Source organism: Haliotis rufescens, unplaced genomic scaffold, assembly GCF_023055435.1.
Source record: "Haliotis rufescens isolate VD_foot unplaced genomic scaffold, xgHalRufe1.0.p SCAF_55, whole genome shotgun sequence".
Taxonomy (NCBI): Eukaryota; Metazoa; Mollusca; class Gastropoda; order Lepetellida; family Haliotidae; genus Haliotis; species Haliotis rufescens.
The window spans coordinates 2,473,074-2,544,754 of NW_025964279.1; the positions used below are offsets into that span (position 1 = coordinate 2,473,074).

The 71,681-nt window shown below is 42.6% G+C and overlaps 2 protein-coding genes and 1 long non-coding RNA gene across 8 annotated transcripts; 1 reads left to right on the plus strand and 2 right to left on the minus strand.

Annotated features, from left to right (window-relative positions):
• Positions 1 to 277: 277 nt before the first annotated feature.
• Positions 278 to 30,250, minus strand: LOC124144921. 2 transcript variants are annotated; one of them, XM_046514542.2, is made up of 13 exons: positions 30,165 to 30,250; positions 26,054 to 26,200; positions 24,634 to 24,682; positions 22,898 to 23,041; positions 20,551 to 20,697; positions 19,192 to 19,300; positions 18,234 to 18,322; positions 17,192 to 17,231; positions 9,230 to 9,369; positions 5,257 to 5,343; positions 3,476 to 3,742; positions 1,851 to 1,991; positions 278 to 1,270 (listed from the first exon to the last, which is right to left on the minus strand). In XM_046514542.2, the coding sequence occupies exons 2-13, from the start codon at positions 26,180 to 26,182 to the stop codon at positions 879 to 881; spliced, it is 1,734 nt and encodes a 577-aa protein (XP_046370498.2). In that variant the 5' UTR covers positions 26,183 to 26,200; positions 30,165 to 30,250; the 3' UTR covers positions 278 to 878. The 2 variants fall into 2 exon arrangements, with proteins under 2 accessions (XP_046370498.2, XP_046370499.2); XM_046514543.2 differs by lacking the exon at positions 1,851 to 1,991 and having other exon boundaries at positions 279 to 1,270.
• Positions 30,251 to 40,635: 10,385 nt separating this feature from the next.
• On the minus strand, positions 40,636 to 71,462 carry LOC124144922. Of its 5 annotated transcripts, none has more exons than XM_048385167.1 (13): positions 71,266 to 71,461; positions 65,212 to 65,269; positions 64,352 to 64,454; positions 63,827 to 63,964; positions 61,563 to 61,685; positions 59,353 to 59,452; positions 58,309 to 58,409; positions 51,949 to 51,991; positions 51,355 to 51,476; positions 49,206 to 49,322; positions 48,707 to 48,751; positions 47,878 to 47,922; positions 40,636 to 44,251 (listed from the first exon to the last, which is right to left on the minus strand). In XM_048385167.1, exons 2-13 carry the CDS (start codon positions 65,263 to 65,265, stop codon positions 43,899 to 43,901), a joined length of 1,344 nt encoding a protein of 447 aa, XP_048241124.1. In that variant the 5' UTR covers positions 65,266 to 65,269; positions 71,266 to 71,461; the 3' UTR covers positions 40,636 to 43,898. The 5 variants fall into 5 exon arrangements, with proteins under 5 accessions (XP_048241124.1, XP_048241123.1, XP_048241122.1 ...); XM_048385166.1 differs by having other exon boundaries at positions 64,352 to 64,457; positions 65,212 to 65,266; positions 71,266 to 71,460; XM_048385165.1 differs by having other exon boundaries at positions 64,352 to 64,457; positions 71,266 to 71,460.
• Positions 68,268 to 68,909, plus strand: LOC124144924. The gene is made up of 2 exons (XR_006862486.2): positions 68,268 to 68,421; positions 68,835 to 68,909. It is a non-coding gene; the product is annotated as an uncharacterized LOC124144924 (long non-coding RNA).
• Positions 71,463 to 71,681: the final 219 nt, after the last annotated feature.

Sequence of the window (71,681 nt, forward strand, 5' to 3'; positions counted from 1 at the left end):
ATATGATGTGAGCTACATAACCTAGTACATTCTCTTTATGCCTTTGTGTCATGAGGCTACTACAGAGCTATTCATATGTGAATCTGCGAAATAATTATTACAATTTCATGAGATCATCAGAAAGTGAGCTACATGAAGCAATATTTAATAACCTTCATTATATTTCTGATTTTGGCATCATGGAAAAAGATTTCCTTACCAATCTAAATACATTTGAAGGTACACACAGTTTACCGACATGCCACGTCGGGGGGATATGTCATCTTCAGATGACTCTTGTTTCCATAAAACAACAGTATCTGTCTTCAAGTGACTTTGGTGTGAAAATGGATGATTTTATTTCAAAATAGATTATGTTTCTTAACTTAAATTGTAGTTGATCACAACTGGGCAATGCTGAATATTCAGAAAATAACAAACCCGCAATGAGGATTGAAGTTTGTAACTTCTATGGATCAACACTTTCTGAGAGAACAGAATCTAAATTCCTTAAGTTCTATGTTTTCAAATAATCTTTTTTTCTCCATTTGAGCATTACTTTCAACTGGTTAATTATTATAGGGAGGGTGTGTCGACAAAAAATCTAAGGCGATCATAAAATACTAAATCCTTGATGGATGTCATTGATGTCCAATTTTTGAATGCTTTGCTTTGATATTCAATTTTGAGGTTTAAGCATATTATACCAAACAAATGCAATCAGAGCATTTATTTTGGCCTTTTTGCACTTCATCGCCTTATTTTAGAAATAACCACGCTGTCGTGTAGTAATAGCATCAAACAAACGTGGTGGAGAGGTATTCTGTAGGTGTACCCATGTTTCAAACTGATCATTTACCCCTTGATCCTACAACACAGAGAGGGGTGTTTGGCATCCCCTATAATGTAGGAGTTGGGCCTGACTTGAAGCTGCTAAGATGGAGTGACTCTCCACCTAAAGATGGTGGCTCTGACCCCAGGCTCTGATTCCTACTCTCCACTACACCGGGCTGAGGCTGAGGCTGAGGCTTGGGCTCGGGCTCGGGTTCGGCCTGGTGCTGGGGCAAGACTGGCTTTTCTGTTCTCATCCTTTCAACAACAGGATGTTTATCCGAGACAGGTCTTTTTTTCTCAGTCTTCGAGACTTCTGCTATATGTCCTTCTTTCACAACAGACTTCACGCTTGTGTTCTGTTGACCTTGGAGCGATGAATGCTGGGGTGTCGTGGCACATATAGTCCTGGCAGTCATAGCACATGGTCCATCATGACTTGTGGGGTCCAGAAGTTCACCTGTAAACGCAGAATGATATGATGATAAAGTTCTTGTGAGAAAAAAACATCATAAATTGTTTAAAAAATAAGTAGTTTCTGCTTGTCACAGAATCATTTTCTTGAAATTGTTGTTTGGAAAAAGGTTCTCATATCATTTCCAAAGCCCAAAGAATGGACACCTTTTTGCAGCATTCAGTGATGATGTAAATATTTCATAAATAAATCGAGTTGAAAGAAGCTGTGCAAAGTGTTTTCAGCATATTGAAGGCCAAAATAGATTAAAAAGATTTTCATCCAAATTCTTAGTGAGACTCGTATCATTCTATTCTTTAGATATCATTCTTTTGAACAGATTAGTTAAAAAAGACGGCATGAATAATGTGTTTCACATGAATCATGACTGTTTGGGAGTTCAAGGCATATGAAATTTTCATCAAGAAAGAATCAAGGAAACCTATGTGGTGATTTTCTCTGTCTGGGAACTTGGGGACAGCATGACGGGAGGCCTGTCTTCTGAAAGTGAGGCGGTCGGAATGAAAATCTTATAATTTAATATGGCCCAGTGATCTTTTTCAAATTTCTTCAAAGAATGTATTACCTTCATTGAGAACAATTTCCTTTTTTCCGAGAGTTGTGTCGGGGCCTACTGCCCCTGTCCTTGCTGTCATGTGATCGGAATTACTCAAGGTCATGGGGTCAAAGTTTATTGTAGGTCCCACGACGCCATGCCTGTACTGTCCTGAAGAACATAATGAATCAAGGCTTGTAAGGAAAGCTAATGATTTTGATTTTGATTTTACGTAACATTATTTTAACTCTATTTTTCTCTTCAGTTAAGGTAATAATATCAGCCAATCTAGACTGGCCATGTGACAGTTGACCTACTTAACCTGATGCTTTTAGAACTGACCTTATAGGTAGAGAATCTCACCGGAGTGTCTTTTGATATCAAATATATCAACATGAGTTGATAAAATTGGAAAAACTACAAGGCTTGCCGAGGAGTTTTTCCACTTTTATCACGTAATACATGACCTAAATATATCACAATGGACTTCCCTTCCTGCACACAGTGTCAGTGTTATAACAACCAGGACTTCCCTTCCTGCACACAGTGTCAGTGTTATAACAACCAGGACTTCCCTTCCGACACAGCATAAGTGTTATAACAACCAGGACTTCCCTTCCGACACACAGTGTCAGTGTTATAACAACCAGGACTTCCCTTCCGACACAGCATAAGTGTTATAACAACCAGGACTTCCCTTCCGACACACAGTGTCAGTGTTATAACAACCAGGACTTCCCTTCCTGCACACAGTGTCAGTGTTATAACAACCAGGACTTCCCTTCGGACACACAGTGTCAGTGTTATAACAAGGACTTCCCTTCCTGAACACAGTGTCAGAGTTATAACAACCAGGACTTCCCTTCCTGCACACAGTGTCAGTGATATAACAACCAGGACTTCCCTTCCTGCACACAGTGTCAGTGTTATAACAACCAGAACTTCCCTTCCGACACAGCATCAGTGTTATAACAACCAGGACTTCCCTTCCAACACACAGTGTCAGTGTTATAACAACCAGGACTTCCCTTCCGACACACAGCGTCAGTGTTATAACTTATAACAAAAGGACTTCCCTTCCTGCACACAGCGTCAGTGTTATAACAACCAGGACTTCCCTTCGGACACACAGAGTCAGTGTTATAACAAGGACTTCCCTTCCTGCACACAGTGTCAGTGTTATAACAACCAGGACTTCCCTTCCTGCACACAGTGTCAGTGTTATAACAGCCAGAACTTCCCTTCCTGCACACATTGCAGTGATATAACAACCAGGACTTCCCTTCCTGCACACAGTGTCAGTGTTATAACAACCAGGACTTCCCTTCCGACACACAGCGTCAGTGTTATAACTTATAACAAAAGGACTTCCCTTCCTGCACACAGCGTCAGTGTTATAACAACCAGGACTTCCCTTCCGACACAGTGTCAGTGTTATAACAACCAGGACTTCCCTTCCGACACACAGTGTCAATGATATAACACCCAGGACTTCCCTTCCTGCACACAGCGTCAGTGATATAACACCCAGGACTTCCCTTCCGACACAGTGTCAGTGTTATAACAACCAGGACTTCCCTTCCGACACAGTGTCAGTGCTATAACAATATTCCCCTGTATGCATTTATTATATTTTTTCCTCACTGACAGCGTACCTGTTGAGTATGGTGGTGGGTCATAACTTGGTAAACTTCCACAATGCTTTGGCTGCCCTGGCTGGGCAATAGGCGGCTCTGGTTGCTCTGGCTGGGCAATAGGCTGCTCTGGTTGCTCTGGCTGGGCAATAGGCTGCTCTGGTTGGTCAGTAGACTGCCTGGGTAGACTTTCTATTGGCTCGTCTGTCTCAGCATCTGATTCTTGAAGATGTTGTTGTTCTGTAGTACCATATCTAACCAAAAGCTGATGATTCTCTGCAGGCAAACCTGGAAAATATGACACTTGATCAGTGAGCTTGGTTACAGGCGTCTGTAAATGAGTGTGAACAGTGAGTGACTGAATCTGCCGCTTTGAGCAATATTTCCCTTTTATTGACGTGTGTCAGTTAAATGTGGGAGGAAAGCCCCAAGTGATGTCGGTCTTCAGAACTTGGTGAGACCCATGAGTACTGTGCTGACAAACACAGAACCATAATCAGGCCGAACCGGAATTCAACCCTGACCACTGGGGCCACCTGTGCCTACTAGGCCTCTAGAACTGAACAATGTTCAGTTCAAGTTACAGTGAAACCTCGTTAGTCCAGACCTTGCTAATTCAGAAACACAAGGTCCAGATTCTTTCCACATCAACTGCATGTATTCAAGGGACATAACTCTGCAACCTTGTTTAAAATTGTTTCCTTAATTTCAGAATTCACTTCAATAAAGTAAAAAAAAATAATTGAGCCTCTTCCAATTTATTGGTCCTGTCACCTTGACCAAGCCACCACATTAATTATATTAACAGTATTAATATAAATTGAGAATCTATTTGTTCCCATTGGGATATTTCTACTGATGTCTGCAGCAGACTTGGTATGAATATCGGCCTCTGAGCAGATCTAGATAAATCCATGAAAAAGATTCATTAATAAGGAAATCAGATGAATTTTGATATTAATAATAGCATACTTATCCTGACACAACACATTGAAATTTCCTGCTGACACAGAACCTAAAACGTGCCCCTTTTTCATCTCTGAGGTTTCACAACTAAAACGTGGGATACTGACCGATACACCAAGAAAAGTGTGGGTATAGCTATTATAAATCTGGACCAGACAATCCAGTGATTGATATTGTGATCCACACTGTCAGGGTATGCCATAATCCAAGTCAGCTAGTCAGACCACTCGACCTGCATTGGTTGCTGGGGATCAATTCTAAACGGAAATGCCCTCCCTTTTTGATGTCAAAACATTATTGTTCAGTGTTGATTTTATTTGTCATCGAAATAAATAGAAGAAAAATGGCACCATTCTGTCAGCTTGGTCTCATGCTCTTGGTTTCACTTCAAAGAGAGAGTGAGTGCTTATTTGTTAGTTGTTTAAAGCAACACACACCAATATCCCTGCTCTATGACAGTGGACTGTAAACAATTAAGTCTGGATCACTCAATCCAGTGATTGACATGAGCATCGATCTACACAATTGGGACACAATGACATACATCAACTAAGTCAGCGAGTCTGACCACGAAATCCAGTTTATCACCTCATATGACAAGCATGGGTTGATGAAGACAATTCAAACCCAGATCTGGACAGGGGAGAGAGTGAGAATGCAGTCAGAAGTACTCCACCTCGTCAGGAACAACAACCCACATCATCAGGGCACAGCCAAATCAGAGAGCCGGACCACCTCAACACCACTGCAGTCGTGCCGTAGGACCAGCAGGAGGTACTGGGGATCCACCCCGACTCTCAATCCCCCCAGTGTTGGTGAAACCCATGACATCTCACCTTCGTTAATCACTGCAGTACCAGGACAACTGGACACAGATCCAAACACACAGCAGATGCACATACGATTTTGAGCATTCGTTCTGTCTGAAAATAAGAAATAATTCACTTGTTACTAAAATGAACAATATCAAACCTGAATGTTCCAAATTAAGGTCAACTAAGAGTCATCAGAAGATTACAAGAGTTTGCCACTAACGTGGCTATATCCCCTGCCCCTGTTGCAGAATTTATGAAAAATTAAATCTAAACAAACTCTAACCTTTTTTAACCGAGGTGGAACTTGTCATGGAAATTGTAAAAAAAGAAGAGTTTGGAACCTAAGTCCATCTTGTTGCCTTGGAAATGTAAAAAATAAAAATTTCTAGCAAAAGCCACCAGTTCAGCATGTACTTGACAGACCTGCAAAGTTTCATGAAAAAATATTGAACAGTTTCTGAGTTATGCTCTGGAAACGAAACATGACGGACGGACGGACGTATGGACGGATGAAGCCCTTTTTCACTCTGTTGGGCGGGGAATAAAAACAAATCACCCTTGGCCCCAAAATATTCGACAGAACAAACCATCTGAATGTTACAGCAAGTCCAACAAGAGTGATCTGTCCCACTTGATGAGAGTATTCGTCTCTAATCTGTCTGTCCGAGTAGTTATTGGGCTTTCAATACAATACCATGGTATTGGGATTCTGAACTTTGTATTTTTATGTCAGGTCCTTTTTTGCAAAGATAGGGATAAGTGGATGTCACACATCTGATACATGGTTTATGCAGTAATTGGTTGCATTACCAGCTGTAGTTATCAACAGGTACTGAAGCTCACCTTTCACATCAAACTTATGAAATTTTATATACTGCATTTCAATAGAAACATGAAAATAAAAAAAGAATTCTTGCTTCACTGGTGTCAAGGAAGGACATGCAGCAGGATGAGGGGAGACTCGGGGAACCTTCCTGCAGTCGCAGCAGGATAAATATATTCAAAATATTCAAATTCATAAATCGACTACTTACTTCACCCGACCCGTGAAGATCTAGATCAGAATAGGTCTTCAGCAACCCATGCTTGCCGTAAAAGGCGACTATGCTTGTCGTAAGAGACGACTAACTGGATCAGGTGGTCAGGCTCGCTGACTTGGTTGAAGCATGTCATCGATCCCAATTGCATGGATCGATGCTCATGGCGGCAATCACTGGATTGTCTGGTCCAGATTCAATTATTTACAGATCGCCATCATATTGCTGAGTGCAGGTTAATTTAAACAAACAAAACCATCTTACTTCCCCCAGGATGTGCATTCACTGGTCCAGTATCAGCAGCACAAAATGGGTTGGTCTACACCCTTGTGAAAACTGAGAAGATGGGTGGGATTACTCCTCATGTAAAAGAGGTAGTATTCTAAGAACTTGTAACAAAGATAACTATTTATTATATAATGGGTAGGTTTCTCAGCAGGATAAAGCCAACGGACAAAAACGATATCCGTTGGGGTCATATGCAGATAGAGATGCAAATATCAAAGGTCAAATTGGGACAACTTTCAGTGTTTACAAACAAACATGGCGTCGCCCTTCTCATTCGGCGATCGTGTCAAAAGTAACCATCGGGAATCTGGAGAAACTACTGTGATAATTACTTTCATTATCAAAACAATAGTCTCACATACTGAAAATCGGTGTCCAACTGTGACGTAGCTGAGGCATTTTACAAGTTTGGGCAATTTTGTAGATATAAACTGCGAAGGACACTAGCCAAGTGGGATCAGTTTCCATAGCTATGCTTGTAGACCTCTGCGGCTTGGAACATTTTCCACATATTAGAAACAGTTGGATTTGGGCGAAATACGTTCGAATTGTTACCTTGAGTCCTGTTGTCGCTGTGTGAACATCTGACTGCACCTCATAACATTATGACAGGACAGGCCGACTGTCAACATCTGGCTGTGGCCGTGGCGTCACAGGGTAAGTGAAGTGTCAGTCGGACAGTGACAGTAGCCAATATAGTTCTGTTTCTTATACAGTGGCAAAGCAAAATATACGCAAAACAACAATCCTTCTTTTTAATTGCCTTTCGTGGCAATCCATCGGTCTGTCCGATAGAGTATCTGTCCTTTATCAAAGGGAAGCTACTCTAACCCTAGTCTATGAGACATAACGGCCACGGTCAGACGTTGTTGACAGTCGTTCTGTCCTGTCATAACGTTAAGAAGTGTAGTCAGATGTACACACAGCAACAAAACGAAACAAGGTAACAATTCAAACATATTTCGGCCAAATCCAACTATTTTAATTTGTGGAGAAGGTTTCAAGCCGCAGAGGTCTAGAAGCACAGATATGGCTACAGATCCCGCTTGGCTAGGTCTCGTGCCCTCGCAAAATTGTTTCGAAATTTATATCTCCAAAGTTGCCCAAACTTATAAAATGCCTTAGATACGTCACAGTTAGACACTGATTTTCAGTATATTAGACTGTTCTTTTTGATAATGGTAGCAATTATCCCTGTAGTTTATCCAGATTCCTGATGGTTAATTCTTACTCGATCGCCGAATGACGAGGGCAACGCCATGTTTGTTTATAAACAGTGAAAGTAGTCCCTACTTGACCTTTGATATTTGCATCTCTATCTGCATATGACCCCAATGGATATCGTTTTTATCCATTGGCTTTATCCTGCCTACCCATTATATGATAAATATCAATCCGCACATTTCAGGAAAACTTGCAATGTTTAGGCAATGTTTGTGAGAGATGGGAAGAGATTTTCGAGCACATAATTAAAGAATGACATTATAAGATAAACATGTCATCACGCTTGTGTGTTTGGGGATGGTAAATATCCTGTATTAGGAATAAACACTATGTATTTAGGTCGCTAAATACAATGTTTATTCCTGATACAGGATATTTACCATCCCCAAACACACTCGCGTGATAACCTGTATTTATTTGATAATTCTGCGGATACCCTACCTCTCTTTCATCATTGCCAGAATACACCAGAGGGGCCGGCAGGTTCTGAGACCTAGTCATCCTTGAATATTTTAATAGCTGACAGTAACATTAACAGTATCATATAAGGCATGAATCAGAAGACAGGCTGGTTGGTTGGTTGGTTGGTTTGTTTAACGCGGCACTCAGCAATATTCCAGCTATATGAAGGCGGTCTGTAAATAATCGAGTCTGGACCAGACAATCCAGTGATTAATATCCTCAGCATCGACCCACGCAACTGGAGTGAGTGAGTGAGTTGGGTTTAACGCCGCTTTTAACAGTATTCCAGTTATATCCCAGTGTGTCAGCTTAATGTGGGAGGAAAGCCCGAAGTGATGCAGGTCTCAGACATTTACCACTTCGGTGAAACCCACTAGCACAGGTATGGTGCTGACAAACCTAGGAACATAATCGTTGAGAACCGGCCACACAATTGGGATTGATGACAAGCATCAACCAAGTCAGCAAGCCTGACCGCCTCTTACGACATTAGGAATATCCACTGAACTACCATTTTATCTGTATTCCTTTCACATCAATTTTGGTTTGTGACATCACTTCCTGTTCACATGACGTCGCTTGCAGTTCCGACTGTGTCACTTTCAAAACCGATGACATTATATCTCGGTTCCAGTGACGTCATGTCCAGTTCCAATGTCACTTCCTGTTCTGATGTTCACTTTTGGTTATGACGTCACTTCCTGTGCACTGTACATCAAAACCAGATCTAATAATATGATTCCAACCATATTCCTATGATCTGAGTTTTGTCTCTCTTACTGTCATGGAAGGAAAGTGAGTGAGCTGGTATGGTTTTACGCCGCTTTTAGCAATATTCCAGCAATATCACAGTGGGTGACATTGTACCCATGTGGGGAATCAAACCCGGGTCTTAGGCGTGATGAGTGGAAACTTTAACCAGTAGGCTACCCCACCGCCCCTCGAATGAAAGTAATCATGCATTGTTCACAACAAAATCTTACCAACGGAGTCCTTTGTTCTTGTTCGGTAACACAGGACTGCCACAACTCCAACAATGATGCCACAAGCCAAGATTGCAACAGAGAACCAAATGTACCACTTGGAGATGATATTGGTGTTGGAGTTGGAGCCTGTCTGGAAGCTGTAACAACATGATATGCCAAACTCAATTTAAATTGTTACCGTATTCGACGTAATAAGCGCCCAGGGCGCTCTCAAAATTAGAAATAGGGGGCTCTTATTAGAATATTAATTTTGTGGAAAAAACAGAGTTGAAAGATAAATTTCGTGGTTTATGCGGATTCCAGAATTTAATTGCCCATAATTAAGGGTGCATAAAACACACGAGTGTGTATTATACACGAATAAATAAGTCTTGTGTACTTTGATCAATCGGAAGGGGTGCTAATTGGGATTGTTCACTTGCCAATATATTAGCAAATATCGCCGTGGGCGCTTATTAGAGCGGGGCGCTTATTACGTCGAATACAGTATTAATAAAACCAGGGTCTCAACCTAAGGCTAAGACACCTACATTTGACTCACAGCCCAATCAAAATGTTCAATTACAACTACAGCCCATGACACCCAAGGGATTCTTGAACACTGAATTTATCCTAATGCATCCCTAATTATATTGCAGGTATGTCTTAAGCATGCATACTTTGGTCCAAATCGGTAACAATACCACAGTTAGGCAAAATGGCAGACGAAAGAAAACAAACCATTAGATCTATTTCATTCGGAAAATATTGAAATCGACAGGAAGTGGTGTCTTACATCACTAATTTGAGATACGAAATAAAAGTTGGTATGTTGCAAATGTAATGCCAACCGTTCGGCAATTGAACGGTGAACATAAGAAATGTACCTTTCATGTTAGAGAGGTACATTGAAAATATTAGAATGGGCCTCAGCCAATCAGAATCCGTCATTCATGTGCAAGGTAGGATAAACGGTTATTGTACACAGAAATAAGTGGACATAGTTGATATTACTTCGAGAACTGAGGTTACTCAGTCTCGGATCATATAAAGGATTAATTAGGACTTAAGTACGAGAAACTAATTAAGTCGTCATGTTCTCCTTAATAAATTTTTAGGCAAAACATGCAAACTTTGTTTAGATTCAAACTGCCTTTGGTTCCTATTGATTCAGAGTTACTAATAACCAATGTCTCAACTCCTCTTGTTTATGATGCTGAATGAGTCAGATTGATGTAACACCACTTTGAACAATATTTCACTTAATGTGGGAGGAAAACCCAAAGTGATGCAGGCCTTAGACATTTACCACTTGGGTGAAACCCTTGAGCACGGGTATTAGGGCTGAAACGATCCCGGGACACCGATGCATCGCGATTAACTCCATACCATTTGTGAGGTGCGGTATCTAAATTTTTCACAATACAATTTTTTTAATAAACTTTTATCAAGTTTTAAATGTGTTGTAAATGAATTTCTAATTCAAACCGAGTCATAAAAACTAAGGGACAATATAATTTTCGTCTTCGAAAATACAGCAGCAGTAGCAGTAGCAGTTCAAGCTTTCTGATTAGCTGAGCGGTCTCTAACGCAATCATGTTGGAAAAAAGCAGATGCTCGTCCTTTGCAAGAAAAACCAACGAGGACTTACGGTGAAAATGGCAAGTTACTGGTACTTATCTTGTCCATGTAGGACTGTTACGTTTGTGTTTGCTTGCCATTACATGGACGAGGTGAAATGGGGTTTAACGTCACGTCCAAGATTATTGCACTTATATAGCGACGTTAGCCATTACATGGAAATGGCAGATGATTCATTAAGTTAAAATACTCATTACAGTATATATTTGATGACTCATGAACATTCATTAACTTTCATTTAATTTTTCATTTTAATAATGGTTTAATAATAGTTTAATTAGTAAAATCTAAATATTTTTTACATTTGTATACTTATCCTGCATTACTCCGTATTGCATTTACTGCTGTCTTTTACAGAGAGACGAACTGTGTGAGATCCAGCTGCTGAAGAAAGTTGTTTCCATCTGTCCAGGAAGCAGCGCCCCCTCCCACACAGTCGGCACGTGACCCCGAAGACATGACGTCATGTCAAAACACATAACTGCTTTAACATACCATCGGAAACTTCGTGGGGAGGTAGCGGAGCGCAGGGGGGGCACTTAGACTTCGTAATGCAGGATAAGTATACAAATGTAAAAAATATTTAGATTTTACTATTTTTTTTAACTTATCCTGCATTACTCCGTATTGCATCTTTATCAGACGGCACGGCCGGTGTGCATACCTTCAGATGTGAGCATGAAGAAAACCCTCGACAAGGTCCGATGAAATCGCACCGCATGGACAAGAGATGACCGGAACACCAGCGACCATTCCTGTCGAAGGAAACGAGAGTCGATGCAAAAGAGGGAACCCGAAATAGGTGACAGAAATAGTATGAGGCAGGAAGGCCAAAACTAGAACTGACCGAAGAGTGAATGCGGAACGCAGGAGAGCCCTCTAATCTGGGGTGATAAACACCAGAGAGTTCGACGGGCCCCGTTTAGGGTAACGGAGAATCAGTGGCGTCGGGGGTTGGTTACATCACGGAGGTAGTGGCTGGCAAAAACGGTGTTGGATCGCCCCAAACAGCCTTCCATGATCGATTTGAGGGAACAGTTACTGTGCAGAGCCATGGTAGACGCGACCACCCGAATCTCGTGTGGGTTGTTAGCCTTAGGGGGGTCCAATCCGGCGACTTTATAAGCTTGGAGGATGACCGCCCGGATCCACAGGGAGATAGTATTCCGGCTGACCTCCGACAGCGACGAAGGGGAGACCGGTAGTAAAGGCGTTTCCTACTCTTACGGCAGGCTTTAGATCATCGCAGGAAAACCTTCAGGGCCCTAACTGGGCATAATAAAAGCTCCTCCACGTCGTCGGCACCCACAATCGATGAAAGGGGAGGGATGGTGAAGGATCTATCAGGCTGTCCTGGGAGTTGATTCTTTGCGATGAAGTCCCAGCACAGCCCAAGATGAACTGCGCCATGAGTCCCGTGTTCGAACCGGACACGAGAGACGTCGAGGGCGTGGAGCTCACTAACCCGGGCGGCCGTAGCCAAGGCCAGTAGAAACACCGTCTTCTTCGTTAAGTCGTAAAAGGAAGACGTGTGGAGTGGTTCGAAGGGAGCCTCCCGAAGAGCCTTTAAGACCACATTCAGATCCCACGCAGGCGGTCTGAACTTGGCTTTCTGGTCGTCGAGACGAAACGAGCGCAGCAACGCCTGAAGTTCGGGAATTTTCGTCATTCTCCGGTCGTCCGGGATGGCAAGGACGGAGTTAATGGTGACCAGGTACGTGGAGATGGTACAGCCTTTAAATCGACGTGTGCTGCGCAAGTACAGAAGAAACTCAGCCAGGAACTGCGGTGACGCCGTCATCGGATCCTGATGCTTGTCAGAGCAGAAAGCCTGGAACGAGGACCATTTATCATCATATAGTCCCCGTGTAGATGGACGATGGGCGAAAGCAATAGCCTTGGCCGCTCTAGTCGAATAGCCCTTGGCTCCTAGGGCTTTTTGCAGATGTGCCAGGCGTGCAGGTAAAACTGAGCGGGACTTGGGTGTGGCAACGACTGTGTGGGTGGAGCAGCAGGTTGGACCACGCCGGCAGTTCTAGAGGGTTGTCTCTGGCGACGTTTCGGAGGTCGACAAACCAACTTCTGGCCGGCCACCAAGGCGCGACCAAAGTGTCAAGTGTCGAGTGGCCTGGATCTTTTGAAGAACCCTGGGAAGGAGAACCGGAGGCGGAAAAGCGTACGCGCTTAATCCCTCCCAGGGAACACTGAAGGCGTCGACTGCTACAGCGGCCGGATCCTGGACCGGCAGGATGTAAGTCGGCAGCTGGCAGTTCTGAGACGTGGCGAACAGATCGATGTTTGGAGTGGCGATCGTTTGACAAAGGATGGTGAAGATCTCTGGGTGGAGTTGCCATTCGGTGGGAGCCACCTTGACCGGCCTGGACAGAGCGTCTGCCAGAACATTCTTGCAACCTGGAATGTGCTGAACAAGGAATTGCAGGCCTAAGCGGTCCACCAGGTCGAAGAATCGGAAGGTCTGGTTGAGCAGAGACTGAGGAGAGTGGAGAGTACCCTGATTCCTCAGACACCACACCACGGTGATGTTGTCCGTGGAGATGGTCAACTGGGCGTGACGGAGAATGCTCTGCCAGTGGGAGACGGCCAGGATGAGAGCTTCGAGTTCGAGGTTGATGCTGTGCCAGTGGAGTCGATCTCCGGACCACAGCCCTGCAACTGTTTGAGTCCCCAGATGAGCCCCCCAACCCTGTTTGGATGCGTCGACGAACAGGTGGAGGGAGGGGTGTAGCACGGTCAAGGAGACGCCGCCGCAGACGTTCGATTCCACCGTCCACCATCGGAGGAAGGGGTGGAGGTGGACCGGGAGGACGATGAGGGACTCCGGATCCTGCAGCCGGATAAAGGGTGCGAGAAACCGTTGAATTGGACGGAGTTGGAGGCGACCTCTGGCAGTCAGGTCTTGAGCCGACGTGAGGAGACCCAATAGAACCTGCCATTGGCGGAGAGTTCGAGCCTGTTGGAGGGCAGGGAAGAGATGAGCGAGGATTTTCAACCACCTGTCTCTGGGGACTTGAAGGAGGTCCTGATCCATGAGAAACAGGCCCCCGATAAACTGCAGACAAAACGATGGGGTCAGCTCCGACTTCGTCTGATTCACGATCCAACCCAACTGATTGAAGAGCCGCAGGGTAAAATCCCTGTGACGCAGTAGCAACGCCGAGTCCCGATTGTTGAGGAGACAATCGTCGATGTATGGATCGAAGTTGATGTTCCTCAGGTGCAGGTAGGCGACGACCGGTCGGGTGATCCGTGTGAAAAGCCACGGGGCCGTTGAAATTCCAAATGGTAGGACCGCCCATTGGTAATGGGTACCATTGAAAAAGAACCTGTGGAAGCGCCGGTCGTTGGGGTGGATGGGTACATGAAGATAGGCGTCCTGGATGTCGAGGCTGATCAGGGAATCGCCAGCTGAGATTCTCGTCCTGAGCAGTCGCAACGTCGTCATTCGGAAGTAGGGAGGACATTCCAGGTAGCGCCGGTTGAAAGTGGAGAGATTGTGTATCATGCGCCAGCTGGTGGTCCCCTTCTTGGGAACCAGAAACACCGGAGAGTAAAATCCTGGGTGTCGAGGCCGGGTCGTGTACGATCTCTATGGCCTCCTTCTGCAGTAGGGAAACGATGCTGTCGTGAAGGGGCCGAAGTTAGTGGGGTGAATAAGCGGCTGTTGTCGGAGTAGACGTCAGAGGAGGAAGTGCAGCCAATGGGAGCCGGTACCCCTAATGGAGGACGTTTGTGACGAACGGGTCCTCCAGTATCGACCAGTTTCTCCAAAACCGGCCTAGTCTCCCACCCACAGGTGTGTCGGTGACCGGAACGGCTTGGGGTGGGAGGTCCCAGTTGTTGGGGTCCCGCCGGTCAACGCTTTGAGGTGGAATCGCGTCCTTGCCGGGGCGACGATCCCTTCGGGGCTGGTAGGTGCCACGGGATCTACCAAGACCACGCCCTGTCTGGCCACGAAAGGGCGAGGGATGTTTGGAGACGACCTTGAGGGAGGAACGGCGTGGTTTGTAGTTGCCTTTGGAGGACTTGGCCGTTGATTGGTGCGTGACATGCTCCAAGGCTCTGAGAGCCGTTTCATCCCTGGCGAAGCTGGAGACTCGGGCGTGGGTAGCAGAGATAGCACCATTAAAAAGGGTAGGACCCGACCAAGGTTGTCGTAGTAAGGAACGCTTGAATTCGGAATCCCAGTCCGCGGAAGTCAAGTAACCCAACCGAGAGCAGCTCTCAGATGATTGCGCAAGTGATCAATCTGGCGAAGTTGGAATGTCATAACCGTGCGTAGGTGGTCGACCCTGTTAGGATTGGATTCTGCGAGATCCTGGTCAATGGCTCTGGCAGACGAGGCAAGAGTAGATAGTGGCTTCAAAGAACGCCGCAGTTCCGTTTCCACGAAAGCGAGTCGGGAGTCCGGCATACGTATGGTGACATATTGGGAAGACCCGGTCATTCGATGTAAGTCCTCGTCAAGGATGTGCACACCGTCGGTCACGTCGAAGGAGTGGACAGGGAAATCATCCCGCCGGAAACGAGGAGCCTTGAACGACGACGTGAGGGACAACTTAGCGAAGTCCTCGTCCAACGCCGTAACAAGGTCTGTCAGCATTGGGTCGGGTGGTAGAGAAGTCGGATTTGACCAAGTGTCGACTTTTTGTCGACATCGGAGCCCGGGGAGGGAGCGACGGAGGACAAACTGTGCGCCAGCCAATCAGCAACCTGTGATAGGCCCAAGTGTGTATCAATCTCGGGAGATGGAGGGTCATAATCGGGTCGAAATGATCCTTCCGAGGAGGAGGAACGACGTCATCATCGATGTACGGGTGAGCGACGACGGGAACGAGCTGACTTGGACGAGTGCCGAGAAGCAGTCGGAGCCGACGAGGTGTACGATGATCGAGACAGATGAGCACCCGATGTGGAGGAGGCCGCAGGAATCGAAGAAACAGTAGTCGGGGCTGTCAGCGTCGCCGGCGTCGCAGGAGGCACCGTGACTGCATCCAAGCTTGCATCCAAGATGGATCCATAAACGATGACGGAAGGGCATGTCCATAAGTAGGAGGCGCAACACAAGTCAAAGGCGCTGAAGTAGTCAGAGGCATCGGATACATCGGAGGTGCCAGAGACATCAGGGGCGCCGGATACATCGAAGACATTAGAGGCGCCGGATACCTCGGAGGCGCCGGAGGTAGAGGCGCCGGAGTTGTCGACGTAGATGGTAGAGGTGACAGGAAACCCGAAACGGGCCATGCTGCAGACAATGAGGTCAAAGCAGGCGACGGTAAGGGTGGTGTAGGAGACCGTGTACGGTCGTATGTCGTGCCATGGGAGGCAGACTCTACGTTGGATGGCATGTTGGAGTGTCGACGCACACGTTGAGTGAAGGGTTTCCGAGACACTCGTAGGTAGGCGGTGAAGGAGACTGGCAACAGGGGACTACAATATCTGCACCGCTCTGTGAGGATACACGGGGTTGTACAGTCCAGGCAGCAGGGGTGGGGGTCCCGTCCAGATTTATTCCCGCAGCAGCGAGAGCAGCGAGACATACTGGAATTGAAGCAAAAGCATAACGATGTGTAAACACACAACGTGAAACATAATGTGACTCAACATAACTTATTCTTGTTACAAAGTTAATAAGAGCAAACAATTACGCTTCAAAAACGCCCAAAACAACCATTAAACTTAATGTAAAACTCCAACCACAGAGCGAATTCAAGACACAAAACACGAAAGTAAGTGGACACGTAGTGAATCGCAAAAGGGCGGGAAAAAATGGCGGGAAACAACAATACGCTCGGAAATACCGTGATGAGAGCCACAACCCGAGCGAGAAACGTTACCAATTAACAATATAATGAAGGCAAAGGTAACAAACCAAATACAAGAAACAACACAGCAGACTTTTGTCGTAGTAAACGATAAAAAGTCAGGACCAATAAAGCTTTAATAATTCCACTGAGGGATACAGTATACGTCCGATCCATGTGGTTGACAAAGCAGTTATGTGTTTTGACATGACGTCATGTCTTCCGGGTCACGTGCCGACTGTGTGGGAGGGGGCGCTGCTTCCTGGACAGATGGAAACAACTTTCTTCAGCAGTTTGATCTCACACAGTTCGTCTCTCTGTCAAAGACAGCAGTAAATGCAATACGGAGTAATGCAGGATAAGTTAAAAAATTATTAAAATAAAAAGACATTGGCCTCGCTTTCTCCCATTTTTTGCAAGTAAACTTTATCAGAAAACAAAACTATATAAGTGTTTCTACAAGCAGATACATGTGTTAGTGCATATGTATGATATAAGCAGGATTCAGTCCACCTACTGTATACTTTGCATGTCATTCCCATTATCAAGCTTGTTGTCTGAAATATCACAAAACCCATGCACGAACAAATACACATCTGTAGCCTTGAACATAAATACAAGTCACAGATTCTCTCTTTCTCCAGGGCTAACATTTTAGTAAACCTACACTCACACCTGGGCCCATTCCTGTGGTTCTCGCAATCTCAAATTACCCGGCCTTTATTTCCTTGAGCCAAAATGTTTGGCTACGCTGCTAGGTCTAACGTACCAATCAGAATGCGAGTTACAAACCAGCCTAAATGTTGGTTTGGCGATATCAACAACATAGCGGCCAGTCCCACTGATTACGATAGTGTTTGCGAGTAATTCAATGTTGAAAAACTCGCTGACTGTTGACAGACATGCAAAAGAACGCCCTGATCTCCACGTTTGATTGGTCTGTAAAGTGTTTATGAAAATCAAGGGCAGGTAATTTAAGATTGCGGGGATCGGTCCAGGGGTTAGTGTAGGTTTACTGAAATGCGAGCCCTGGACAAACAAACAAGACTGTTGCAATCAGGTGTAACATTTTTACACATTGGCTGGTATATATCAAACTGTTATCACCAATAGGAGGTCAAACTGAAACAACGTTTTTCTTTGTTGCATGTTTGTTACAAAATATTCAGTAATTAACGCTTAGAAAAATAAAAGAATTGGTTCTCAGGCAATGACTTTTGAAAATATAGTGCAGGCGGGAGGCGGGTTTTTTTTTGCTTGTTCAAGCTAATATGTAACCAAATAAACAGTTGTGTACCACCAACCTGGGAAAAGGCCTCCATAAAAGCAGTGCACATGTAAAGGGAAGTAACTATGCTATATTGGATCGCATTGTTTTTAAGTATTAGGATTTTTAAAATTTATTTTGAAAATGGAAATAAAACCAAAACGTGCAGCAGACTTTATGATGATGTGAGTGGTGCCTGAGAACCAAGGCTATTAATTTTTTTAGCCCAAGTAAGTCTTGTGTCAAAACCTGTAGAGTTGTCTTATGTGGGTTTTATTTCAATGTCACATACTTGTTTCCAACACTGCAGATGGAGTCATTGTTGCTGCTGACACAGGCTGTGGAGGAGTTGCTGTTGAAGTGGGCAAAACCAACAAAGGACTGAAAGAATGAGTTAAAATTTAAAGTGGCATCAGCAGAATTTCAGCAATATCTCTGAAAGGATAAAACAGATATCATCACATGATTTCATCTCAGGAAAATCAATTATATACGTAACAGTCTGAAAACACAAAGTGAACGTCTTAACTACGAGGCTACCCCATTGCTCCATTATTTTAGGTACGAAGCATTACAAAAGTGAACAAGCACGAAATAATCATATCCCCCGCCAATATGACATATCCGGTTGTGTGCAAGGCAAGAAATATTGTACGGTTTCCAAGATCAGCTCCAGAAAAAAGCACTACCGCCATTTTCAGTCTAAGTGTGTGGCGTTGCTATGGAAATTCCAAAAATAAACTTTTAAAAAAAAAAAAATTATCAAAAGGCACCAGTTCACCAATCTCTCATGGCTTCTGAATTCTGCTTCAGAAACGAAACGTGACGGAAGTGAAGTCATCATCTCCAGCCTTTCTATTTCAAACTAAACCCTAAATTCCTCTTGCTCATGACAGAATTTGACTGGACAGTCACTTTTAGCATTGTGACATGTGAATCGGGCCTGAAACAAAGCTGTGATGGTGAATGAGGCCAGGGTGATTACAGTTTGTTGTTTAACCCCACAACTGCCAATTTTACAGTTAAATGATGGTTGCCAGTAAATAATCAAGTCTGAACCAGATAATCAAGTGATACTGTGAGCAACGAGCCATGTTCTTGGGGTATGATGACACAACCATCATTCAAATCCCCAAGCCGAAAAGTCCATTAAAAATTGCCTCCCAGGACCAGTATAGATTGCTCACCAGGGGATCAATTCTAACCTGGAATCTAAACGGTATTTATGGTAACTGAGCTTGACTGCTTACGCTGCAGTGGATGATGATGTTGAGCGTAGGACACACTTGTCCAGTCCGTCATCCTTGGGATTGTGGTAATTCTCTGGGCAGGGGAGACACCGACTGGAACTGACACCGACTGTGGACAAGAAACACAACAATTTGGGACAGATTTACATCCATAAAACAAACATGCTATCTGTGTTGTCTTCAGGCTGCAAAACAAATTTGTCAAGTGGATTATTTTGTAAAATCCATAAGAAGTTAACCATTTCTTCCCAAACCATTATTTATTTCAATTCTATTTCTGGGATAATGAAAATTCTTAATCAAACTGTCAGTATTATATTTGCTCAATAGTTTCAAAGAAGGAGTAAAGATCTGAATTCTGTCCAAACAAAATAGAAGTTTGAATTTGATGCAATGTTAGAGATGAGATTTTAGTGCTCGCTACCGCTAAACAAAGATCTGATGACATCCAATTGTGGGTCGCATCACAACCATCTTTTCATTTGACCAATCAGAGCGTCGCTTAACAGATCGGGCAAGTGACAGTTGGAATGTGTTATCTTGTCATGGAACCTCGTAAAGTTTAACATGGGGTATCCCGAACGACAGTTATGGGCTGTACAACTGATTCTATATCTTGCTTCAATGGGAAAATTTCGAAAGGAAGAGACTTTTCATAGCCCATGGCAAGTACTGCCATACAATCATGGACTACTAAAGCTTGAGAAAGCTGCTTTCTCATTGGCTGATATCGACTTCTTGTCAGTCATTTCAATGATCAGTCAAAGTTTGCGAAAGGTTGTTCTGACTTGATCTGTCCTCTTTGTTCAGCGGTAGCAAGCACTAAGTTCTGCTTTTAATAAGATTGAATTTGGTGCTGTTCTTGGTCCTTGACATCCTCCTAAACTTTCAGGATCATTATAGTAACCTTCCCATGGTTCATAGAAGAGTGAGTGAGTGAGTTGGGTTTAACGCCGCTTTTAACAGTATTCCAGTTATATCCCGGCGTGTCAGCTTAATGTGGGAGGAAAGCCCGAAGTGATGCCGGTCTCGGACGATAACCACATTGGTGAAACCCACGAGCACGGGTATGGTGCTGACAAACCTAGAAACATAATCAGGGCGAACCGGGATTCGAACCCACAATCATAGGTTTCTGGCATACCCAAGGGACGCAACTATGCACAGTGAATCGCGGCACCTAAGACGACTGGGCCATTCGTGCCCCCGGTTCAGAGAAGAAGTCCAAAATTAACTGCAGGACAACACAGACAGACAATCTGCTGAGACAAAAGACCACACACCACAGAACAAGCTTGGACTTTGAGGCCCGGTCATCAAGCTGAAAACTGGACACACTCCACTAATCAAAAGTCTTACCCAACTCATGAGAACTGCTCTGGTCACATGCCTGGTCATACGACTGACACTGCAGGGGGTTAGCTCCAGTGAAACCTGCACTCTCATTACAGAGGCAACTTATCGTGCATCCCCCATCAGGATCGTCGATCACCTGGACAACATTATCTGGAAAGAAGAACTGCCATGGTCAGTATCATGGAGCCATGTCAGCTGGATGTATCATGGAGCCATGTCAGCTAGATGTATCATGGAGCCATGCCAGCTGGATGTATCATGGAGCCATGCCAGCTAGATGTATCATGGAGCCATGTCAGCTGGATGTATCATGGAGCCATGTCAGCTGGATGTATCATGGAGCGATGCCAGCTGGATGTATCATGGAGCCATGCCAGCTGGATGTATCATGGAGCGATGCCAGCTGGATGTATCATGGAGCCATGCCAGCTGGATGTATCATGGAGCCATGCCAGCTAGATGTATCATGGAGCCATGCCAGCTGGATGTATCATGGAGCCATGTCAGCTAGATGTATCATGGAGCCATGCCAGCTGGATGTATCATGGAGCCATGTCAGCTGGATGTATCATGGAGCCATGTCAGCTGGATGTATCATGGAGCCATGTCAGCTGGATGTATCATGAAGCCATGTCAGCTGGATGTATCATGGAGCCATGTCAGCTGGATGTATCATGGAGCCATGTCAGCTGGATGTATCATGGAGCCATGTCAGCTGGATGTATCATGGAGCCATGTCAGCTGGATGTATCATGGAGCCATGCCAGCTGGATGTATCATGGAGCCATGCCAGCTGGATGTATCATGGAGCCATGTCAGCTAGATGTATCATGGTGCCATGCCAGCTAGATGTATCATGGAGCCATGCCAGCTGGATGTATCATGGAGCCATGCCAGCTGGATGTATCATGGAGCCATGCCAGCTGGATGTATCATGGAGCCATGCCAGCTGGATGTATCATGGAGCCATGCCAGCTGGATGTATCATGGAGCCATGTCAGCTGGATGTATCATGGAGCCATGTCAGCTAGATGTATCATGGAGCCATGTCAGCTAGATGTATCATGGAGCCATGTCAACTAGATGTATCATGGAGCCATGTCAGCTAGATGTATCATGGAGCCATGTCAGCTAGATGTATCATGGAGCCATGTCAGCTAGATGTATCATGGAGCCATGTCAGCTAGATGTATCATGGAGCCATGCCAGCTGGATGTATCATGGAGCCATGTCAGCTAGATGTTTCATGGAGCCATGTCAGCTAGACGTGTCATGGAGCCATGTCAGCTGGATGTACCATGGAGCCATGCAAGCAAGATGTATCATAGAGCCATGTCAGCTGGACAGGGGAGAAACCTATAGCAAAGCAAATCATAGATTTTTACCCTGTTGAGAAACCAACGAGCACGAGTATGATGCTGACTGCATTGTGATGATAATCATCATATTGTTTAACGCTGCACTCAGCAATATTCCAGCTACATAACGGCGATCTGTAAATGTTGGAGTCTGGACCAGACAATCCAGTGATTGGCATCATGAGCATCGATCCACGCAATTGGGATACGATGACATGCATCAACGAAGTCCATCCTGTTAGTCGCCTCTTACAACAAGCATGAATTGCTGAAGATCAATTCTAACCCGGAATCTTCACAGGTCAAAATCATCATATTGAATCTGTCTGACTGAAGTCTTGGCACCTTGATGAGGTGTCTTAGACTTATATCAGACTATCTAAAAACAAAAATTCTATGACACCAGGTGAAATACATGCAAACAGAAACACTCTTGCACCATTTCAACATTGACACAGAGAATTCTTGGATCCAACCTTGTAATGCTACGGTCATTGATGATGTTCTTCATAAAACCCAAAGTCTTGACAAAAGTTATCAAAAGATCATTTCTACATCATTGAAGTCAGTGACCAAGTGAATGTTATTCTAAACTGCAGTCAGTAATATCCCCACTATATCATGGCGGCCTGGAAATCAGAGAGTCTGGGTTAGGCAAACCAGTGACTGGAGACATGAGCAGAGATACATGTCATCGGGCATGTCACAAAATTAAAAACTTCAACTGGTTGAAGGTTTACCGGGAATCAATTTAAGGTGGGAATCGAAATGGAAGTAAGATTGAAGACAGATACAAAACGCCAAAAGGTAAACATAGCAACTTTTACTTCCACTGGGTGGTAATGTCGCCTGGTGCTTTTAAAGTGTTCGCACATCACACCAAAGCCCAATTACAAGTGTCTCCCACAGTGATATTGCTGAAATGCTGCTGAAATGCTGCTGAAATACTGCTGAAATAAGTGGCCAAAAACCCACCTCACTCACTCACTCACCTCCATCAGCAGAACAAGTGTCTCTGGGATCGTAACACTTCGATGGGAAGGCTGATGTTGTGGCATCACACATGCGTAGTCCTGGAGCACAAGGAACACACTTGTCCTTGGTCCCCCTTGTCGTACATGGGGCTATTTCATGGTCTTAAATAAATACAACATAGATTAGGGGAAGGAGGAGAGACATTTGGGACAAATATTGCCAGTTAAAAATGTTTGGGCATCTTCCCAAGGCAAGGGAGTTAAATGACATAAAAGTCCAGTTTCAACTATGTCGAACTTGGCTGGAATTACGGAGGCTGCACTAACGAGTCTATGAATAGTCAATCACAATGGTGCAGCGAAGTAGACATCCGGTTCATCAGAGACCATATAATACTAAATAGATTATTATATGGTCTCTGGGTTCATAAACAACATGGATTCCAAAGCGCATATTTTGAACGACTGCAGAATTTGCAAAGTATGTGCCCCGCCAACTGAGCGTCGACAGATATTTTCCAAATCTTTTCACGTTTTTGATCAAGGTGCTCACATGACTTAATGCACTTCACGCAGTAAGACCTGTATTATTACAATATAGATCTTGTTTATCGATCAGATCGTCTTGACTGGGCACCGCCATTTGGTTTGAAGCAAATGCAAGTGGTCTGAGAAGTGGAATCTGATTGGTAAATAGAAAGGACAACTCTTAATGGCCCCTGGTGGCCCAGAATTTCCAGCCTTGTTCGGCAAGGGTGGAAACTGGACTTCAGACTTTACTGTGTGAAATATGCTCAGAGCTCCAGATAAGCTGCGTATCTGCGTGAAATACGCATCAGAAATGCAGAAATACACAGTAAAATATAATCCAAGCGTATCAAATACGCAACGAACATTACAGATACGCTACAAAAATAAAACTTGTGCGTATTATCAAAATATTGTGAAGTAACCCTGCGTATTCGATTAGCAAATCAGCAACTTATTTTGAAATTATAAACGGACATTCCGTCAACCTTGCCAGTTACATCATGATCATTTGCCATCACACTTTCTTGAGGAAGTATCGTTGTATATTTGAGTCCTATAAAGCTCTCGAACCCACACGACACCAGTTTGCAGGGACTAGATGAATAGTGTTTTTAAATATTTAACTTAAATACCCACATGTGTAAAAACTAGTGGGTAACAGAAATTTGAATACGCAGATAGAATTACTGATACCCAATGATTTTAAAATGCATGGGTAAAATACCCACAACACCAAAAGCTTATCTGGAGCTCTGTATGCTCCTGTTCATCCAGCAGTAAACAGGTGACCTAACCTTTCAGTGCCTCATAAGGCAGCTTGGGTTGTATGATCACCAGGGACCTGAGGGTGAAATTCATGACACACTGATCTATTGACTGAGTTAATAATGCAAGGCTCTCTGCATTGTGAATGTGGCCCACATACTGTGCCTTGTCCCACATACGAGTGAGTGGAGGTTGTACAGGCACTGAGTGTTGTTACACAAGTTAGCGCAATCCTTTGATTGAGAGTCTTGTGTGTTCATTACAACTACTTTTCTTCACCTGACATATTCACGACATAGTTCAGCAGTGTTTTGCTTGTACTTAAAACGTGTCACTTTATTAATGTGAGCAAGGGGCAATTGTATTTTTCACATTATTCCATGAGATACAGTATTTAATTTAGTTTACAATGTTATTTATAAAAAACAAATTTGATGATCAGATTAAGTTCAACTGACCTGGGGGGCATGGGTCGTCGTCCGTTCTTGGCAGACAACTGAGAGGAACCTAAAACGCAAAAACATTTTCCAGCAAATTCCAGATATTGCCATGATTCCAGTTTAGAAATAGTGCAGGGTTATAATGAGAAGTAGCAGTAGCGCAGACAACACAACATAGACATGATATACAGATAATGCTGACACAAATTCTCTCTCTCTCTAATTGTAATAAAGAAGTTGTTCATCTATATATCTTATCCTTACTTAGTTCGATTGTTTGTTGTTTAAAGCCACACTGAGCAATATTCCAGCAATATGGACCAGACAATCCAGTGATTGACATCATGAGCATCCATCGATGAAATTGGGAAAATGACACCCAATCCCGTTAGTTGCCTCTTACGACAAGCATAGTCACCTTTTACAGCAAGCATGGGTTGCCGAAGACCTATTCTACCCTGGGTCTTCACAGGTCTGCAATGAGGTGAGGTGAAATGGGGTTTAACATCACATTCCAGATTATTGAACAGCTGTGCATGTGTGGTTGCTTGTACTAGCCCCACTCATTCTAAGCCGACCAGTCTTTGTTTTGTCCCTTAATGCTAATCACCAGGCAGAGGAACAAGCACCATCTTTTAACATCTTTTGGTTTCATGTGGCCACCTTCCACTCTCTGAGCACACGCTTTATCCACTAGACCACGGAAGTCATCGATAAAGTCGAACACAAGGATATAAACATGATTGACAAAAGAGTAAGGGATCATGAATATATTTATGTAGAGAAGGCTGAGCACGCAATTCATAAAAATATCCCCCAAAGTATCCATGATCCCTAACATTGTTGTACGGAATATGATTATCACATGCTGTGTTTGAAATAAATACAAGCCAGGCTGGCATCAGGACTCACAGACTTTTGAGGGTGCAGGCCCTGACTAAACTCTTCAGGCCCTGACTAAACTCTCCAGGCCCTGCATGACTAAACTGTCCAGGCCCTGACTAAACTCTTCAGGCCCTGACTAAACTCTCCAGGCCCTGCATGACTAAACTAAACCAGGCTTTGACTAAACTCTCCAGGCACTGACTAAACTCTCCAGGCCTTGACTAAACTCTTCAGGCCCTGACTAAACTCTTCAGGCCCTGACTAAACTCTCCAGGCCCTGCATGACTAAACTCACCAGGCCTTGACTAAACTCTCCAGGCCCTGACTAAACTCTCCAGGCCCTGACAAAACTCTCCAGGCCCTTATTCAACTTTTCTGGCCCTCATTTAAACAACTGTAGCTTATTGTGACATGTAAATCGACACGTAAATTTACCGCAGGCCACAAGGACCTACACAAATTGGAAACTTCTCACTGACACGAGATCTCCCTACCACGGGCATCCGAGCAGGTGCTTATTTCGAACACTGATTACATGGAGCTGCATACTTACACTGTCAACTGCCGAAGTATATATGATGACCCCACATATCACTACTAATAGAAGCAAATTTGGCATAGTGGCGGACGTTCCCCTTGTTTCCACTGCGAGAGTAAGGGAACATGTCTTTATCGCAGTCATTCATCCATAGGCAATAATCTGTAACAGAAACAAATTAAAATCAAGCCACAGAAAAATCACATACTGACTCAACAGAAGGAAACAGTTCTTGGTTGGGTTTGGTATAGCTCGTCTAAATACACTCGATTAATATGGAAGTGCTCGCCCAAACACACCTGTTGCGCATGTTTTTTTTGTGGTAAATCTCGTGCGTGTCATGCTCTGATGTGACAGACCTCTACGTTGAACGGAGTAACATGTTTTTAGTTGACATTTATTCGTTGTGGGACAAAGACGTCCTCAGAGCTCCAGTCAGGAGACTGCTTTTGCTAATATTAGAATGAACTTCCATTATCAACTTTATAACAGAAAGTGGTCAATTATTCACTTTCGATGAATATATAGAAACAATTCATTTTGGGGGGAATTGGTCAGTGTGGCAAGGAAGGTTTGTGTTTCTGTCTTTAGTCTAATCAAAATGTCCGACATGATATTTTTGAATTGTTGTTAACTTAACGGGGAATAAAATGTGCTTCATTCCCACTGACACTGCCCACAGAGGCCTTGCCACCACCACATTGTTAACTGTGTTGCAGAGCTCCAGATAAGCTGCGTATCTGCGTGAAATACGCATCAGAAATGCAGAAATACGCAGTAAAATATAATCCAAGCGTATCAAATACGCAACAAACATTACAGATACGCTACAAAAATAAAACTTGTGCGTATCATCAAAATATTGTGAAGTAACCCTGCGTATTCGATTAGCAAATGAGCAACTTATTTTGAAATTATAAGTTGGCATTCCGTCAACCTTGCCAAACTCCACGATGACAGTCAGATCATGATCATTTGCCATCACACTTTCTTGTGGAAGTATCGTGGTATTTTTTAGTCCGATAAAGCTCTCGAACCCACACGACACCAGTTTGCAGGGACTAGATGAATAGTGTTTTAAATATTTAACTTAAATACCCACATGTGTAAAAACTAGTGGGTAACAGAAATTTGAATATGCAGATAGAATTACTGATACCCAATGATTTTAAAATGCATGGGTAAAATACCCACAACACCAAAAGCTTATCTGGAGCTCTGGTGTGGAGTTATGTGGTCTCCTGCATGTTACAAATCAGGTAAAGGAAAGCCAGTGATCATTGTACCAGCAGGCTTAACTCCCGAGTGTTTCCAGGATTCTGATCCTCCCACATTAGTGAGTGAGTCAGTGAGCGAGTTGGGCTAAACGCCGGTTTTAACAGTATTCCAGTTATATCACGGCATGTCAGCTTAATGTGGGAGGAAAGCTCGAAGTGATGCAGGTCTCAGACATTTACCACTTCAGTGAAAATAGGCACGGGTATGGTGCTGACAAACCTAGAAACATCATCAGGGCAAACAGGATTCAAACCCGCAATTCATATCTCCGGAGTTGCCAAAACTTGTAAATGCCTCAGCTTCGTCACAGTTAGACACTGATTTCGGTACAGTAGACTATCATTTTGATAATGACAGCAATTATCCCAGTAATTTCTCCAGATTTCTGATGGTTAATTCTGACTCTATCGCCGAATAACAAGGGCAATGCCATGTTGGTTTGTAAACACTGAAAGTTGTTTGACCTTTGATATTTGTATCAGCAATGGATATCGTTTTTATCTGTTGGCTTTTTCCTGCTGGGTAACCTACCCATCATCATCTTCCAGAGGCAAGGGAGTTAACTGACTATAAAAGTCCAGTTTCCACCCTTGCCGAACTAGGCTGGTATTATGGAGTTACATTTTGGCTGGACTAACGAGTCTATGCATAGTCCAATCAAAATCGCGCACCGAAATCGAAATCCGGTTCGTAAAGTGTCATGCAGATTTCGGTCGACTGCAGGATTTGCAAAGCATGTGCACCGCTAACTCGTTGTCAACAGATATTTTCTAAATCTTTTCAGGTTTTTAATCAAGGTGATCACATGTTTTGATGCACTTCGCGTTGTATGACTCGTTTTATCACAATATAGATCTTCATTATCGATCAGACCGTCTTGACTGGGCGCCACCATTTTGTTTGAAGCAAATGCAAGTGATACGAGAGGTTGAAACTGATTGGTCAATAGGAGAGGCATAGAAAGGACTTAACTCGTAACAGCCACTGGAATTCCAGCCTAGTTCAGCAAAGGGTGGAAACTGGACTATTAAAGTCAGTTAACTCTCTTGCCTCGGGAAGATGACCCATCATATGACAAAGCATGTTTATCTACCATAACTAAATAAGACGCAAACGCTTAGTGTTTGCAAATATATTGAGTGAAGCGGCATTGGTTGAGTCCAGTGTTTTGAGTAAGTTGTCAATCAGAATTACGGAATCACTGACTACAGCCTGTATATGGCACTGTATATGCTCAAGCAGTCTGTCCACACATATGACAGGCATTGAAAGTATATATGTATGGCAACTTGGCAAACTAACATGAGGTGGGCTCCCCAAAAGAAAACAAAGCAAGTGACCGCCTGCATGGTCTAGTGGTAGAGCATCCGCCCGGCATCAGCCCGGACTGGCACACACACACACACACACACACACACACACACACACATCGCTATATAAGTGCAATAATCTTCGATGCGACGTTAAACCCAATTTCACCTCACCTCACTAAACAAGCCTTGCAAAGTTTCGCTCTACTGTAACCTTGGTTCCACAGATGATGTAGCTCTCTTCTAAATAAAGTACAAGTAGGGCGGTCGGGTAGCCTAGTGGTTAAAGCGTTCGCTCGTCACGCCGAAGATCCTGGTTCGATTCCCGACATGGGTACAATGTGTGAAGCCAATTTTTGGTGTCCCCCACCTTGATATTGCTGGAATATTGCTAAAAGTGGCATGAAACCATACTCACTCACTCACACACAAGTCAGCGTTGTCACTCACAGTCCATCCTCTGGAGAGAGGATTTTGGTAATTACACACTCTATGCCCTCAGATGGTTTTCTGTAGCCTGACTTATTTATGCACAACACTTATCTCGGGGATGTATAGAAGAGTCTGATCTGGACTTCCAATATACAGGAGAATCCCCGCACCACTTCTAGACGACTAACAAAATACTATCAATGACAATTTCAGCTCCTAGCTCCCACAGAAATAATGTTCAACATCATACGAAGTGAGTCATAAGCTTATCTCAATAAAACCAAATTTCCATTCCCTCGCATGGAAGTTTCCGTCATTCAGTTTGTGCTTTCAAACTCTTGTCTAAAATATATTGGTTAACAATCCGAGTTAGTTAGAGATAGGATGAAAAATGAATACTATACTCAGTGCCGTAGCCAGCTGGTTTTTTTAGTGTTTTTTTTTTTTTTTATAGAAAACAGTTATATTTGAATCAAGTTGGGGACAAGTGATACTTGTACACATATCATGACCGACCAATCGGATTTATGTTAAAAGGTAATAAATTATGGCTAACCCTTTGGACCGGAAAGGGATGTTGGATCGTAAAGACGTGTAAGTTTCCCTCAGACCGAAAACGGGTTCTGGATCGTAAAGACGTGTAACTTTCCCTAAGACCGAAAACGGGTGTTGGATCGTGAAGCGAGAGTCACCAGAGCTTGAGGCACGGTAACGGTATAGCGAGACAGCGCTAGCACAATAGCGCGGTAATTGACTGAATGGTAGAGCTCGGGCTGTGCCCGGTAAACTGCGTTGTTGCCCTAAGTTCTAACATCGAACAGTTTCAACAATCAGTATTAAAAGAAAAACACATGACATGAATGATTTAATCACTAGTGATTTAAGCGATGATCTTTCGCATCTACAGTGCGCCTGTCACTGTCATTGTCATTGTCACTAAGAGTGAGACGCCATTTGTAACTTGTTTACTGACGCACAACAACAAGTGTCAACTGCGGAGTTATGTAACGTTGAGCAATAACGGACAAGAACTGGTAACAGTCGCAGCATTATCATGAACGGTCACGTTAATCCGTCGTAATAGAACTAAATATTACATAATATACCTGTGGTACCCGTGATTAAAGTCCGTAATTATCCGAAAGTCTTTCTCCTGAATCGCGTGACTCGGCGACATATATATATATATATATATATATATGCACCCGGATGTATTACGTCATTGCCAAACACGGGTACATGAACCCCTTCACGTCACAGGAACTCGTTATTGGTCAGTAAATAAAAAATATATACCCCCTTTTTGTAAGTTCTCTACTTACATATAGGGGTATATATTTTTATTTACAATGACAGTGGAGAACTTACAAAAAGGGGGTATATATTTCTTATTTACTGACCAATAACGAGTTCCCGTGCTTCACGTGCTCATCAATGGAACACACAAGTAGTTATTGAAGACGAAAGACTCACAGTATTCTTTTATGCTGATGTTTGTTTCCATGTTGTGTTTTTGATAACGATTGAAAATTTCAAGGAAAGTGAAAACTCGACAAAGACAATGTAGGCCTACTCTTCATTACATGTTTACTTATGTTTTATATCGTCGTCTTTTCCGTGAACCTAGAGACAATCAGAGATTCCAACCCACAGATATCATAAGTAAGGGAGGTGAGGTGAAATGGGGTTTAACGTCGCGTCCAAGATTATTGCACTTATATAGCGACGTGCATGCACGTGTGTGTGTGTGAGTGTGTGTGTGTGTGTGTGTGTGTGTGGCTCCTTGTACTACAAACGTAGTCCGGACTGATGCTGATTTATAGTGCTAGCTCACTGAGATACCATGCCGCAGTTTAACATGAATACCCCACTCAGACACAGTTTACTGACTCCGAGCTGACCAGTCCTTGTTTTAGCCCCTTAATGCCCAGCGCCAGACAGGGCAACAACAAGTACCATCTTTTAAAGTCTTTTGGTATGGCGCGGTCGGGGATCGAACCCCGGACCTTCCGCTGTCCGGGCGGACGCTCTACCACTAGACCACGGAGGCGGTCCTGCAACATTTGTGCGCAGCTATTGTGTCTTAATATCATCACAGTATCCATTCATGAGGGGAACATTATCCGTGATAAGAGTTTGGAGTAGATTATTCTAAATATTACTCACTGACATTTTAAGAGAGAAAAGAAAGAAAAATGTTTGAAATGTCAGCCCTTCGCGCAAACTTCACAGAAGACAGCCTCAGCTCAGAAGGCGTCATGTAATCATTTTGTGACGTCATGAACAACGTATGACATCATATCGTATATTTCTCAAAAATGAAACGTGTTATAGCTTCAATTGTTCAATCAGCACTGAGATTCTCTAAAATACACATGTGCGAATAAAGGAAAGTTATAACACGCGCTCCTTCTACCCTTGTGGGTAATATTCCATGTTATTACACAGTATTTATAAACGTCTCGTGCTTACTTCTATCTTTTTGATTCATTGTCTATTGGGATCATGCGACGACATTTTATGTTTGTTTGTTGTTTGTTTGTTGTTTAACCCCGCACTCAGCAATATCCCAGCTGTATGACGACGGTCTGTGATACGGTGACATGCATCTTCACGGGAGGACATTTTTTATGTCACACAAACAGACCTACCGGAAATATCCTAAACGCCTGATGCCTTGTTGAAAATATGATCAATCTTTCAGAATATCATTGTTGCACAGCGAATATAAGAGTTACCGATGTATCAAAAAGCATATGTGCAAAAACCTTTATCACATAAGATCAAACCTTTGACGTGACAATATATTATTTTATATAATGGCAAGTGAGTGAGTATGGTTTTACGCCGCTTTTAGCAATATTCCAGCAACATCACGGCCCAGAAATGGGCTTCACACATTGTACCCATGTCGGGAATCGAACCCGGGTCTTCAGCGTGACGAGCGAACGCTTTAACCACTAGGCTAGCCGACCGACCGCCCCGACAATCACAATATATTATTTTATATAATGGCAAGTAATGTGCAGACGACATGACGTATATTTTAAGATTTATGGATCTAAACTTACTTATTTTACTTAATTTACTTAATTTTGTGTGTCTCACCTCCAAATTTTTCCCAGAGGAGTGCGGGCGGGCGAAAATAGAAAACATGGTTCCATATTGCAGAATACGCTAAATATTTGACAATTTAAACAAATGGTTAAAACTGCTCACATGTGTCACGCAAATTCCATAACTATTTCATTTTATTAGTATTGATTAAACTGGAAAAGAAACATGAATAAGAATGTCTTGAATCCGAGACAGAAGATGGAAGCACGCACTGGTGATTATTTTTAATTGTGGTAACTCCCCGGTAAGTTTTGTCTACCCTATCGATTTCTTACATATTTATATGAAGTATGAAATGACAAAATATACGTACGAATAGATGGAATCAAAGTAAACGTTACTAAAATGGCCCACTGCAAATGAACCAGGTATATACATGTATAGGTTGATGAAGTGAGTGAGTTGGGTTTAACGCCGCTTTTAACAGTATTCCAGTTATATCGCGGCGTGTCAGCTTAATGTGGGAGGAAAGCCCGAAGTGATGCAGGTCTAAGACTTTTACCACTTCGGTGAAACCCACGAGCACGGGTATGGTGCTGACAAACCTAGAAACATAATCGGGGCGAACCGGGATTCGAACCCACAATCATAGGTTTCTGGCGTGCCCAAGGGACGCAACTCTGCACAGCGAATCGCGGCGCCTTAGACGACTGGGCCACCCGTGCCCCCAGGTTGATGAAGGGAAGCTTGAACAGGCTGTGTTGGTTGGAGTCAAGCTTTTAGTGGGACATAGTCACTATAACCATGGACACTTAATACTCTATATTTAGGGTCCATGCTATAACTCTCTTATCGCTGAGGGGCGGTCGGGTAGCCTAGTGGTTAAAGCGTTCGCTCGTCACGCCGAAGACCCGGGTTCGATTCCCGACATGGGTACAATGTGTGAAGCCCATTTCTGATGTCCCCCGCCGTGATATTGCTGGAATATTGCTAAAAGCGGCGTAAAACCAAACTCACTCACTCTTATCGCTGAGAGAATCACCAAAGATAGTCTTCTGGGGGGTTGCACCAACCCCAAACTTCCAAATAACAGAGGCCCGTCTGTGTGATTGCAATTGTCACGGGTTTTCATGCCATGTGCTTTCTAAAACATCAACACAGCTCCCCGATTTATGTATAAACTCGGTTGAGAAACACAGAAATAAAAATAGCAAAGATCGAGTTGCTTCCATTCCAAGTTTCAACAGTTCACTTTATAAGCGTCATTATACGACCGTGGTTTTCAAATCATTGTGAAACTCGACCCCGTTTCCACGAAGCGGCATGCAAATATTGATGGACGGCGGATATTTCAGGATATTCTTATTTCGGCGGGAGGGAAATTTGCAGGGGCAGGAAATATGTAATTTCGCCCGAATATATGGGGTATCACATATGGAATCTCATGGGAATTCAGAATATGCGACATTGATTTTGACCGAAAGATTACCGTATTTCCTCTATTAGACGCCGGGTCAATTGTTCGGTGCAAAAAATAGAAACCGGGCCTCTAATAGACGCCGGGTCGATCAATTCGATTCGGGACATTCGTGGTCATAGTGAAATGGGGGTATTAATAGAAGCCGGGCCCCGATTGGACGCCGGGTCAAAGGCTTGTCCGAAACAAATAGAAGCCCGGGCTTCTAATAGAGGAAATACGGTATTCAGATTTCTTGACCTCGTATGTGTTTAAGAAGTAGCGTCATAGCAAGGAAACAAGCTGATGATTACTTGTTAAAAAATGTAGCATCGTCAGATGACGTCATAAATATTCTAGCTTTATCACCTCAGCATGTACATAGTCTGGACCAGACAGACCAGTGGTTGTTAGCATGAGCACGATCTACGATCGGGTCACACACCGTCACTACTCATTTCATCTGAGCGGTTAAGGGGTAACCTCGTGGTTAAAGCGTTCGCTCGCCACGGCGATGATTCGGGTTCGATTCCCGATATGAGTACATTGTGTGAAGCCAATTTCTGGTGTCACGCGCTGTCATGTTGCTGGAATAGAGCTAAAGGTGGCGTAAAACTACATTCACTCACCCAAATCTCTCACTCACTCGCGAGGCGGGTGATCAGTCCAAGTCTAAGTTTTATCACGGCGTGTCAGCCCGAAGTGATGCAGGTCTCGGGCTTTTACCACTTTGGTGAAACCTTCGATCACGGGCATGGTTCAGTCACACCTAGAAACACAATCGGTGCGAACCGGGATTCGAAGCCTGTCACGGAATATTTTCTTCCTGGAAGGTGTTAGGGTTGATTGCTTTTCTCAATCGAGAAGCCCGAACAATAGGTAGGACGCCATGATGCATACCTAAGACAGGTTTACGACAGGTCAGACCCTGTCTTAATTTTTGTCTTAAACTTAAGATAGCTTAGCGCTAAGACAGCTTCGAGAATAGACTTAGCTAAGACGTTTTTCGCTACGACATATTTACGCCAATCTTAGCGCTAAGACAGCTTCGTGAATAGGACGCCTGGTGTGCCCAATGGACGTAACTCTGCACAGCGAATTGCGGCACCTTATAGACGAGTGGGCCACGCGTAGGCCCATCCCACTCCCCTCCCCTCACCTCACGTGATGAACCAACGCTTTGACACACAACTCCACCAAATAAATATTGTGTCTGCTAATATCGAGGTCAGGGGTCTAAAGCATGTAGTAATATAATAACGTAACGGATAAAATAATGGGCTTAATCAGGAATACGTAATCTAATGGGGGTAAATAGTGACTTTTAATGGATTTTGGAACAGCGACAAGAAAACCGATGGGATCTGTATGCCGTGCATGGTGATTAAGGATACCCGTTCTTGTTTTAAACTGTAAATTTGCCTTGGCGCGTTTATCTTCTCGCGAAATGAAAACGAGACACATTCCATTCTTGTTACGGATATCAAGCAGATTAATAATGTCGTGTCTTGAGTTCCCAGCGGCTGCAATTTCGTCCAAAACGGCTGACTTTTATTTTTCTTCAAAAGTTGGCAATGTGGATTCAACCATTTGTTTTGCTAATCACACTTTTTTTTTGTTAATCATTCTTGAGAGAGATCAATGGGGAAAACAAAATCGATAATTGCAAACCTTGTTACCAGTTATTTTTTTACTTTTCTTCATTTTAAACTGTGAAGAGGATCATATTTTAATTTCATAATCTGCAAAACGACGACCGGTGCATTATCACCTCGCTCCACAAAGCGATCGTAGCGCTACCTATGTCGTTAGTATATAAGGGACTATAAGATCAACTTTAAGCCGTAAGATCGTCGAGAGTGAGTGAGTGAGTTTGGATAAATGATGCTAGAAAACATAGTTTAATTAAGTCATTGTTTTGGCTTAACGCCACTCATCAGTATTTCAGCTTTATGAGGGAGGCCTAATAACAGTCTGGTACATACAAACCAGTGACTGATATTATGAGCAACGTTCCGTGTCAGGGTTTGAAAACAAACACTTACCCGACTCTTAAAACAAACATTGGTTGCTGGGGACCTCAATCTCATTCAAACCAGATCTTAGTTTTCGCAACGGTTTCGGGGTAGCCTGAGCTACGATCTGCTTTTAATGACAAGGGACCCGTTCCACAAAGGGATCTCAGCCCTACTATCGTGGGCCTATGTTAAAGTATGGGAGTTCGATCATCTTAACGCTAAGATCGCTTTGTGGAAGGGGTCCCAGAACTCCCCATGGAGGTGGGGTTCAATAATATCACAGCCCGTCAGGGTGAAGTAGGAAGAAAGTGGTATAGTCTTGGACATATACCACTCTGGTGAAACCCACAGTCTTGGAATGGTGCTGACAAACCTAGGGCAATGGTGTGGGACACTGGATTTGAATCCATGACTATCAGATCCTGGCACTGCCAAGCCAACAACAGGACATAAGCCTTTCACACCAGTGTGGGGGCTGTGGGGTAGTCTAATGGTTAAGGCATACGCTTGTTGACACACGTGGCATTGCTAATGAATAGTTGCATACTTGTATATGCAAGGGGTCGGCATATGGTTCTTGGTATGAAGTGACAACTTTGACACGATGACTTGCGGTATATACCGTTATGTACATAGAGATATACATTCAAAAGACACCATGTGCCAGGTCAGCACATAGTGGTAGTGGTTGTTGTCTTGGTGCCCCGGAGCACCCAGCCTAACCCTAGCTAGGCTAAGGGTAAGACCTTTCTCTGCTATCTCCTTTTTATCTCTGGACCAAGGCTTACATAGCCAAGGTCACCTGATATTTAGTAAGTCATAAATAAATGTAATCAGTAATTCATCTGTGAAATACTTGCACATCTTGTTCATGATTGCAGACAGTCAGCGTGGGTTAACAATTAGGATTAGCATTTTATAAATAACGGCAATTAAGTGTTTCAAGGCATATAGATGGCATGGCTCCAGGGTAATTAGCCTTTGGAATTAAATGTTCATTCAGGCAATGTTGTCGTAAATCGGTCCTTTTGACACTACCTTGGTGTGTAAAGGTCAAGGACACATAACCACATGGCTCTATCATAATGTTCAGTATTCTGCAACATATTTTCAGTTAACAGATATTTTCTCATGCAGTATCATTTATAGTGTCTAAAACTATGATATGTTTGAGAATACTTTTCTTTCAGCTTAATTGCATCATAATTTTTCTTGCAAAAAAGGGGGCGGTCGGGTAGCCTAGTGGTTAAAGCGTTCGCTCGTCACGCCGAAGACCCGGGTTCGATTCCCGACATGGGTACAATGTGTGAGGCCCATTTCTGGTGTCCCTCGCCGTGATATTGCTGGAATATTGCTAAAAGCGGCGTAAAACCATACTCACTCACTCACTTGCATAAAAGTGTTTAACAGTTTGGCATGGTTGGTGAAAATAAACAAAAACAGTTGATGAATTCAGCATTTATTTTAAAAAATAGGCAGTCTGATAAAAGATTCAGATAGGACTAGTTGATATGATTTCCATTTTACAAGTTTATTTGTGTGCCACATAATGTACATGAAAGTTGATTGTGAATACTGCACATAGAAATCACCCAGCAATATCACTGCCGTCACAGCGGCCTCAAAGTAATCTAGTCCTGCATCTGAACCAAACAAACCAGTGGTCGATATTATGACAACATCCACATCATCCAGTCTGACTACCAGATCCAATACAGTCAACTCTTACAAGTTTTGTTTTGTTTGTTGTTTAACGCCGCATTCAGCAATATTCCAGCTTAATGACGGCAGTCTGTAAATAATTGTGTCTGGACCAGACAATTCAGTGAGTGATATCATGAGCTTCGATCCATGCAATTGGGTTGAATGACATGCTTCAACCCATTCAGCGAGCCTGACCACCAGATCCCTTAAGTCGCCTCTTACGACAAGCACAGTCGCCTTTTACTGCAAGCATAGGTTGCTGAAGACCTATTCTACCCTGAATATTCACGGGTCTCTTACAAGTAAAGCTTGAGACAAACAAACATGACAAAAAGGCAGGGTATTTTTTATAATGATAAAAGCATATTTACATTCATAACACTACATGACCAGACAGCGTAAATGCTGGTTTAGAGAGGCGCAACCTCATTATATTGCATCATGGGTACATTATTAATATTTTCCATAAACGTTTAATATTGAAAACTCAACAGCATGCTATTCTGAACAGTCTCTTGTTTTGACTGTGCGACGGAAACAAGTTTATTAAAGATTGAACACATTAAATGACAACTTAGCCATGCTTGCCTCCATACTGAACAATATCCCTTCATACAATACATATTCATACTTTTCGTGAAACTCAAAATATGGCAGGTATCTAATGATCCATATTATCATGCTGGCATAATATCCCAGGCTCATAGTTCTTAATATAAAATACATCTGGCTTTGCAGCTGAAGCTGAAAAATATCTATCAATCCAAAATCACACCCTTTCCCATTCCCCAGACTAATATCTGGCCAGTCACTATAAAACACATAGAAACTGACAAATCCTTCCAAAACACGCAAAGACTGGCCAATCCTTTTGAGACAAGTATAAACTGGCCAATCCTTTCAAAACACACGTGAAGACTGGCCAATCCTTTTGAGGCAAGTATAAACTGGCCAATCCTTTCAAAACACATGTTAAGACTGGCCAATACTTTTACGACACGTACAAACTGGCCAATCCTTTCAAAACACACATGAAGACTGGCCAATCCTAATCAAGACACATGTTCAATCTGGCCAATCCTTATAAGACGCATGTGCAATCTCGCCAATACTTATAAGACATGTGAAGACTGGCCAATCCTTTTGAGGCACATGTGCAATCTGGCCAATCCTAATAAGACACATGTGAAGACGCAACACTGAACAGCGTTTTGCGGCGCCTTAGACCACTGGGCCACCCGTGCCTCATGTGATTGTAAATTTAGACTCGTCCCTGCCCTAAATTGAATTCAAGCATATCAGAGGTTAAGACAATCTCATTAAAATCAGATCTTAGTTCTCGCTATCGCTAAACAAATTAAGATCTGAGGACATCACATTATGGGTCACGTCAGAACAACCTTTCATCCAACCAATCGCTTACCAGATCATGAAAGTGACAGTCGGAATGTGTTTTCTTATCATGCAACCACGAAATATTTAACACGGGATATTCCGAACAACAGTTACGAGTTTTATGATTATATCCATACAATCTAGGTCATCTATAAGCCATTCCAGAATGTTCTTCTTATCAGTTTTATTTTTTTTAAATCGAGAATATGTCAAAATAAGTTTCGATTTTACTTTCGAAGCGTAGTTGCCAGTTTGAAACTAGTGTCGTAAAGCTCGCGAAAGCTGCCTTCTGATTGGCTAATGTCGATTTCTTGTCAGTCATTTCATTGGTCGGTCAAAATTCGCGAAAGGTCGTTCTGACATGACCCGTAATGGTATGTCCTCAGATCTTTGTTTAGCGGTAGCGAAAACTAAGATCTGATTTTAATGAGATTGAGGTTTAAGTCTTATACGGATCTCAAAAAGAAAAACAAATTTACAAACAAAATGTTTTGCATCCAATTAATGAGTATTCCAACAACATGACTGTATATGAAATGATTTTATTTTGTATCGCATGTATGTTTGAATTCAATTCTGCCATCTTGAATTTTCAGTATCACTTCTTTCTAAAAACAAAATCTTGTATGCTTTGAGTGCAGAACTGCCAAATCTACCAGTCTCCGGTATAACCTTTACCCACCAGCAGTATATGGAGACATAGCATAACAACATGTGACAATAGTCTCTGCCTAAAGTATGGAAAGAATAATTATTGAGGTTTCGCTGGAAGACCTGAAGACATACAAAAATACTTGTCACAGAAATGAGACCACTTGACCAATATGTAACAATGCACAATTCTCCATTACAGAGATGCTTTAAGTATGACTTTCAGAAAGCACAGCCCAAAACTTGTTCAATGGATACATTTTATTTATAAAAAGTAAACTGGGGTTTTCTTAGATTAAGGAACATGGCCCACTTGCACAAAGCGATCTTAGCGCTGCAACTACTGTAAGCCTATGTTAAAGTATGGGAGTTACGATCATCTTAGCGTTAAGATCGCTTTGTGCAAGTGGGCCCTGGTGTATTTGTCGGAAAACTTCAGGAATTCATTTTGATTTATCCAACATCTCTTGACGTGCTCCCTCACTAACAATATTTGTGACCCACCAGGAAAACAGGCATATTATGGGTGCTAGGATACACTTGTGCTGTGGTGTCATTATGACGTTTGACGTCAACTTACTTCAGCGAAGATCGCCATGTGTGTGGACTGTAAAAAAAATAACTTATTATTCTCTGGTTAGTTTGTAATGTAATAAAAAAAAAAAATTCAAAACCTTTCAGCATACATGTCTACTTTCAATTCATCAGACTTTATGTCCAAAAACTGCGCTTATTACATAAACAGATATAAGTTGGACAATGAGTGAGTGAGTATGGTTTTACGCCGCTTTTAGCAATATTCCAGCGATATCACGGCGGGTGACACCAGAAATGGGCTTCACACATTGTGCGCATGTCGGGAATCGAACCGGGTCTTCGGCGTGACGAGCGAACGCTTTAACCACTAGGCTACCTGACCGCCCCAGTTGGACAATGAATCCAAACGAGGGGCGGTCGGGAAGCCTGGTGGTTAAAGCGTACGCTCGTCACGCCGAAGACCCGAGTTCGATTCCCGACATGCGCACAATGTGTGAAGCCCATTTCTGGTGTCACCCACCGTGATATTGCTGGAATATTGCTAAATGCGGCGTAAAACCAAACTCACTCACACTCACTCCAAACGTTTCATGTCATTTTAAAATATGAGAAGTAGAATTGTGATTTTTGTCACCCACAAGGTCCCTTATCTCATGGTTGGTCACATTTATCAACATCCAAGCCCTTCGGCTGCATTAAAGGCAAATTTATTTGGGCATCGGTTTTCACTCATAGTCCTACATGTCTGATATTTTTTACTGCCAAGAGGTTGAATCTCACAAGCATAAGTCTGGGGTGGGGACAGTAACAAGAAACTGTACATCCTGGTTGGTATCAATGCTATGAAGTGTCCAGCATGAACAATTGGGAAGCTTCCATCAACACAAACTCAACATGCATATCACAAATTCAACAATGTCTGTACAATTTGCAAATAAAATGACATCATTGTATTCTAAATGTTCACAAAGTCCATGACTTCCAATCATCCGCATGTCTAAAGTCTCAATCATAAATAGTGACACAAAAGCTAAAAAGATACTTTGGCATGAAGTTCATACTGGATCAGTATTTGATGAAAGATGCAGACGTCTCAAACTCATAAAAATCAGATCTCAGTACTCAGTAGATCTACCGCGAAACAAAGATCTGAGGACTTCCCATTGTGGGTCAGGTCAGAACGACCTTTCATCTGACAATCAGAACGTCGCTTACCAGATCGGGAAAGTGACATTCAGAATGTTTTCTAATCATGCAACCTAAAAAAAAATTAACAAGGGGTATTCCAAACGACAATTCAGGCTGTACAACTGATTCTGTCAAAGACATCATCTATTTCTTGCTTCAATGGCATAAACATCTGAAAATGAAGAGACTTAGCTCTTGCCCATCAATTAGACACTCCAGAATGGCCTTTTGTTCAGTTTTCAAATATTGATTTGAGATCCTTGTCAAAATATATTTCAAAGCGCAGTCTGGAATGGAAGTCGTCAGTTTGTAACTTATGCCATGAAGCTCAAGAAAGCAGCTTTCTGATTGGCTAATATGTGACCTGTAATGGGATGTCCTCAGATGTTTGTGCAGGAGGAGCAAGAACTAAGATCTGTGTTCTTCTCTATAGTAGATAGGTCTATAGGCCCTATCGCCAATTCAGAAAACAAGCAAGACTGAAGACTGTAGTGAAAGTTTATATCAAAGTTCAGTTCATATTTCATAGCGTGTTGAAGTCTCACTTGTGACAGATTGACTGCAATAAATCAGAAAATATAGCATGACATAATGCTATTTCACATTGTGATACTATTACAACCTTATGTATCAAACTTCACCAATAAAGATATATTTTTACAAAGTCTACATCTTTGAAATTCTGGAGAACCAAAACATGTCAGTCAAGTCATACAACCAATATTTCTATAAATAAGCATTTACTGTTAAATAATAAGTTTGAAAAGCCCTCGCAAAACAACCTGTGGCAAAATCTATTTTTAACACCTCGTGCAAAGCGAGCGAGTTTTGAATGCAGCAAACAGCTTCGAAAGCCATGTGAAAATACAGACTAAATAACGTGACTGAATAGTGCTGCTTATAAGTTAATAATATTAACACAAAATGCTTCCAAGCAAAGACTGCTAATAAAGTAATTCATACCATTTGTAGACCATCTATTCTTCCAAAAGAATAACCCACATGGCAATGATGGCAGGCAGGCCAGCGACATACTTCCAAAATATAACCTACCAGCAGTTATCCCCCTTTGTAACCACGAAAATTGCAACCCGCTAAAAAAAACAACTTGACAATAAATCACTGCTATTTGCACTAGGGTTAATCATAGCAATTCTCCGACAATTTATCTAGAACACATAAATACCTAATAATAATTTTATCATTTTGGCCGTAACAATCTGATTTTAACCAGATTGCAGATGCCTGGAATTCATCAGGAAATACCCTTCATCCATTGGCAATAACTTTACAAAAACAAATGAGAAACAACCGACTTGATCTCGAACTGGATTTCTCAAACACAACTTCTGACACAATAATCAAGTTGGGAACTCATGGTAACACAAGTTCAAAGGTCAGTACGTCAACAGTTCTGGGTGTTTTTTATTCATGCTTGAAATAATTTCTCAGTGTGATGTCACAACTCAGTTTATGCACAATTCAATTCTCAAACAATAACAATAGAGCACCACAGAAAGAACTGGCTCCGGCAATGTTTTTCTTTGAGGCAAATTGAAGAAAAAGCTTGTGTGTCACCTTCAACCTTGCAATTTTCAGGCGATGTTCATTTTCCCATTTTCCTAAAATCATCCAATCAGTGTGACAGGAACAAACAGCATCATCTTCCCGAGGCAAGAGAGTTAACTGACTTTAAAAGTCCAGTTTCTTGCCGAACTAGGCTGGAATTCCTGGGCTCGATAGTAGCGCCACCAGTGTCCTTTCTATGCCTCTCCTATTGACCAATCAGATTCAACCTCTCGTATCACTTGCATTTGCTTCAAACAAAACGGTGGCGCCCAGTCAAGACGATCTGATTGATAATCAAGATCTATATTATGATAAAACGAGTCTTACATCACGAAGTGCATCAAATCATGTGAGCACCTTGAATAAAAGCATGAAAAGATTTAGAAAATATATGTTGACAACGAGTTAGCGGTGCACATGCTTTGCAAATCCTGCAGTCGACCGAAATCTGCATGACACTTTACGAACCGGATTTCGATTTCGGTGCGCGATTTTGAATGGACTATGCGTAGACTCGTTAGTCCAGCCAAAATGTAACTCCATGATACCAGCCTAGTTCGGCAAGGGTGGAAACTGGACTTTTGTAGTAAGTTAACTCACTTGCCTCCTGAAGATGAAACATCATATTCTTCAGCTGTTAATCACATCGTTGACATACTCAGACCTATCATGCTTGTTGAAACATGTTCATGTTTGACCCGCTACACACCCTGACCCTTCAACAATGAGTCAGTATACATTCTACAGGGTAGATATGAACATGAATGGTCACAACATGATTTATACTGCGACATTTTCAAACCCAAAAGCATTCGATGTCGCTGCACAATTATAACCCTGATCACCGGATCAAAACACAAACTGCTGTACAGTACACATCTCGAGTTGCCCGACAGGTGTGAGTAGGTTTGCATGTATCCTACCGGGTACCCATTTGCTGGTGTGTTATCCACCACATGTACATCTTTTCATCTCAGTTTTACACACCTAAGGCACCACGATTCACTGTGCAGAGTTGTGTACCTTGGGCACGCCAGAAACCTATGATTGTGGGTTCGAATCCCGGTTCGCCCCAATTATGTTTCTAGGTTTGTCAGCACCATACAAGTGCTCGTGGGTTTCACCGAAGTGGTAAACGTCTGAGACCTGCATCACTTTGGGATTTCCTCCCACATTAAGCTGACACGCCGCGACATAACTGGAATACTGTTAAAAGCGGCGTTAAACCCAACTCACTCACTCACTCATTACACACCTAATAGGTTCTACTGGCTGTCCCGTTTGATGCTGTCAGGGTCAAGACTAGGGGCAGATCCAAGCAATGGAGTGTTAGCGTCATCAACAACAGGTAAAACGCTAGATGTTGGCTTCTGCCCAGCTCTCTGCTGCTCCGTGGTGGATACTTGGTTAGAAACAGCAACTTTAGGGTTTGTGTGATCGGGAGCCAGCCCATGCACGCTGACAGAGCCTTGTGACGCGGATGATCCAGAGCTGAAGCCTGTAGGTGGCAGATCGGGGATTGAGGAAGACGATGGTTGAACAGGTTGAAATGATTGACCAGCGCCATCTATGGGGGATTCTACAGGGTTGTCACAGTAACTATTCTGAAATGGTACGGCTGTGAAAAAAGATTAGAAACATAGCATTGAAAGTAAGAACTTTAATTAACTTTTATTAAATGTTGATATATTTGATATAAAGATATCATTTTCATCATTCAAAATTGTGTGTGTGTGTGTATGTGTGTGTGTGTGCGTGTGCGGGGCTGGGGGGTAATACTCCATCTTTAGTCACATGTGTCACTTGCAGGGTGCAATTGATTTTACACGCCAAATGGGCTTGAACATGAACATTCATTTCTTAAAATCCTGTACACCCTGTTACTGACAGACACATGTAACTGATTTGAATTTTTTTTTAATTAAATTGTATACATATATACTGATCCTATCTTACACTATGCATTTCATCCTTCTTCTTTTAATCCTGGTGTGGAAACGTCCTAAAACAAAGTTCCCAGCTTCAAAAAACATTTCACCTGAACACATCCCAGCATCAAAATCTAAACAAAGACTCATGTGCCACTGCAATCCTGTGTGACCTGACCCCAAGCCACCTGATCGCCTGATCGAGAAGTCTCTTAGGTATGGGAGGCAAGCCTCAGTGGAGGCAACTGCTCGAGTTTTGTGTGGATCATCTTCCTGAGGCAAGCGTGTCCACAAGTCTGTGGCAAAATGTTGTTTCAACCCTTGCCACATAAAGGCCACTTTTCTTGGCTCGACCCTGGCGCCACCTCGCGCAGATCACGAGTTGTGCCCTATGTAATGAAAACGCGATATCCAATCAGATCGCTGTTCTTATGTTGTACAGCTCACAAAGATGGCGACGACCTAGTCGATCAGATAACGGACATAGGCAATCGTTTGGTAGTGACGAAAAAGACATATTTGTGTCAACAAAGACAGGCAGCTGTAAATCACTTTTATACGAAGGTGTACAGTCATGAATGTTCGATTTTGTGAAAGGTTCTCTGATTGAACTATTCATATATGTGATAGTCCAATCATATTTAGCACAGGAAAATGGGCTTGATGTGGCAATGGTGAAAAAAGACTTTGATAAAAGGGCTAGTGGATGCTCTTACCTCGAGAAGATGCGTGTGGATTGGAGTCCCATTGTCGCCGTAGTGGATAACGGAATGAACAGTCTCTTACAAGAATGTTGTAGAGTTGGTGAGGCTTTTAGGTAAATGCACAAAGCTCAAACAGGACACAACGCAAGGACTTCATGGGCATCTGGATTCAAGATTGAGATGAGTGAAGGGATGGTGAATCGGTGATCTGGTAATCCTGGAAGCTGTTTTTTGGCAAGGAAGTCCCAGCTAAGGCCGAGAAAGACTTTCCCATGACGCTGCCTCTCAAATGGGCTCTGTTGACATCGAGACTGTGAATCTTGCTAATGCCAGGAGAAACACTGTCTTGAGCATGACGTTTTCAAAATCTTAATCATCCTTCTGAGGAACGAGGGATGATAATTGGCTCTCCCATGAGGGTCGGGATTTCACTTAGGAAGTCATCTGTGAATCTTGCTAATGCCAGGAGAAACACTGTCTTGAGCATGACGTTTTCAAAATCTTAATCATCCTTCTGAGGAACGAGGGATGATAATTGGCTCTCCCATGAGGGTCGGGATTTCACTTAGGAAGTCATCTCCACTTAGGAAGTCGTGTGGGTTGGCAACTTGTCTCTAGTTTGAACTGCACGTCGATCTGTGGCTGGTAAATATGTATTAACCTGGCCACCATCAGTCAAACATGTACTGGGTGTGGATGCAGAATTGGTAGAAAAATCCTCCATCGGAAAACTATCTGAGACAATGTCCTCCTCAATGGATGGCGACATGGTGGTCAATGATTTGGCACATGTGACCACTGAAACAGATTATCTGACAGCTACTTGAATGACTCTTTTAAGTTTCTTGGTAGTTGAACGTCCGTGTTCCGGTCCTAAGTTACTGCCTCCAACCGCCAGGCAAGAAGAAACATGGTAACATCTTCTGATAGATCTTTGCATTGCGAACATCGGGCTGACAACTTGCATTGTCCACGACAATCACAGCAGTTGGAGTGGGGGTCAACTGATGAAAAAATGCAATTGCATTTTTTGCAAAACTGGCATTACTCCATGTAAAACTGTCTGATATGTTGCAGTTGTCCGAGGACGACATATATACAATTTTCTGTAAACTCAAAAACGTCCCCACACCCTGGTGATGAGAAAGAGAATGATGTGGCAGGTTATGTCAGGTGATCAGGTTGCTTGGGGTCAGGTCGCATAGGATTGCAGTGGCGCATGACCTATTGTTAAGGTGGTGACTATGGTGATGTATGGGATGAGTAAAATGTTTTTTGAAGCTGGCAACTTTGTTTTAGGACGTTTCCACACCAGTATCGAAAGAAGAAGGAAGAAATGCATAGGGTGAGATAGGATAATTGATATTAGAGTTCACATGTTACAAAGAATCATTTTTGATGATATATTTGTGTGGGACAATAACATCAATCTTGAGACCAGCATCAGAATCTCAGTATCGTACCCTGAAGTGCAAAAAAGGTCAACTGTGATGACGACCCGTGAAGGTCTGGGGTAGAATAGGTCTTCAGCAACCCATGCTTGCCGTAAAAGGTGACTATGCTTGTCATAAAAGGCGACTAACAGGATCAGGTGGTCAGGCTCGCTGACTTGGTTGATGCATGTCATCGATCCCAAATGCGTAGATTGATGTTCATGATATCAATCACAGGATTGTCTGGTCCAGACTCGATTATTTACAGCCCGCCGTCATATAGCTGGAATATTGCTGGGTGCGGCGTTAAACAACAAACCAACCAACCAATGTGATGACAAGCACATTACGTCACATCAAACATCATGTCATCATGATGCACAGACTGCCAGCTGTCATACATAGGTTTCTACAAGTATGCAAGTGGCCAATCAGATGGCTGGATCTTATTACAACTACCGTATTCAACGTAATAAGAGCCCCGCTCTAATTAGCGCCCACAGCAATATTTGCTGATATAGTGGCAAGTGAACAATCCCAATTAGCACCCCTTCCTATTGATCAATGTACATGAGACCTATTTATTCGCGTATAATACGTACTCGTGTGTAATATGCACCTTGAATTATGGGCAATTAAATTTCTTGAAAAATATATCTGTCATATATAAACATTTCAGGCTGTCAGCATAAACCGTGAAATTTATCTTTCAACTGTTTCTTTCACCTAAATAATATTCTAATAAGAGCCCCCTATTTCTAATTTTGAGAGCGCCCTGGGCGCTTATTACGTCTAATACGGTAATGACAATGACTTTTACTGAGGTTCTGGGACCTGTTCCTCACAGACTCCCCACAGAAATTAGCGTTCAGATGACAAGGCCATGTCCACTTCTACCTGGAATACATACGGGGGCACAGGTGGCCCAGTCGTCCAAGGCACCGCAATTCGCTGTTCAGAGTTGCGTCCCTTGGGCACGCCAGAAACCTATGATTGTGGGTTTGAATCCCAGTTCGCCCCGATTATGTTTCTAGGTTTGTCAGCACCATGCCTGTGCTCGTGGGTTTCACCTAAGTGGTAAACGTCTGAGACCTGCATCACTTCGGGCTTTCCACACCATGAATTAACTGGAATAAAACCCAACTAACTCACTCACTCACTCACCACTGGTATACATACCTCTCTGGTTATTGCATGTTGCAGTGGCGCCTCCATTGGGATTCCCTGTCAATGTGGAGAAAGTCACATACAGTTCTCTTAAAACAGCTATCCAAATGATACAGGAAGAAGGTTTCACAATTACCTAATTAGCGCCCACAGCGATATTTGCTAATATAGTGGCAAGTGAACAATCCCAATTAGCACCCCTTCCGATTGATCAATGTACATGAGACCTATTTATTCACGTATAATACGTACTCGTGTGTAATATGCACCTTGAATTATGGGCAATTAAATTTCTTGAAAAATATATCTGTCATATATAAACATTTCAGGCTGTCAGCATAAACCGTGAAATTTATCTTTCAACTGTTTTTTTCACCAAAGTAATATTCTAATAAGAGCCCCCTATTTCTAATTTTGAGAGCGCCCTGGGCGCTTATTACGTCTAATACGGTAATGACAATGACTTTTACTGAGGTTCTGGGACCTGTTCCTCACAGACTCCCCACTGAAATTAGCGTTCAGATGACAAGGCCATGTCCACTTCTACCTGGAATACATACGGGGGCACAGGTGGCCCAGTCGTCCAAGGCACCGCAATTCGCTGTGCAGAGTTGCGTCCCTTTGGCCCGCCAGAAACCTATGATTGTGGGTTTGAATCCCAGTTCGCCCAGATTATGTTTCTAGGTTTGTCAGCACCATGCCTGTGCTCGTGGGTTTCACCGAAGTGGTAAACGTCTGAGACCTGCATCCCTTCCTCTCTCCACACCATGAATTAACTGGAATACTGTTAAAAGCGGAGTTAAACCTAACTCACTCACTCACTCACCACTGGTATACATACCTCTCTGGTTATTGCATGTTGCAGTGGCGCCTCCATTGGGATACCCTGTCAATGTGGAGAAAGTCACATACAGTTCTCTTAAAACAGCTACCCAAATGATACAGGAAGAAAGTTTCACAATTATAATGAAAGACGCACCCAAAGGACAAACTCAAAGATACACAGATACAACATTCAAAGATACCACCGGGACTCAAAATTTGCTGAGGATCAAGTTTTGATGATATAAAAAATTCATCCAACAAATAGAGATTGAAATAACCCAGTACACAATGATTGATCTGACAGTGATCACCTGACCTACCTGTGTCCCGGTTGATCTGAGAGTGATGAGCTGACCTACCTGTGTCCTGGTTGATCTGAGAGTGATAAGCTGACTTACCTGTGTTCCGATTGATCTGAGAGTGATGAGCTGACCTACCTGTGTTCCGATTGATCTGAGAGTGATGAGCTGACCTACCTGTGTTCCGATTGATCTGAGAGTGATGACCTGACCTACCTGTGCCCTGGTTGATCTGAGAATGATGAGCTGTGTCCCGGTTCGGGTCCAACACTGCGTAGGATGGGGGTGGACTGGGAGGGGGAGTGGAGGAGTTGGACGGCAATGGCACATGATCTGTTTGTTGAAAAAGTCTTTTTAGTTAGGGCAATGAAATGTCATGAGGACAGTCTGTACAAAAACTGTTTGACGCTACTTGCCCCAACTTGGCTCTCAGCATCATCTTAAGTAAATTTTAGTTGTTATAATTATGGTGTGATATTTCTGAGATTACCAGACCAAACAGAATTTTACTTGACTGGTACTTCGGACTAGTGGTGTAAAATGTCATAGACTGGGATGTGTTTGTGCTTGAATACCACAGAAATAGTCTTCGAGGCTCACCATCTGATTCAGCCCCATAACAGTAGCAACAGTCAGGTGTGCTGAGAAGAGGGTGATTCACAGTCATTGAGGCTTGGGATTGTCACTCACAATAGATAGGTTTAATGCTGCTTTGAACAGTTTTTCATTTCAATAACATTTCTATAAGAGCACAGCAGTTTAATATGATGCAATTCATAGATGATTTCCACCTGGTGAAACCCTCAAGCACAGACATAGTACCTGGTGAAACTCTCAAGCACAGACATAGTACCTGGTGAAACCCTCAAGCACAGACATAGTACCTGGTGAAACCCTCAAGCACAGACAGAGTACCTGGTGAAAGCATCAAGCACATACTTAGTACCTGGTGAAACCCTCACGCACAGACATAGTACCTGGTGAAACCCTCAAGCAAAGACATAGCACCTAGTGAAATCCTCAAGCACAGACTTAGTACCTGGTGAAACCCTCAAGCACAGACTTAGTACCTGGTGAAACCCTCAAGCACAGACTTAGTACCTGGTGAAACCCTCAAGCACAGACTTAGTACCTGGTGAAACCCTCAAGCACAGACATAGCACCTGGTGAAATCCTCAAGCACAGACTTAGTACCTGGTGAAACCCTCAAGCACAGCCTTAGTACCTGGTGAAACCCTCAAGCACAGACATAGTACCTGGTGAAACCCTCAAGCACAGACATAGTACCTGGTGAAACCCTCAAGCACAGACATTGAACCTGGTGAAAGCATCAAGCACAGACATAGTACCTGGTGAAACCCTCACACACAGACATAGCACCTGGTGAAATCCTCAAGCACAGACTTAGTACCTGGTGAAACCCTCAAGCACAGACATAGTACCTGGTGAAACCCTCAAGCACAGACATAGTACCTGGTGAAACCCTCAAGCACAGACTTAGTACCTGGTGAAACCCTCAAGCACAGACATAGTACAGCGCTACAGATAAGCTGCTTATTTGCGTAAAATACTCCCCAAAAATATTCAAAACCATATTACTTTCAAATATCTTGCTTACAGAAACGCATGCATTAATTGAAAAACTCAAATGTATAAAAACAGCATGCATAAATACCCAATGAAGCTTTTTCAGCATGCATACAAAGGCGCTAATTTCCGAAACACAACTATGAGCTAATTTACTTACTGAGTCAAGCCTATATATTTTGAGTCGTTATATAATGTACATCTCAAAAACTATTTCCTTTTCTTAAATCTTAAAATGTTCACTTATTTTGGAAAAAACCCAATAGAGTGATGAAAAAAACTCAATTGCTCAAAAAGTGATCTGGAGCTCTGATAGTACCTGGTGAACCCCAGAAGCACAGACATGGTACCTAGTGAAACCCTCAAGCAGTGACATGGTACCTGGTGAAACCCTCAAGCACAGACATAGTACCTGGTGAAACCCTCAAGCACAGACATAGTACCTGGTGAACCCCAGAAGCACAGATATTGTACCTGGAGTCCCCACAAGCACAGACATGGTACCTGGAGAACCCCACAAGACATGGTTCCTGGTGAAACCCTCAAGCACAGACATCGTACCTGGTGAAACCCTCAAGCACAGGTATAGCACCTGGAGAAGTTCACAAGCACAGGTGTAGCACCTTGAAAACCCCACATAAACAGGTTTAGTGCTGACAGAGTACAGATCTCAACTGAGATGAATATGGGATTCAAACCCACTATCAGCAGATCCTGGCACATCCAAGGGATATTATCATTACAAAGAATTTTTTTTATTTATTTCTGTGTTACCTACCACTACGGTTCCTCTTTCTGTAGAACCACACACTCCCCCAAACAATCATGACAATTAAGATGGTTGCAACCAGTCCAATGAGTACCGGTTTGTACTCCCAAACCTGAGTTCCGGGCAGTGGCCTGAAATACATCATTCTTTCATATAAACAGGAGCAGAAGTTTGAAACAATAAAAACAAACATTATTGCCATGGCATTGTAGCTTACCTGTATATGTAGTCAATAGTTTAGAAGTCAGACACTTAACAGCTGCAGCTGCCTTTGATATTAAAACATTTTCTGCATCATTACTGAGTACCAAAATCATAATGAACAAAACATAAATTTGAAATTTATGACAATGTTTCTTAATCAGCAACAGAATTTTTTTCCAGATTGTCCTGAAAACATGTCAGCTTGGAGAAAAACATGTTTTTGCAACATAATCTTCGATATTAATAAGCATTGTTTTTTATAATAATAATGATGGGGAAGAAAAATTAAATGGATGTGGACGTGAAGCAGTCGATGTAAATCAATCCAGGGTATTCCTTACAACATACACAGCATCATTGAGGACGATCTAAAGGATCTAGCCATGTTTTATTACTCACTCAGAAACAACTGATTTATCGTCTTCTGGAACGTCTTTCTCCTCTGTGAAATGCAATCAACATTTGTCTTAAGATTTGTGGAAATTGCCAGTATTTCTCGCATGTTATTTATGACCGATTAATTATTCCAGAGCTGGTTTAAAAGTAAAATAGGAAAAAGCAGACAAATGAGAAAGTAAACATTCAGGATTTCATGCCGATTTTGTAATATTGCATCAACAATGGTCAGCTTTTATGTTGCAGTCACCAGGAATGCATGGTAAGGAATGCACGGTCAGGAATTCAGAGTCAGGAATGCACAGTTAGGAGTGCATGGTAAGGAATATATGGTAAGGAATGCTCTGTCAGGAATGAATGGTGAGGAATGCATGGTCAGGAGTGCATGGTAAGGAATGCAGTCAGGAATGAATGGTGAGGAATGCATGGTGAGGAAAATATAGGCAGGAATGCGCAGTCAGGAAAGTACAGCCAGAAAAGCAGAGTCAGAAATGCATCGCGAGGAATGGACAGTCAGGAACGCAGTCAGGAATGAAGGGTGGGGAATGCATGGTCAGGAAAGAAGTCAGGAATGCACAGTCAGGAATGAAGGGTGGGGAATGCATGGTCAGGAAAGAAGTCAGGAATGCAGCATAAGTAATGCACTGTAAAGAATGCACAGTCAGGAATGCATCAATATTTTTACTGCATCATGTCAGCATGTAGTCCAGTCTGGGACAGGAAAACCAGTGGTTGATAGCATGTAGCATATCTTTTCTGTCCTAGGACCCAGGGAGACTAGCATGGGGTACTGGGGATATATTCTGTCCTAGGATCCCCACAGGGAGACTAGCATGGGGTACTGGGGATCTATTCTGTCCTAGGATCCCCACAGGGAGACCAGCATGGGGTACTGGGGATCTATTCTGTCCTAGGATCTCCACAAGGAGACTAGCATGGGGTACTGGGGATCTATTCTGTCCTAGGATCCCCACAGTGAGACCAGCATGGGGTACTGGGGATCTATTCTGTCCTAGGATCTCCACAGGGAGACTAGCATGAAGTACTGGGATCTATTCTGTCCTAGGATCTCCACAGGGAGACCAGCATGGGGTACTGGGGATCTATTCTGTCATAGGATCCATACAGGGAGACTAGCATGGGGTACTGGGGATCTATTCTGTCCTAGGATCTCCACAGTGAGACCAGCATGGGGTACTGGGGATCTATTCTGTCCTAGGATCTCCACAGGGAGACTAGCATGAAGTACTGGGATCTATTCTGTCCTAGGATCTCCACAGTGAGACCAGCATGGGGTACTGGGGATCTATTCTGTCCTAGGATCCATACAGGGAGACCAGCATGGGGTACTGGGGATCTATTCTGTCCTAGGATCCCCACAGGGAGACCAGCATGGGGTACTGGGGATCTATTCTGTCCTAGGATCCCCACAGGGAGACTAGCATGGGGTACTGGGGATCTATTCTGTCCTAGGATCCCCACAGGGAGACTAGCATGGGGTACTGGGGATCTATTCTGTCCTAGGATCCCCACAGGGAGACTAGCATGGGGTACTTGGGATCTATTCTGTCCTAGGATCCCCACAGGGAGACCAGCATGGGGTACTGGGGATTTATTCTGTCCTAGGATCCCCACAGGGAGACCAGCATGGAGTACTTGGGATATATTCTGTCCTAGGATCTCCACAGGGAGACAAGCATGAGGTACTGGGGATCTATTCTGTCCTAGGATCCCCACAGGGAGACCAGCATGGGGTACTGGGGATCTATTCTGTCCTAGGATCCCCACAGGGAGACCAGCATGGAGTACTGGGGATATATTCTGTCCTAGGATATCCACAGGGAGACAAGCATGGGGTACTGGGGATCTTTTCTGTCCTAGGATCTCCACAGGGAGACTAGCATGGGGTACTGGGGATCTATTCTGTCCTAGGATCTATACAGGGAGACTAGCATGGGGTACTGGGGATCTATTCTGTCCTAGAATCCCCACAGGGAGACCAGCATGGGGTACTAGGGATCTATTCTGTCCTAGGATCCCCACAGGGAGACTAGCATGGGGTACTGGGGATCTTTTCTGTCCTAGGATCTCCACAGGGAGACTAGCATGGGGTACTGGGGATCTATTCTGTCCTAGAATCTATACAGGGAGACCAGCATGGGGTACTGGGGATCTATTCTGTCCTAGGATCTCCACAGGGAGACCAGCATGGGGTACTGGGGATCTATTCTGTCCTAGAATCCCCACAGGGAGACCAGCATGGGGTACTGGGGATCTATTCTGTCCTAGGATCCCCACAGGGAGACTAGCATGGGGTACTGGGGATCTTTTCTGTCCTAGGATCTCCACAGGGAGACTAGCATGGGGTACTGGGGATCTATTCTGTCCTAGGATCTATACAGGGAGACCAGCATGGGGTACTGGGGATCTATTCTATCCTAGGATCCCCACAGGGAGACCAGCATGGGGTACTGGGGATATATTCTGTCCTAGGATCCCCACAGGGAGACCAGCATGGGGTACTGGGGATCTATTCTGTCCTAGGATCTCCACAGTGAGACTAGCATGAAGTACTGGGGATCTATTTTGCCCTAGGGAGACTAGCATGGGGTACTGGGGATATATTCTGTCCTAGGATCCCCACAGGGAGACCAGCATGGAGTACTTGGGATCTATTCTGTCCTAGGATCTCCACAGGGAGACTAGCATGAAGTACTGGGGATCTATTCTGCCCTAGGGAGACTAGCATGGGGTACTGAGGATCTATTCTGTCCTAGGATCCCCACAGGGAGACCAGCATGGAGTACTGGGGATATATTCTGTCCTAGGATCTCCACAGGGAGACAAGCATGGGGTACTGGGGATCTATTCTGTCCTAGGATCTATACAGGGAGACCAGCATGGGGTACTGGGGATCTATTCTGTCCTAGGATCCCCACAGGGAGACCAGCATGGGGTACTGGGGATCTATTCTGTCCTATGATCTATACAGGGAGACTAGCATGAAGTACTGGGGATCTATTCTGTCCTAGGATCTCCACAGGGAGACTAGCATGAGGTACTGGGGATCTATTCTGTCCTAGGATCCCCACAGGGAGACAAGAATTGGGTACTGGGGATCGACTATTTACGAGCCACCATGACATAGCTGGAATGGTGTTTTGGTGTTTTGATATATCAACATGTCAACCTCAATAAATCAGTTCTTAGTTCTCACTACCACTAAACAAAGATCTGAGGACATCCGATTTTGGATCACATCAGAATGACCTTACGCGAACTTTGACTGACCAGTGAAATGACTAACAAGGAATCAACATTAGCCAATCAGAAAGCAGCTTTCTTGAGCAATAAATGGCACAAGTTTCAAAGTAGCAACTTCCATTCCCGACTACACATTGAAAAATATTTTGACAAAGTTATCGATTCAAAATTTGAAAACTGAACCAAAGGCTATTTTGGAATGTCTAATAGATGGCTGAGATTGAATGGCAGTACTTTTATTCAAATGTTTATCCCATTGCAGTGACAGCTAGACGATGATTTTGATGGATTTGGTCGTAATGCTCGTAACTGTTGTTCAGAACACCTGTGTAAACCTTTTTAAGGTTGCATAATTCGGAAACACATTCTGACTATTCTTTTCCTGGTCTGGTAAGCAATGTTCTGATTGGTTGGATGAAAGGACGTTCTTTGTTTGTTTGTCGTTTAACGCTGCAATATTCCAGCTATATGATGGTGGTCTGTAAATTATCAAGTCTGGACCAGACAGTCCAGTGATTGCTATCATGAGCATCAATCCACGCAATTGGGATACGATGATATGCATCAACCAAGTCAGTGAGCCTGACCACCCGATCCCGTTAATCGCCTCTTACGACAAGAATAGCCGCCTGAAAGGTCGTTCAGATGTGACATGTAATGGATGTCCTCAGATCTTTGTATAGAGCAGAGATGACAACCCTAATTGAAGCTTTAGAGTAATCAGTGGGGTAAGAAACATAACTGTGGATAGTACCATGATACAGGTTTTCACTTCACGAGTACAGATCGAGATCTAATGTGAGAGAACCATTGACCCTAAGACAGCAGTTAGATAAATCTATTCCTGCCAATTTGATGACAGAGGAACTGAAATAAAATTACAGGACTTGGGACTTCAGACCCACACCCTGTCAAGACAGACTTCTTCAAACTTAAATCGAATTGGAAACCTTGTGACCTCAAGGAACAACATCATTGCTGATATTTCCGATGCTGACGATGGCAATGGAGGCACTATTTCGGCCAGAAGATATCAAGCTAGAACTCCAGACACACAACAGCCTGAGCGTAGGGATTCAGACAGACAACTTCCTGGGACTACTTTCAATATGTCCGTGCCAAGTACAGGTGAAAATGCAGAATTACGACCACAACTAGCAGCTTTACAACAGACAGTGGCATTATTGCAACAACAGTTAACGGGTGAACATGTACAGGGTCTCCGACAACCTCACTCCTCTGAGAAAAATTTGTACGGATCCATCTCAGTTTCTGCGTTACCAAGACTTGGTCCCAAAGCTGACAAATACCCTAACAAGTGCCCTACATTTCAGGAACTTATCACGATTTGACTACTGAGGCTGAACAGGTGATTTATGCAGCAATAACCCCCACTCCCTTTCTAGCACATCAACCAGGACTTCATAGTTTTCACCTATATTTTTGGTATTATGATATTATCCCCACTTAGCATGTCACCACAATGTTATTCCTCTGGGTGACATTTTGTATTATTTCTTCCTGCCTGATTGTGATTTATTAACTGCAGGAATGTGAGTAGGTTTTCCCGAAAAAAGAGGAAAAGTCTAGGGGGGTCTGTTTTTTAAACATTTGATTGCATTTTAAGCAATTTTGTGCAGTTTGGACAACATTCACACCAAGAAATGTATTAAGTCATGGGCAAAAGTCAAATAAACAAGATGGCAGATGCAGTAAAATTTCTAAGTTAGATCAGTACTTTTAAAAAATGAGCATAGCTTTCGCACACCTGGCTACCCGCCAGGTCTGGGAGCAATACTGCCATAAACTTCAACCCCCATCCCCCAGACACAAGGACAACTGTCACAAGCGTGCAATGTCTGACCCCTTTCCCCATGTTGAAGCACATTGAAAAAACTTACCTTGTACTTACCTTTTGATGAAAAAAAACAAAACTCAATTGCAAACATAAGACATTAATACAACATATATCCCCATGTTATTGGGTTTTGGACGCTGAAGAAACATTCATAGTTTTCTCGCTAATCACATGAACAACTGTAAAACATCTCATTCACTTACAGGCTAAAACTAGTAAAAGACAACTTTATCTGAAACACAAGCCATCAGCTGACTCTGAGTATTTATAATTTCTGTGTGACGCCACACCCCACGTTATAGTGCAAGTATTCGTGATAGAAAACGTATGATGTCCGAAAACCTATGCTGGTGAAAGCTCTGATCGAAAACAGGACAATCCGCGATGGTTGTCCGGTTTTCGATCATTTTTTTCAGAGTGTTTTTTTTTTAATTTTTGATTAAATTTTTACGCGGAAGATGATTTTTTCCGAGGACTACTGTTTTAAAAAACGCGATTTTCCGCGTTTCCGCGGAGATTTCACATCCCTGTAACTGTGACCACTTGTAAAACAGTGTTCATTCGTTATTGCACCCTTCAATACAGCGCTAACTCGGTCATAGCACGCGGTAAAGCATGGCTCCTAAAATTTTCAAAAAACTCAAGTTTTCCAATGACACAATGTTTTTCCCCATCTCAGAAAACATTATCAGCTGATCACCGCGATCACGTAACACCGGAAATACCAGTCAACAACCCGAACTGAAGTACGCAATTTAATCCTAATATTATAATATCTGGTAATAATTAAAAAAATTCACTGTTTATCTGGACTAATGTTTGCAATATATTTTAATTATATTCAAAATTTCATTCAATAATTATAATAATGTTTACAATAATTTCGGCAAAATGGTATGCGAAGTGTACTATTTATGTTTACACATGTAAGTAAAAACAGCTTTAACCCCTTCTTTATTAAATTTACAGCATCTACCTATTGCTTTATTTGTTGGTGAGGCTTCAACCAGTAATATATCCTTACTATTTTTTTATTTGGAAAGTTCCACCCCTTGGTGCGCTAAAAATCTGATTGTCATGATATTTAATACATGTAAACAATTTGTGAAAAAGTTTCAAAAATCATAATCTGGGGAAGACAAGCATAACAGTGTAATTTTAGGCTCCAAAGCGTAATTATGATGCCAAGAGCTTACTGGTTGGTATTTCTTTTAGCGGTATGTTCACCTTATCTCACTCACCTTTATCGAGAGAATCAAGCCTGATGCGTTTCGTTGTCACAGCAGTTGGCACAGTGGTGGTGGAGTTGGTAGTGTTCAGGTGAGGGATGGCTTCGCTGAAATTGTTATACCAATATAAGCTATAGAAACTACTGAGATGCAGACATACAACCTGTAATTGATATAGGTGTGGTGTGAAATATTAGAGCAAAGCATGTACAATCAACCACTAATTACCTTGAATGTCGTAATTGGTTTGTTGTTTAACGCCGCACTCAGCAATATTCCAGCTACATGACGGCGGTCTGCAAATAATCGAGTCTGTACCAGACAATCCCCTGACTGGAGTGAGTAAGTGAGTGGGTGAGTGGTTGAGTGAGTGAGTATGGCTGAGTGAGTGAGTGAGTGTGTGGGTGAGTGTGTGGGTGAGTGTGTGGGTGAGTGAGTGGCTGGGTGTGTGGGTGGGTTGGTGTGTGAGTGAGTGAGTGAGTGGGTGGGTGTGTGGGTTGGTGTGTGAGTGAGTGTGTGAGTGAGTGTGTGAGTTGGTGGGTGAGTGAGTGGGTGGGTGTGTGGGTTGGTGTGTGAGTGGTTGAGTGAGTGAGTGGTTGAGTGGTTGAGTGAGCGAGTGAGCGAGTGGTTGAGCGAGTGGTTGAGTGAGTGGTTGAGTGAGTGGTTGAGTGAGTGAGTGAGCGAGTGGTTGAGTGGTTGAGTGGTTGAGTGAGCGAGTGGTTGAGTGAGTGAGTGAGTGGTTGAGTGGTTGAGCGAGTGGTTGAGTGAGTGGTTGAGTGAGTGAGTGAGTGAGTGAGTGAGTGAGTGGTTGAGTGGTTGAGTGGTTGAGCGGTTGAGCGAGTGGTTGAGTGAGTGGTTGAGTGAGTGAGTGAGTGAGTGAGTGGGTGAGTGAGTGAGTGAGTGAGTGAGTGAGTGAGTGGTTGAGTGGTTGAGTGAGTGAGTGAGTGAGTGAGTGAGTGAGTGAGTGCGTGAGTGAGTGAGTGAGTGGTTGAGTGCGTGAGTGAGTGAGTGAGTGGTTGAGTGAGTGGGTGAGTGAGTGAGTGAGTGAGGACCGACCTGATGGTGTTGACTGAGGCAGCGAGTGAGGACATAGGCACACACGGCCCGCACCCGATGCCTGGCCGATGGGTGTCTGCTGGACAGGGAACACAGGCACCTTGCAACAAACAACTCGGATCAGACAAACAGTTATTTTGTTGTAATTTAACAAACCATTTAGGAATAAAATACTGAAATGTGTTTTTAATACATTATTAATTATTATTCATAAATCTGGTCAAGGTTGGATACTAATATTAAACCTGTTGATAAGATCTGAAAATAAAAAAAAGCAGTATTCATAGGGTTCATGGTCATAGAATCCACAGAACAAGGGAGACAACTCCTTTTACTCAGCTCTCCCCTCAACATGTAGATAAGGTTAAACAGTTTATTATGGTGCAGACTGCACTTGATAAGTATCAATTAAAATGATGGACAAGCTTGATAAAGGACCATGATGTGACAACAAACACCAAAACACCTTGTAATTGTAAAACTGATGCTTAAAATTCATTGCTAACATTTTTAGCCACCCAACACAACTTAAACCTTTGTGAGTGAGTGAGTGAGTTAATGCTTTACGTCACATCGGCAATATATCAGCCATATCGTGACGAGAAGTTATACATGAATATACATATATTTAAACTTTATAAAAATCTGTCATCGAAGGACAGTATGAGAACTAGAATATCACAGATAAGATTTAAAACTAGTTGCGGAACATTTAAAAGCATTAAGTATTAAGGAACAACACAATATAAAAATGGGCTAGAGATCGTCAGTAACTAAAGGGAGATCACCACACCAGGGACCATGGGGACTTACAGTACCTGTGCTTCCTGCATGGCCCTGGCAGGATTTATATCAACCCTTCAGTCACTGGCGATAGTATACCAGTTAAGCCTTATAATAAAATGACAAAAATCCTACGTTTTAAAATTCTGGCATGTGTAGCCGGGAGTGGTGTTAGTTGGCTGACATTCAACTGCAGACAAGGACAACATATAATGAACATATAATGAACACAGAATGAAGTGATGGTGATAATAGATGAACATGTATGTATATATGTATAGAATGAATCTAAGGGGGGTTATAAGTGGGTGGTACTTATGTGGCTATAACTCATTCAGAGTTAGCACCACCACCCGGCTACATACACCCCCTGAGCTTCATTCTATACATATATACATACATGTTCATCTATTAGCACCATCACTTCATTCTGTGTTCATTATATGTTCATTATATGTTGTCCTTGTCTGCAGTTGAATGTCAGCCAACTAACAACACGCCCGGCTACAAAATGGCGCCCAACGTGGGGCTGAGCACGTTCATATTAAATTTGAGCAAAATAAGCCTCAGTACCCTACTATGCGGCCCGGGACGTGCCTTCTGTTGACGGGGGAGTATGTAGCAGGGCGTGGAGTCATCCCACAGATGACATCCTTACCTTGTCAGCTTGCTGACGGGGTTAACCTCTTTGGTCATGTGGACAAGGCGTCCGACCTCTGATCAGAAGGTCCGTGGTTCGAATCCCATCACGGGACTCGGAAATTTTATAGCCGCTACACATGCATAACAATACTTTGAATGATGAGGGACTTACATACCCTCTTTTAAACCTTTGTGAGCCTCAAGGGCAGGTACAGCATTTATAAAAGGGAAGGGTCCAAAAATACAGAGAATCTCACCCAAGCGTCTTTTGATATCAAATATAGGGTGAGATTTTATTATTCAACATCATTCTTCCAACTTTTCAGTAATAAGCATTGTCTTAAGTGTAAAAAGTAGTGCTATCAGCTTCAGCAGCGATATCTCCTGTGGGACCCAGTTTTGGATGATAAATCAAAATCCTCTCTCAATGTGTATGGGGGAGGGATTGTCAACAACATACTACATTTGGTTTTCAAAAGGGGGATTTGGGCCCTCTGGACCCGCCTATGAACATTCCTGGATCTGCCTCTACCTCATCTTCCGGAGGCAAGAGCGTCCAATAGCCTTTATATCAAACATGGCCATCAAAAAACGTATGATGTCCGAAAACCTATGATCAGACAAGATATATTACTGTCTAAATAGTTTTTGCCAGGCTCCGGTAAAACAATTCCCAATCAGACATTTTGTACCCGGGTGGGTCGAGTAGGGTCAGGTAATGGGGGGTCAGGTACCTGGGTAGTAAATTTGGACTCATCCCAATCCTAGTGGAACATGTATCTCACCATTATTGTGGTATGTGTTTTCCTGGCATTTGGCTTTGAGGGGTAAACAGCTGTATTCGTCGTCTCCATAGTAACATCTTGAATTATCACACTGACACTGACCATTGCCAGACAGTATCGCTTCTGAAACATCACATCACAGACCGGCTCAATGAGTTCATTCAAATACCAATCTCATTAAAATCAGATCTTAGTTCTTGCTACCGCTAAACAAAGATCTGAGGACATCCCATTACGGGCCATGTCAGATCGACCTTGCGCAAACTTTGACCGACCAATGGAATGGCTGACAAGAAATCGACATTAGCCAATCAAAAGGCAGCTTACTCATGCTTTACAGCACTAATTTCAAATTGGCGACTACACTTCGAAACATATTTTGAAACCTGAACAAAAGAACATTCTGGAATGGCTGACAGATGGTCTAGATTGTATGGATTCAGTCGTTAACCCTGTAACTATCTTTCGGAATACCCCGTGTAAACAGTTTTCAAGGATGCATGATTAGAAATCACAATCCGACTGTCAAATTTCATGATCTGGTAAGCGACGCTGTGATTGGTCGGATGAAAGGTCGTTCTGACGTGACCCCTAATGGGATGTCCTCAGATCTTTGTTTAGCGGTAGCGAGAACTACGATCTGATTTTAATCATGTTAATGAGAATGTTCAAATACATAATTCATTCATGATATTTCTTAACCTTTACAGTACAGTCATACCGCGTGTAGAGCTAATAAGGACATGGATAAAAGCTTGGGGTATCATAGGTTCGAGGCAATGAATATGATGAACAAAGTGAATTTCAGAAAACCAGGGTTTGAGAGATTGCTACATATAATGTTTTGATCCTGACTTTGATGTGATTGCAGCAATCCAGGGATGTCAGTCAATTGTGTGTGAAGTGAGCTGACAATAGGAAGTGAAAATGTGTTTGTATGTTTGAATTCAAGACCACCTGGAATTTGACCAATCCAGTTCATCAGATATGAGTATGAATGATGATATGTATAGAGGCAGGGTTCGAATTAGCTATACAAAACATGTACCAGTGCAACCTATCACTTGTAAAATGCTTCCTAAAATTAATGTCTACATGCAACAAGTGCACGTCACTTTTTTTCAAGATTTGTGAGTGAGTGAGTGAGTGAGTGAGTGAGTGAGTGAGTGAGTGAGTGAGTGAGTGAGTGAGTGAGGAATGCCCAATGTGATGCAGGTCTCAGACGTTTACCACTTCGGTGAAACCCACGAGCATGGGTATGGTGCTGACAAACCTAGAAACATAATCTGGGCGAACCGGGATTCAAACCCACAATCATAGGTTTCTGCACAGCGCCTTTGACAACTGGGCCACCCGTGCCCCCTTCGAGATTTGTGTCTAACCCTTACACGTCCACACAACATCGAGCTTAGAACACATTCAATACCTCTAGGCTTATTTTCCAGACTAAGACAGTCACATCCTTTTAATGTGTAATTTGTCTTGCTTTTGAGGACTTGACACAGTCAAAATGTGGGTACTTCAAGTTTATGTGCAAGTTTCAACTTTGATAAATTTATGGGTACAGGACGCAACCAGTTTTTTGTCCGGTGCAACAAGGTTTAGTTTGGTGCAACTGGGTTTTGTTTTGTGTAACTACTAGGTTTTGTTTGTTGCAACTGGGTTTTGTTTGGTGCAACTACTAGGTTTTGTTTGGTGCAACTAGGTTTTGTTTGTTGCAACTGGGTTTTGTTTGGTGCAACTACTAGGTTTTGTTTGGTGCAACTACTAGGTTTTGTTTGGTGCAACCTCGTGCAAGTTAAATCAAGTTCTTTAAATCAAGCCCTCATAAGGAATTTGCAGGGACCAGGAGGTGAATTTGAGACAACCAAGAATTTTAAGTTCGACACAACAAGGTTTGACTGTTTCTAATAAAATGATACAACTGATATTAACTGCTCGTCCTTAGGCAACTCTAAATCATGTCTGCAACATCAGCATCCCCCCACAAAACATCTCAAACAACCAATCAGGTGGACTTGTCAGACCTTCCTGCTGAAAGGTACTCTCTCAGAGGCAAATGATCTGTTACAATTATGATGAGTGAGTGAGTGAGTTGGGTTTGATGCCGCTATCAGCAAGATGTAAGACACCAGAAATGGGCTTCACATATTGTACCATGGAAACTTAACACAAGCATCTGGTGCGATGAGCGGACACTTTAACCACTTAGTTACCATCCACCCCTGATTTTAATGAAATTGTGACGTTCACTTGATGCTTACCTTCAGTACACCCAAGCGGCTTGAAGCAGCGTTCCTCTACGACTCCAGAGGTAGAGTTGGAAAAATTCACCTTTCCATCTTCACAGTCCACACAGACATCAGGCTCTCCATCTTCTGTACATCTTTGTATCCTTTTGTCTAAAATGTATCAAAATAAATATGATCATATATGGAATATTTTGAGTGAGAAGGGTTTGACACCACTTTGCACAGTATTTGGATTATCACGGCGTGTCAGCTTAATGTGGGTGAAAAGCCCGAAGTGATGCAGGTCTCAGACGTTTATGGTGTGACAAACGTACATTTTATCCACTAGGCTACCCCACATCCCCTTTCAAATACAGCCTACACCTACAAGCAGCTCTGTCAGACACAGTCGGTGTGCAAACCTGGGAAGTTTTTATGATGGCTGTCTTAGATGCTTGGAATAAGCTTACAAACTCAGGTGTTGTCGTTGACAATCAGTTTATCCTGGCACAACCAAGGGACACAACTCTACACAGTGAAGACTTCACATTTACTCACTTTGTCCACAATAGTTTGGTGAGACTATGGGCACGCAGCATAGATGGCGGGAATCCTTGTTGTACAGTATCTGGCCCCGAGGGCAGGTTGGAGCACCCCTACACTGCTACAGAGAAAAGAATGAGTGAGAGCAGATATTATTTCATACCTGAGTCAGTAATATTCCAGCTATGTCCAACAACCTATGATTAGCCAAGCCAGTGGTTGACAGTTTGAGCAATGGTTCATGATCCATAAGGTCACTCATCATGATCATTCTCCTAACTAGCTGACTCTACAACACATTTGAGGTACTTGGGGCAGGAAGACAAGCAGAAAAGGTCAATATTCTGCCCTGGAATCCCACAGGAGAAGTCTGAGGTGTGGGGACCTATTCTGCCCTGGAATCAAACAGGAGACAAGTCTAAGGTGTGGGGACCTGGAATCCCACAGGAGAAGTCTAAGGTCTGGGGACCTATTCTGCCCTGGAATCACACAGGAGACAAGTCTAAGGTGTGGGGACCTATTCTGCCCTGGAATCAAACAGGAGACAAGCCAGAGAGTTGACAAACAGCGAGTGATTCCTGTGTTGTCAGCTACTGGGGACCTATTCTGCCCTGGAATCCCACAGGAGAAGTCTGAGGTGTGGGGGCCTATTCTGCCCTGGAATCCCACAGGAGAAATCTGAGAGTTGACAAACAGCAAGTGATTCCTGTGTTGTTTGCTACTGGAGACCTATTCTGCCCTGGACTTTGGATATGGTGGATTCAGAGTTTTCAACTTCACCTTCTGTTTAAAATTCATGACTCAGTTAATAGAAACATTTCATATATGTTACTTATGTTGATTATCTCCTTGTTAACTACAAAGCTTGTACTCACCAGGTTATGAATCAAGATGGACAAGACTAGAACAATCAATGGCTGCAGTCTCATCCTGCTGCAACAAATCAAGTTTTGAAACTGAAGATTATCTCGGACATAAGTACAAAACATCAACATAATAATGTTGATTTCTTTAATGTTCTTCACAAATTAATATTGAGAGTAGGCAAACAGCCAGGATTTACCAAATGTAATTCTCCCGGAACCGATAATATGCAATTTCTTGTAACTAATTTGTATTGGATTGTACTGTACGGTAAGGCACTGTATTGTACTGTATTGTACTGTATTGTACTGTATCGTACCAGAGCTCCAGATAACTTTTTGAGCAATTGAGTTTTTACTCTAGGATTTCTTTTTTAATTGGGTTATTACATTTTTCATTGGGTAACCAATATTATTTCATTCATCACTATATTGGGTTTTCCCCAATATTAGTGAACATTTTAAGAATAAAAATACATAAATAATGTTTTAGATGTATATTACTGTTCTAAATATATAGGCTTGACTAAGGAAGTAAATTAGCTCTTAATTGTGTTTCGGAAATCTGCTCCGTTGTACGCATGCTAAAAAAACTTCATTGAGTATTTACGCATTGGATTGCCTGGTCCAGACTCGATTACTTACAGATTAGTATTTCTGCAACGATATCTGCAACGCAGTACATCGTTGGTACAGAAGCAGCCGAAAAAATCAACTTTACCATTTATGCCAGTGATGGCCTTGCCTCCTAATACCATTTGACCTAAACTGACCATTACACATGGAAAGTAGGAAGGATTATATTATGTGAATTTTTTTATGCATTTTTGTGCTTGACATGATCAAATTGTGAGTACTTCAAGATTTGTAGAGAATCTCACCCGAGTGTCTTAAATTTTGATATCAAATATATCAACATGAGTTGATAAAAAGAGGAAAGCCTAAGAGGCATGGCAAGTTTTTCAACTTTTATCAATGAGTAGGTAGATATCGCTTGATCTCACCCAAGCGATATCTCCTGTAGGAACCAGTTTTGGATGACAAATGCAGATGTTCCTGTTTTCTTTTACAGAAGTATGTCATTAATTTTTGGGAAAATCATGGTATGGTCATCAGAGATGTGAAATGTTATTTATTTAGACTAGTTTATGCATCTATCATGTCTGTGTTTCAACTTTGAAAACTTATCATGTAATAGATCCTGGGTGCAACCTGGTTTTGTCCGGTGCATCAAGGTTTTCATGTATCTTGTCATAGATGAAATTAAGTTCCTTATATCAAGCCTTGTGTATCATAGTGCCATAGAGATAATAGGGATGTCGTGAACAGGTGTCCCACGGGTATCGTATCTGCAAAGTTTGCCGAAGGTGTACTGGTGAATCGTGACATCACTGATGGAGATTTCATTCACTGGATGTAGAGACTTGGATTAGAATGTCTTCTCAGCTTAGGTGGTTGGGCTTGCTGATGTGGTTGCGTGTCATTTTACTCTCACCTCTTAGGTGTTGCTCATTCTTGTAGTATTCTTCTCATTTACTGATCTGGACCCAAGTATTTACTGATCTCCGTCTTCTCATTGACTGACTCGGACCCAAGTATTTACTGATCTCCGTCTTCTCATTTACTGACTCGGACCCAAGTATTTACTGGGTCTAATGATTAATTTATGTGACACTGGCAGTAGTCGCTGGCAGCAGAACATCCAAGTTGCTCGCACCTGTAATGTTGTTGCTTCATCAATGTCCAGGGCTTGATTTAAGGAACTGGATTTAACTTGCACCAGATGCATGTTGACATAAATATTTGGTTGCTCTTTTGAATAACATGTTGCACTGGCGTATGCTTTACATAGCTAAATCGAGCCCTGTATGTCAGATGTTATGAGTGAGTGCGTGTGGTTTTACGCCACTTTTAGCAATATGCCAGCAATATCACAGCGGGGGATTCCAGAAATGGGCTTCACACAATGTACCCTGAAATCGATCCCGGGTCTTCGGCGTGATGAGCGAACGCATTAACCACTCAGCTACCCGACTGCCCCTCAGATGTTATGAAAGACAATCATGACAAACAAGAAATTGGGATATACCCTATGTTTTCTATTTAGTTACATAAAAGTAATAAAATATTGGATAAAATTGCTCAAAATGCCAAGTACCAGATTCCCAAAGAAATGCTATAACATGATGATTCTTTATGATAGCAGAGGTAAAAATAACTGGGCCTCGGGTGTCAGAAAGATACTCCAATCTTGCGGGTATGAGTACATTTGGAGAGAGCAACATGTAACAGAACCAGGTTGTTTCGTATATAATTTAAAACGAAGACTAAAAGATATGTATTTTCAAAAGAGGCACTCTTCACGATGTTTGCACTATAAGTTAAAGCATTACACCTGTTACAAGTGTTTTAAATCATTCATTCTTTCTGAAAAATATCTTTTGGATATAAATGTTAAGAAATTCCGAACAGCACTATCCCGTTTCAGATGTAGCTCTCATGATATTCTAATAGAAAAAGGTTGACATTTAGGGATATCAAGGGAAAACAGATTGCGTAAATATTGTACTTGCCATGCAATAGAAGATGAATACAATTTTTTGCTAGTCTGTCCACTGTATGCAAATATCAGAAAAGAATATAAAGTAGGGCTGGGACGGGTCCAAATTTACTACCCGGGTACCCGCCACCCTATTACCCGACCCTACCCGGGTACCCGCTGTAGATATTTAGAGATAGGTACAAACTGTCCGATTTGGAAAAGTTTGACCTTAGCCCTGTCAAAATGTTTTCAGATACACGTGTAAGATGATCCGCTCATGCATACACTGAAGATTAATGTATGAAGTTTTATCTTTATTCAAACATATAAAAGTCAGAAGGAATGGGTGCATTGTCAGAAAGAAATGGGATATTTATTAGTGACTTATGGTGTCACCAAGAGTTTTAGATATTTTTTGTCATCAAATAATGTTACGGCCAAAATGATAAAATTATTATTTGGTATTTATGTGTTCCCGATAGATTGTCGGAGAATTGCTATGATTAACCCTAGTGCAAATAGTGATTTATTGTCAAGTTTGTTTTTTAGCGGGTAGCAATTTTCGTGGTTACAAAGGGGGATAACTGCTGGTAGGTTTTATTTTGGAAGTATGTCGCTGGCCTGCCTGCCATCATTGCCATGTGGGTTATTCTTTTGGAAGAATAGATGGTCTACAAACGGTATGAATTACTTTATTAGCAGTCCTTGCTTGGAAGCATTTTGTGTCAGTATTATTAACTTATAAGCAGCACTTTCTATAGTATTCAGTCACGTTATTTAGTCTGTATTTTCACAAGGCTTTCGAAGCTGTTGGCTGCATTCAAAACTCGCTCGCTTTGCACGAGGTGTTAAAAATAGATTTTGCAACAGGTTGTTTTGTGAGGGCTTTTCAAACTTATTATTTAACAGTAAATGCTTATTTATTGAAATATTGGTTATGTGACTTGACTGACATGTTTCGGTTCTCCAGAATTTCAAAGTTGTAGACTTTGTAAAAATATATCTTTATTGGTGAAGTTTGTTACATAAGGTTGTAATAGTATCACAATGTAAAATAGCATTATGTCATGCTATATTTTCTTATTTATTGCAGTCAATCTGTCACAAGTGAGACTTCAACACGCTATGAAATATGAACTGAACTTTGATATAAACTTTCACTACAGTCTTCAGTCTTGCTTGTTTTCTGAATTGGCGATAGGGCCTATCATGCCTATAGATCTATCTACTATAGAGAAAAACAAATAATATATATCAAGTGACAAACCATGCATCCGGGTAGTCCTATGGGTACCCGGGTCCTACTCAGGACCAACCCGACCAAACCCAAGTTACCTGTCCCAGCTGAAATACATACATACATATTTATATCTGAATCCTAGAATAGACAAATTTTATATCCTCATGTCACTTCAACATGTTCAAAATGAAACAGTCACAAATTTCTTGCAATGTATATTTGCCATGCAATGAACATCAGCTCCTCAGCATTATACATGCAGATGTGATATTTAGTTACGATATATGTAATTCCTACTGCACCCATTGCTACTGTATGTAAATATGTACTTTTGGTCTATGGCCTTTTCAGTACTTGAAATAAAGATTCATTGATTGACAAACAAGAAGCAAAAGTCACTGAAGAAAATTTTCACCTTCACTTAAGCAGGTCATCTGCTGATGATAATGATACTGCACTAGCAGTAGTGGTGACCGTTGGCTTCGTCTGTGAGTTTTAGGATATTAATTACCGTATTCGACGTAATAAGCGCTCCACTCTAATAAGCGCCCACAGCGACATTTGCTAATATATTTGCTAGTGAACAATCCCAATCAGCACCCCTTCCGATTGATCAATGTACACAAGACTTATAATACGCACGCATGTGTTATATCACCCTTAATTATGGACAATTAAATTCTTGAAAAATATATGTCGTATGTAAACATTTCAGGCTGTTAGCATAAACAACGAAATTTTCGATCTTTCAACTCAAAATATTATTCTAATAAGCGCCCCCTATTTCTAATTTTCAGAGTGCCCTGGGCGCTTATTTCGTCGAATACGGTACATCATGTTCCTGTGGTCTCCGCTACTACCAGCCATGCTGGCAACCTAGATGTTACTGAGAGTTCAAGTGTAGGAAATAGCAGTCAGTAGTGTCTGAGGGGTGACCCGGATACAGCCAGTTCAAGCACACTCCTCACATGGTCCATGCTAGACATAATCAAGGTTATGGTATTTAGATTATCCAACTGATCATCATCATCATTATATCAAGGTTGACATTTATGACGAATAAGTACTCTAATAGTCAGCAATATTCCAGCTCGGTGACCAGCAGATGCTGGGTCTGAATCAGTAAATGAGAAGATGGATATCAGTAAATACTTGGGTCCGAGTCAGTCAATGAGAAGAGGGAGATCAGTAAATACTTGGGTCCAGATCAGTAAATGAGAAGAATACTACAAGAATGAGCAACACCTAAGAGGTGAGAGTAAAATGACACGCAACCACATCAGCAAGCCCAACCACCTGAGCTGAGAAGACATTCTAATCCAAGTCTCTACATCCAGTGAATGAAATCTCCATCAGTGATGTCACGATTCACCAGTACACCTTCGGCAAACTTTGCAGATACGATACCCGTGGGACACCTGTTCACGACATCCCTATTATCTCTATGGCACTATGATACACAAGGCTTGATATAAGGAACTTAATTTCATCTATGACAAGATACATGAAAACCTTGATGCACCGGACAAAACCAGGTTGCACCCAGGATCTATTACATGATAAGTTTTCAAAGTTGAAACACAGACATGATAGATGCATAAACTAGTCTAAATAAATAACATTTCACATCTCTGATGACCATACCATGATTTTCCCAAAAATTAATGACATACTTCTGTAAAAGAAAACAGGAACATCTGCATTTGTCATCCAAAACTGGTTCCTACAGGAGATATCGCTTGGGTGAGATCAAGCGATATCTACCTACTCATTGATAAAAGTTGAAAAACTTGCCATGCCTCTTAGGCTTTCCTCTTTTTATCAACTCATGTTGATATATTTGATATCAAAATTTAAGACACTCGGGTGAGATTCTCTACAAATCTTGAAGTACTCACAATTTGATCATGTCAAGCACAAAAATGCATAAAAAAATTCACATAATATAATCCTTCCTACTTTCCATGTGTAATGGTCAGTTTAGGTCAAATGGTATTAGGAGGCAAGGCCATCACTGGCATAAATGGTAAAGTTGATTTTTTCGGCTGCTTCTGTACCAACGATGTACTGCGTTGCAGATATCGTTGCAGAAATATGTAACCATTCCACTTTGGAAAGCGACACATAAACCCGATCGATGTCAAGGATGAAGTACTACGCATGTCTATTGTCAATATTGAGTATTTTGTGAGGGGATCCAGGTTATGATGTATGATGTACAATGTTCAACGTTGTATGACAATGCCAGTGATAAAAGAAACATTGTCATGACACACATCCTTACCCGCTGTCATTGGAAAGGAACCATTCCTAAAAATACAGCCATCTTCTTCTGATCACTTGATGTATGACAACCTGCTGACACTTCCTGCTCCCACGCACTTGATCGTCGCCTTTTCGCAATGGGAAAAGTCGCCTCCCTTGCAAGAGGCAGACCCAAGCTCCTCACAGCGATGGCCCGTTCACAGCGATGGCCACACTCCGTCGCAGTGGTGACTCAGCATAACACCACTGCCACAGGCTAATTTGCATATATTTTCTCTTGTTTGTAAACAAACGCGCTTTTTCAGAAATCAGTATAGAACAGACTAATGCAAGGATTTGGGGGCGCTTCACTTACTGTTTTGCATAACTATATAGATATGCTACTACAACTGCGACAGTGAGTTGCATGACAATATATATTTATGCATCAAAGTG

Bases quoted from the DNA above. Each gene is read 5' to 3' on its own strand.
- LOC124144922 (XM_048385166.1), bottom strand. From the start codon at position 65,265: ATGAGACTGCAGCCATTGATTGTTCTAGTCTTGTCCATCTTGATTCAT. The intron at 64,458-65,211 runs GTGAGTACAAGC...TTTTCTCTGTAG, and splicing joins CCATCTTGATTCATAACCTG to CAGTGTAGGGGTGCTCCAAC. The intron at 63,965-64,351 runs GTGAGTAAATGT...GATACATTTTAG, and splicing joins ACCAAACTATTGTGGACAAA to ACAAAAGGATACAAAGATGT.
- LOC124144921 (XM_046514542.2), bottom strand. From the start codon at position 26,182: ATGACTGCGATAAAGACATGTTCCCTTACTCTCGCAGTGGAAACAAGG. The intron at 17,232-18,233 runs GTATGTGACATT...GTGATATTTCAG, and splicing joins ATCTGCAGTGTTGGAAACAA to ACAACAAGCTTGATAATGGG. The intron at 5,344-9,229 runs GTAAGATTTTGT...TCTTATTTTCAG, and splicing joins AAGAACAAAGGACTCCGTTG to ACAGAACGAATGCTCAAAAT.